Here is a 60,948-nt window from a genome sequence, read left to right as displayed (position 1 = left end):
TTATAGAAAAGCAATAGGATTGAATGGAGTTGGCTTTTTATCTAAAAATAACCATAGAACAAAACCATACAAGAGGAAGGGATACCGTAGATGCTTTCATCTTTCACAACCGTTCAATTGTGAATACATGATCATCAGTCAGAAGCAAAATGAGACTATTTGGGTAAAGTTGACCCCTGAGATATACCCAACAGCTGCAGAAGATCTTGGGTGCTTCATATCTCCAGGCTCTTACAGAGATTGCTGCTCTTCATACAGTTTATTTATCCTGTAATGCTGAAAGAGCCTGTTCCCAAACTCTCTCACACAATGATAGGAAACCATGGTGTGTTTGGGATACGCAAAGACCCAGTGTCTCGTCCCATTCTTATAACTCACGGAGCCAAGAACAACAAACACGGAACAGAATCTTTTTGAACCAAGTTTGAGACAAAACTCAATCCTGGATCCCCAACCTCTTCAAACACCCACACCCACTGGCCCTTTTCTCTGTTTTGTCTTTAAGGGGCTGTCTAACCCCAACTGGTTTGTACCTGCACTCCAAAGATTCAGATTTATTGCTCTGAAACCTTTCCACCTTTCAGACAAGAACAATGAAAAGCAGCTTATTTATAAAGCGAGTCCTCAAAGCACCTTTGATAATTGTTGAAGAACAGGCAGCTGGCAATGATCCGCATTATTATGTAGTCAAATTTATCAACTTAAAAATATTATGCACATTCAGAAAGAAATTAATAAACTGCACATTTGCACCCACTTTTTAAAGGTGCAGTGTGTAAAGTTTAGCAGCATCTAGTGGTGAGGTTGCGAATTGCAACCAACAGCTCAGTCAAACTGATCTCACAAAGTTCCGTGGGATAGACACAGAATTTTTTGCTAATTTTTCCATGGCATTCTCACGGATCTCCGCATTTTTCCGTGGCCCTGCTACGGACTGTGTTTTTCCGTGGCATTCTCACGGATTGGTTACTCAACTGCTTTTTCCTATTTTCAAACCATTTTCACTTCGGTTTAGGGTTAGATTTGGTGTTTGCGTTAGTATGACACTTTAACTATTGGTTTATACTATTTTTTTCTTTTATATTGTTTAAACTTTAAACAATTGTCGCCTGGTGTTGGGGTTAGAGTTGGGTTTGGATAGGGATGTCATTTCATGTAAATCTAACCCTAAACCGAAGCGAAAATGGTAAGAAAATAGGACAAAACAGTTGAGTAACCAGTCCGTGAGAATGTCACGGAAAAAGACAGTCCGTAGCAGGGCCACGGAAAAATGCAGAGATCCGTGAGAATGCCACGGAAAATGAGCAAAAATTCTGTGAATATCCCACGGAAATTCGTGAGATCAGGCTGGCTCAGTCCACTGTTCACCCCTCACTTTTGAAACGCATAGAGAAGCTACAGTAGCCGCCACTGGAAAAACATGTCATCGACGGAGACAATTTAGTAAAAAAAGTTTGTCCGTTAAGGGCTTCTGTAGAAACATGGCGGCACAAAATGGCGACTTCCACGTAAGGGGACCCTCGGTGTATGTAGATAAAACGGCTCATTCTTGGGTAATAAAAGCATAACGGTTCATTATAAAAAGGTCTTTATACACCCCTGATAATATAGTTTTGTATATTATTTTGCATTTCAGTCAAGAGATTCTTCTAAAAATTACACACTGCACCTTTAAGACACAATTTTACACTTAAATTAATAATGCATTATTAAGGTATTTTAAAGGCAATCCATAATAATCATATTCAAACACAAAAGAAGATATTTTGAGAAATGATGGTAAACACACAGCAGATAGTGACCATTGACTTCCATAGCAGGAATAAAAAATATGATGGAATTTAATTGGTACCGGCGTCAACTGTGTGCTTACCATCATTTATCAAAAAATTTTCTTCATCATTTATCACAATACTTCCAAAATATTTTTTCCTACTATGGAAGTCAATGGTCACTATCTGCTGTGTGTTTACCATTATTTCTCAAAATATCTTCTTTTGTGTTTATCTCAAATTCTTTTACATTTGTTAAATAATAATATTAATAGAACCAGCTTAATGGTATAAACATTAAGAATAAATATATAGTTTTTACTATTATGCTAAACTAGGACGATTCAAATCTAAACTAGTTTAATTTAAAAATGATGAATGTAAACATTACGTTTAAAAAGTTAAAATTAACTGCATGTCCAACATTGAATAAACAGACAAACTGAGCTCAAAAAGTTTTATTTCATGTTAACACATAAAATTTACAAAAATCCTAACACAATTCAGACAGCATGAATGAGAGGTTACGATACACATTGAAATTCCAATCTGGTGCTGTCAGTCCCTCCTGTGCATAGTGCACCAAAACATGCACCTTATAGTGCAGCTGTGCCGGACCTAACAAGCATCTGGTGCGTGCTGTGAATGCTGGTATGAGGCTTCCATAAACCTCCGGCACAACCCTCTCATCCTGCACAAAACCCTGGGGCACAAATTTGTATCCGCCCAAAAGTAAAACAAAACTACAGTGACCCACGTAGGGACCCATGGCCCAAAGTAAAGTGATGGAAAAGATTCAGTTTCCAAATACAAAGCTACAAGATAATATTTTGCACACATTATGCCATCAAAAGGTTTGCATGTATAATGAAGTTATAGTGTTAATTCATCCTTTGTACTGAAATGAGAAACCTTGAGTTAACAAATTTTCCAGAAGAGGGTACAAAAAAAACATTTTCATACGATGAATCATTTCGTTCATTTATCAAAGCCAACAACAAAAGATGTCTCCACAAGCTATTCACCCCAGCTTCAATAAGAAAACATTGTTCCTGCCCCCTGATGCGAAAGAATGTGGCTGCGGACTTATGCAGGTGGAGGGATGAGATCCCAGCCGTCCCATAGCCCGGAGTTTGTACAGTACAAATCCAGCTTTCAAATCTACTTAGTATCACTCTGAATTTCAAACCAATGGGAAGAGAACCCATTCAGAGAAGAGGCCATTTTAGGGAGAGTGTATACAGGGACAATGCTATTCAACCATCACAAAAGACCAGCGTCTGTTCAAAAACGGCATGCAACTTCTGCTCTTTTTGCACCTCGCTTTACAAATTTAACTTTGTAGCTTATTTCTACATATTAACTCGCCACGATGCATTTCCTACAACTTATGAACAAAAGTAATGATTTAAAAAAAAAGGAATGCAATAAAGCACAAAAACAGAAATATAAATTGGTCTTGATGTAGTTCCCAATTGTATATTATTAGTGGTCTTGTGTGCACCTCTCATGGAGAAATAAGGTCCCTCTCATGAAAGTATAAATGAAATAAAAAACAGAACAAATACTAAAAGACATCATTAGAGACAAACACTATCTACATATACACATTTAATGCAGATGAATTAATAACACAAAAGCACAATGATGAACACGAGCCCAACAATGAGGTCTACGAAATGAGATGAACAAATCCTAAAACGAAAAATATTGTACTGTAGGCACCTACATTTTACCAATAGGCAAATGTGGCCAATCACATTGTTTCATTTATCAATAATCTGATAAGTCGCACAAAGAAAGTATAAATCATTCATTATATACAAAAAGGCACTATGGGTGAGGATAATCTGTTTTTATAATTGAAGTAAATATATAAAGTACAGTAATGCTACTGATTTAAACAATTGTGCGTATCTACTCCACCTAATCTCTCTTAATCGACAATAAAGACTACATTTCTAGTCTTAATTAAACTGCAATGTTCAAACTCTACAGATGTTGAGGAGTTCTACTTAAAATACTTTGTTAAAATGATTGTTTAACATTAAAAAAAAGTCATTGCATTGTGCAGCTTTATGCTTAAAAAACTCAGTAAACAAGTTAGATTAGCAGCTAAAATTAAAAGCTACTAAATAAAACAGTGCCTCAAAACAAGGCATGTATTGTAATCTGTCAGTTGTCCACAAGAGGGGGCATTTTGTCCTCAATCATGGACATATCTAGCCAATAAATTGACAGAGGCAATGCGTGTTATGTTTTGAAATTACAATACTTTGCTGTATTTGTACTGAATAGTACTGAATTCAAAGTGACAATGGCATGTATGAGCAACCTTCACATACTACAGTAACTTGAGTATGTTGTATAACAGGTCCTTACCTGTAATTTTGTTAATCCCTTTCAACCAGTTTCACAAGTTGGGTAAAATGATACAGAGCATTGCATAATCTAGTGTAAGACCTTATTGATATCAGTAACCCTTGATGAATGTTATGACCTAGTTTATTTTTCTTTTGGAGGTAAGGTTGTGAATCGTTGCGTGTTACTCCATAGGAGGAGCGTCTTGCATGAAGGGGGTGAAAGAGGAACGGATGGTCCGTTCCTTCAAATCCTGCTGGATGCGGAAGTTGTTGACCATACTCCTCTGCTCCTGCTCCTCTGCAGATGTGAACAGCAAACTGCGAAACACCGCCAGCTGAGAGAAGGAGAGAAGTTTGTGAGAGTATGGATTTTAAGACATTGTCAAATGACAATAAATAAATAAAATGCACAGTCACGGGTGTTTAATGTTATTTGGGATGCAAAAATTGCCTACAGTAATGCCGCCTTACAATTGCACACGACATTCGGACAAGACTCACTGGATTTTGCTCCCTAGTGGCAGTCGTTATATGAATATAAATAAATATTTAAATGAATATTAAATAAATGTAAAAGAATTAATAAATAAATATAAAATAAATATAAAATAAATAATAAATACAAAATAAATAATAAATAATAGATACATATAAAATAAATATAAAATAAATAAGATAAATATAAAATAAATAATAAATAAATATAAAAATAAATAATACATAAATAAATATAAAATAAATAATAAATAAATAATAGATGGATATAAAAATAAATATAAAATAAATAATAAATACAAAATAAATAAATAATAAATAAAAATAAAATAAATATAAAAATAAATAATAAATAAATATAAAAATAATAAATAAATAAATAAATAAATAAATAAATAAATATAAAATAAATAAAAAATAATAGATGAATATAAAATAAATATAAAATAAATAATAAATACAAAATAAATAAATAATAAATAAATATAAAAATAAATAATAAATAAATATAAAATAAATATAAAAATAAATAATAAATAAATATAAAAATAAATAATAAATAAATATAAAATAAATAATAAATAAATAAATAAAAAATAAATAAAAAATAATAGATGAATATAAAAATAAATATAAAATAAATAATAAATACAAAATAAATAATAAATAAATATAAAATAAATAAAAAATAATAGATGAATATAAAAATAAATATAAAATAAATAATAAATACAAAATAAATAATAAATAAATACTGTACTGTACGCGCACTGCCAGATTTTTTTAAACCACGCCTACATTGTACGCGTAGGTCGTGCATGCACCTATATGAGAATGTACAATGTAGCCTAGAAGATGAATAGCATTTTGTCCCAATTCGCATGCGTTGAACGTCTATGTACACGTACAAGTCCAAAAACTATACTATGTAAGGTTCAACCGTGCGTTTATGTTTGTGTACAAGTAATAGGGTTCTTTTTAGGCTATAGTTGGGTAAAATATAGACATTTCGACATTGTGGACAAAATGGACCTTTTCTAGGTGAACTTCACCCAACCATGGGTGCAAGTGAGTGCAAATACTCTCTGGACCTGACCATTACAGTGAATTTACTCTTGGTTAAGACAGGGTTCAGACGTGAATAAACAGACGTCAGCGGTGCACCTGATGATCCTTTCCATTCCATTTCCCAGGTTACCATGGAGCAGTGGAACAAATTACCAAGAGATATCCAGCAGAGTCAACAGCTAATGTCAGAGGGGTCTCAATTTATAACTCCCTAATAAAACCGAAATATATAGCTTTCATCTACTTTCATCCAGGACATTGCGAGGTATCCTTGCAAAGTTAATTTCCTTCTTCTTTAATACTTGCTATTGAAACATCTCCCATTAATTTCCTGTCTCACATTCCCCAAATATGTTAGGCTCATACCTGATCATGGCTGACTTCAATATGTTGTTTCATTAAAATCCATGTCACGGCCTCGGTAAGAGGAGGAGTGGTCAGAGAGCCTGCGTATGTCCAATAGTCATCGATGTTCTTCGGTAGAAGACATGCAGGGTCGAACTTGGTAAACTCGACCAGGCTGTCCTGGTTAGAAAATTACAAAGATAGATTGTAACGTTTAAAAAGCACTTTGCAACTACAAATGTTCCTAAAGATTGTTAAAAGTTAAAGTGCCGCAAAGCCAGATGACTCGTGAAAAAAGATTTATGGAATGTTTTTGCAGACAATATTTTAAAAAGAACTGCGAATTGTTTTTGAACATTGCGTTTTCTACTTGCGGCTGTAAAAACGGTATTTGCATTTCCGTTTGCGCAAAAGTACAATGTATGCAAAAAAAAAAAGTGCCTTTGCTATAAAAATTTCCTATATCTTTCCAGTTACAAGCCTGCCATATTTTATTCTCAATTGCAAATCCCCATTTGCTATTTTTATTTCCTCTGGCGACGCATACAGAGCCTGCCAAAATGCCCTTTGCATTTGCGTTTTTGCACATAAACCTGTCAATCACGACTAAGGGGGGGTGAGATTATACTATAGGTCGTGTTTGCATTTGGAAGCAACGTTACTTACATGGATTCAAGCACTTGCCAGATTTTTTGTGTGGTATCGGTGGTTTTTCCGATACAAGTATCGGACCAACCCTGGTAATAATATAATATATTACACGCTCGTAAATGCTTTATTCTGATTGGCCAGTCACAACATTTCAAGGTTCGTTCTTTTCAGATAACAACCGCTCAAAACTAAAACACACGGTAACCCGGATGCTGGAAATCTTTGACAGGTAGAGTTTAATATTACACAAAAATTTTATATGAATATATCTTTTAATAACATATATGACATTATATTTACAAATGATTAACCAAAGTGTGTTTTGGCATTTAAACGTTGTGTCTTATCTTAAAACTAAAAATTAAACCGGGTTTTATTCTCGCGTAAGGTCTAAAAAGTAGCAAATAAAATATTTCAAATGAATATTTATTGTTCTTTACCTTATGAGTTAAATAGCCGTAATAAATGAGACACAAGCGACCTAAACATTAACCCTATACATTATTGTACCTTCAAGTTTTTTGAGAGTTGTTATTTTAGCTATTTTGTGCCGCACCATGTGGCTGTTTAAGCGCAAGCGGCTGTAAAGTGTGATTGACTGTGAATAAGGCAGCTTCCATGTCAATACAATTTGCAATTCCTTTAATTGTCCCAAAAACATTCCATAAATATCATTCATCCTGTTTCCAAAACATCATTTATGCTGTTGTTCTTAGACGATCTTAGTAACTCACAACAAAGACATGGCTCAATGTGTACAAAACACCTCCTTCATACTGTAATGTTTTACCTTGTGTCTTACGGCGGGCAAGGCATCCACCAGTTTCTGCAAACCCTCATGCCTCTTTCCAACCTGTGAAGAACAAGAAACTTTGCATTTTAATATAAAGATCAGCAAACGATTGCATATGTGAATCTATGAAATTATTGATAGGCAGTCAGTACCTTTAGAAAAACTCCAATAACAGCTAATCCATTTTCCTCCACAACAGCTTCTTCGAACAAACTGTACTTATCAGAATTCCAGTGGACCAGGTGAAGCTGTTTGGAAAGAAAAAAGAAACTCGTTTAGATCAAATTACTACAAAAGTGGTAGCTTTGTGTTTTCGGACTTCCTTTTTCTGAACCACAATGGCTTAAGTTGACACCCACACAACCATACAGAACTACATTCATGGCTTTAACCAAATAGGAAATGAATGCACTTTTCGCAATAGACGACACATTACAGAACTGAAATCTGAGCACACACCCAAACGAAGACAGCTACAGGAGTGTTCAGAGATTTAACAAGGTCAAAGTTTGATTTATCTCAGACTTCAAACTATGACATGACCTTAATCACTTAATATTCAAGATATCAAGGTTATATTTTTAATATTTATTATATATTCCTTACATTATGTAGGATAAGTTTAAGAAAAACAGTAAGGTCACAAAAAATATGATTCAGTTAGGTTTTCACTGGTAGGAGGGTCTCACTTTTCCCATGTTCATCCTTACATTCATGTGCACGAGTTTAATTATTGAATTGTACAGCACTTCTCAAAATGGATAATTTTATGTATGGGGTAACGTTACCTCAGCGGGGTAAAGGCGTCGATCTATAGAGTGCTCTGAGCCCCAGGCATTGGTCTCACCCCAGTGGAAATGAAACTGGCACAGTCTGAACTGATCCTCCAGCGGTCCTCCCTGCAAAGCTAAAGCACATTAATTTGAGTCAACATCACCATGTTACCAGTATCTCACAGAGCAGAACAGATTGTTTTACCTTGTTCATATTTTTTTAAATAAGACAAGATTGTAAACAGATTGTTCTGCAAAAGAAATAAAATCACAATAGACGTATCACTATTCTGTCAATCCATGGGAAAACTAAAAAAGTCGATTCCCAGTAGGGCTGGTCCGAATACCAGTACCTACTAACACCGTAAACAAGCTGTTTTAGAAGAACGAACGAAATGAGTTCAACGACCTGTAAGAACACGGTAGCATATCAAGTTTATTTACTGACCATCAGGCCATCCGATATGTTGGTGACATTTCTTCGTTAGTAGAACAATAAAATATTTTGCAAAAACCCCAGTGCTTGGTCATATAATGCTGTCAAAAGTCAACTGACCCTTCTTGTGGGGTTTGGTGGCAAGAGTTTTCAGCACCACACTGCCACCTATAGAGCCGGAGAATAAAGTGCACTTGGCAGTCTCTGCATTAATGCTAATAATGTTGAAAGAATAAGAACATTCGAATCTCAAAATTGGAAATCGAATGCGAGCTCACCAATCAAATATTTAAATACTCCTGCCCAGCCCTAATTCCCAGAAAACAAATACTAGGGATGCACGATATCGACATATTGTTATCGGCCGATAAATGAAAGCCGATAAATGATGGATTATTTCGGTTTGTTGAACCACTTCACTTGCTCATTGCTGGCCAAGTGGAATTGTGATTGGTGCTTTCTGTGACATAGCACGAAGATGACATGTGTTGCGGGCTCAAGAAGAGTATGCTAGTCTAGCGCAAAGACAAGATGTCCGCGGTCTGGGAGTTTTTCATTGTGAAATTAATATGAATATTTATCGGCCTATATATATATATATATATATATATATATATATATAAAAATTTCCATATCGGTGCGTCCCTCACAAATACTGATAAAATGTATAGCTTAAATGTAAGTCGCTTTGGATAACACCTACCAAGTGCATGTATAGTATGTATATGTAAGAAAATCAAAAATAATAGATGGATGCAGTCATCACGTCATATTCTTAGTTGTGCTAATGTTCATCGTGTTGAAAATTTGCAACAATACTTAAAGGAATATTTCACTTTCATAAGAAAATGTCCTGATAATTTACTCACCCCATGTCATCCAAAATGTTTATGTCTTTCTTTCTTCAGTCGAAAAGAAATACATTTTTTGAGGACATTCTAGGATTTTTCTCCATATAGTGGACCTGAACGATTTGAAGGTCCAGATTGCTCTAAACAATCCCAACCGAGGCATAAGGGTCGCAGACGAGCATTTCAGGTCTAGCGCAAGAAGTACATAATTTTTTTTTTTGGGCGAAAATGATGATTGTTTCGCTAGATAAGACCCTTATGCATCGTTTGGGATCGTTTAGAGCAGTGCTTCCCAATTCTGGCCCTCGAGGACCCCCTCCCAAAAAGATTTAGATGTCTCCCTATTTAACAAACCTGATTTAACTCATCAGTTTGTTAGGGAGACATGGGATGTTTCTCAATGTCAAGGATACTTCCTTGGCAGGACTGGTCTTTCAAGTCACTTCCTTCAGAGGCTAGGCGAGGCTCCTCTTTAGAATTTGGAGAACACGTTAATGGAACAGGCTAGCAAGTGCACGAATGTCATAACGTCAGTAAAAGGTCTGCTTTCCGTGCTGCGCACATAGGATTGTGGGTGATTTGAGAGTGCAAAGGATACACATATGCATCCTTTCCTGTATATGGGATATTTTTCGAACGAAGGACTCCTTGGTTGCAAATCCGAGGATCCTCGACATAGTGCTTCGACGGATGTGGATGACGTAGCATCCTCGAAATTCTGGCTACCGAGGATCCTTCCTTGACATTGAGAAACAGCCATGTTTACCATTTTGGAAGGAGGCTGATTAGTTGAATCAGGATTTTAAATAAGGAAAAATCTAAAACTTTTTTGGGAGGGGGTCCTTGAGGTCTAGGATTGGGAAGCACTGGTTTAAAGCCCTTTGAAGTTGTGTTGAAACTGCAATTAGGACATTCAAACCATTGTGTTCAATTGAAGTCCACTATAAGGAGAAAAATCCTGGAATATTTTCCTCAAAAAAATAATAATTTCTTTTCGACTGAAGAAAGAAAGACATAAACATCTAGGATGACATGGGGGTGAGTAAATTATCAGGACATTTTCTTAAAAAAAGTAAAGTATTCCTTTAATGACATTGTGCATTTCATCATCATATAATTTCTTTTGATTATTTCTGTACTGTTTTTTCTGTATCTACTACTAAAATTTATTTTTGTAACTCTGTTTGCTAAAACAATGCAAAGATATGAAATAAATTATCAAAAATCATAGTCACTAATTAAAGGTGGCACAGAAAAAAACTGTATTAAAGGTATAGTTCACTTTAAAATGAAAATACTCATCCTCATGTTGTTCTAAACCTGTATGAATTTATTTTTTCTGATGACAACAAAAAATATATATTTTGAGAAATTATGGTTAACACACAGCAGTAAGTGACCATAGACTTCCATAGTAGGAAAAAAATATTTTGGAAGTATTGTAATAAATTACAAAAAACAATTTGATAAATGGTGGTAGCACACAGTTGATGGTACCCATTAAATTCCATCATATTTTTTATTCCTACTATGGAAGTCTATGGTCACTTACTGCTGTGTGTTTACCACAAAAAAAAAAGAAATTCATACAGGTTTAGAACAACACGAGGACGAGTAAATGACGACAGAATTTTCATTTTAAAGTAAACTATCCCTTTAAACTAGGCAAAGATGAATAATAAGAGCTCAGTACATGGTAATGACATATCGTGAGCCTCAAACACATTTGTTTCCTCATTCTTATGTGAACCTCGTGCAAGCAAAAGTATGCTGGAAACAGGCCAATCTCACCATAATACTGACTGTGACATCACAGTCGAGATGTACGCCCCCAACATTAAATTACAGTTTAAATGAATTACAAAGTTGTTAAAATGCTAAAAACAAATTTGTGCAGAGTTAACGCCATATGCTAACATTAAAGTCTGAAGTTGACTTTACAGTTACGTTTGCAGGTCCATACTGAAAAAAAAAACACAATCTCCAAACAATTAGTTGTTCCTCAAAATCTGTATTTTCGTCTGATACAGACTCAAACATACAAGGTCTGTTCACTAATGTGAGCTACTGACATGAGCCTCAGAGCAGAGCCAATCAGAGCAGAGCTCAACATTATTATTCATGACCCTTCCAAATAGGGCAAAAATAGACACTTTCATTCAATAGCCTAATCCTAAGGTTGTAAATATACATGTAGAAACATTTCTGAATAATTTTTGCACTTATTAAAGTTAGATACCTTTTATGTAAATAACAATTTAACATTATTTCAATGCATTCTTTAGCACATTTAAATACTATGGAAAGGCTTGAGTCATTCAAACTTACTGGATTTGTCGGTGGTGTCGTCATACTCGACTAGGAAAGAGTAGCCGTTGTTCCAGATCTGCTGGCAGCTTCTGGGGTCATACTGCACTTTCAAGGGTTTCAGTCGCGGGTCAAAGACGCTTTTGCGCACCGCGATGTCAATGGGTGACTGTTTGTCTCCACCGGGAATATCGAGTGGCTCCTGCCACATCGGGTGCACTAAAGCGAGAAATAACGGTGAAGAAAAGAGTCAGTCAAAATCATGGCAGTGTCTCAATACATGAACCGACACACCACTGTAGCATTAGGACAGTTTCTAAACTCTGTCTTTGGGCATTACCCGTCTAGCAATTTGTTAAATAAAGAAAAAAAAACATATATGAAGAAATGAAAAGCACATATGGTGGTCAAAAATGCTGACAACGCAGGCAGCTCGCTAGATTTTGAGACACAGCCTACATCAGTAAAACCAGATACTGTGAATAATGCGATGTATACAACGCTAAATTATTGTATGCGGTGAATTAAACGATGATCTTATTGGTAGGTCGATTTAGATAACATCATCTGCTAAATGAATGAATGTAAATGTATACAAACAGAATAAACAGAGAGACATAATAATACCTACATTTTAGAGCGCAGAACGCAGCGTCGTGATTAACGTTACACATTTCTTCTTATATTAATGAAAAAAATTTAATGTGAGGAAAAGCAAAAGAAAAGCGAGAAAATGCCGCAGGGCGGTCGACGTGCTGTACTTCTTTTCCTTTAGGGAAGAAAAAGTCGAGGGCTGAAAAAACCCGACGCTTCCTCTTCTGATTTGATGAGTCACATAAAAGAATCTGACAGGAATGTCACATCATAAAGACGTCCAGTCGGGTTTAAATCCCCCTTTATAAATGGACATGCCCTTGTTCATGTTACATCCTTGAGCAAACAAGAATGAGAACCTTTAAACTGTATGAATTTGCCGATTGAACTCTTCTTGCACAACTGGTGAAGTTAAGATTAATGGTCACATGCTTTTGGGTCTACAAAAGAAATGTATCCAGAATCTAATTTATAAGCTGTCAGGGAATGTGACCAGCAGGGCTTTCATTGGATTAAAATACTATACGAGGCCCTTCACTATAATTGCTGACAGCAATTTATGTGGTCAAGACAGATTACAATTTTGCTGACCCATTTAGTGGATTGCAAACCCAACATCAGTGTATCTATCTATATACTTATTTTTAAAAATATATATTTATACTTAAATATATACTTTATAAAAAAACGTAGTCTTTGATTAAATATAAAAGTAAATAAAAAGTGCTCCTGAATAGCTTAGTGGCAGAGCAATGCATTAGCAGCGCAAAAGGTGATGGGTTAGAACCCCGGGAACACATACACTGATAAAAATTGTGTGCCTTGTAATGCACTGTTAGTCGCTTTGGATAAAAGCGTCTGCCAAATGCATAATTAAAATGAAATAAACTGTATGATGAAATAGGTTTATGATGTTTACGCTGTTATTTTCCTTGCCACAAACACAGCTAAGAGCAATTTTAGTAGTTTTCCTAGCCTGTGCTAAACTTCACTTGTTAAACTATATCAGTGTATGCTGTGATTTTGCTGTTTGTCGTGAACATTGATCAATAAATGGTGTTGTGTATTGTTGAAATAATCAGGGTTTAGATAAGATAAGGCCAACATAATAGAAATGAAGGCTATATAAACAGCTACTGGATATGCTGGAAAAGTTGCAAACGCATATTAAAGACTAAAATATTAATATTTAAGTAACTATTATTCAGTTTTACTGTTGTTTTATTATTAGTATGCCATTTTGTTCATTTTATTAGATATGCAATCCTCCATATCAGTTATATATGTTTTTCCTTTATGAAAGTTTGCGATTTTTTTGGTGTATTAATTACCATTGGCAAAATCATGGTTTTAATACAGTAACGATGGCTTTTGTAGCAAACCATTTTTATTTTTGTAACCATGGCTTTTTGGTAAATTGTCAATTTTCATATGGGTAGTCTACGTGAATGCTACTAAAGACAGACCAAATACTTTAATTTGTAGCAATGCTGCAATGACAGTAAAAGTATTGTATGCTCTTCTGTTGATATTGTATTCCCACATGAAATATTATTATAGTAAACTGTAGTAAATTCCTAAATACAAGTGTTGTTAAACCTTATCATAGTCAACAATACTATAGTATACTATAGTAAACAACATTTATTGTACTATATTATGTATACTGTAGTTTAATAATTCTATTATCATTTACTACATAATATAAAAGGTATATTTACAATACATAACGGACTGAAGGCGTGTTATTTAGTTTAGAGTTTACATTGAAAGTGCCAATTGTCTAAACAAATGATGAATCAAATTATATTTCACTTTTTATTTTAAATGAGTGACACTGAATGCATTCTTTCCTGTATTTCCAAACACAAATTTTGGCAGGGCAAGTGAAAACCTGAACCACTATATAATCAGTATAAAAATTATTTGCATTGAGCCCTGTAATAGTGTTTTTTCATGTAGGTTGTAAGCATGTTTTTATCGATTTATTCGTCTGCCAGTCAAAATGTACTGCTTAAAATACTCCCACACAGAAATCTTATCAAATTTGACAACACAACATTTCTCATGTGACTGGTTGAGTTCATGGGTTCAGGCACCTGACTTTTGTTGTGCCACGATCTTTAGGACCTTTGCGTAGCCCTGCTCTAGGCAAAACGCAGTCATGCAGATCCTCATAATTAAACAAAATATTTCAGATGCATAAGAACTGGATGTTTTGTTTATTGATAAAATTAACATGAAAGCATGTTGTATATTTTTCAACGTTAAAATTAGCATGCAACAATACTACAGTTGGAAAGGCATATAAATGTATGTCCAGAATATAAACTTGCATGTATTTTATAATCAATGTATGGTTAATTTTATAATAATTTATTTTCCTTACTTCTATACTATCTTTTAAGTCTTTACTTTTTTGTATTTTCTATAAATATGTTTGTCTGTACACAACTTATGCAGTATGGGCCACTTTTAAAGCGATAGTTCAGCAAAAAATGAATCAATGCGATTTTGTAACATTTGTTTTTGTCTAAAAAAGGATAATCATATACAAAGGATTTGTGCTGCGAGACTGTAAAAAAATAGGGTTGAGTCCGCCTGGAAACATGAGCGCTAAACATGACGCGACACGTGATTGGTTGCTTTAGGTGTCAATCATATGGACTCTTGGGCGGTCCTTGGCCATTCAAAGCTGCCATGGTTCTCAGAAGGTTTGTCTATGAAACTAATAAACCCTCAACATATCTCAAATGTAATTGAAAAGACATTTAAAGATTTCAGCAATATAAAGTGCTAATTTTATAGTTTGCTAGAGTATGATTGTATAAACAATGCGACGATTATGTAAACACTTCTCATTGTGCAAGACCCGGAAGTGGAGAAGCGTTGCTGTAAGACGTTTTCTCTACTAAACACGTCAGATGCAACTAGATTATGATAAGCACGGTCATAAATACCATTGAAACAAATCTCTAATAAAACGCTTTGAGTTGTAAAAAGTGCCCACGTGTTGTAAATAGAACCACTTACGTTACGTGGTCAAAACAAAAACAAACCTACTAATTTGCTTACAACCAAACACGTCCCGCTATAAGTTAGATAAAAAATACTAACCTTGAGTCAAAGCAAATTTGCTGGAGCAGGCAGACAGGCTACAACCCCGAGCAGGTATCAAACGCTGGCTCCTTACATGTTTTAGCAGATGTCTGTGGATCTGTCGACCGAGAGGAGCGACGATAGCTGTCAGTGTCACCATGTTGCGTGCTGTTCCCCTTAAACAATCTTAAACGAATTGCATAGGACCTAACACCTGACCAGACCCTTTGATCAAAACGTAAAACTCGGTTAATAGGTGGTGGCACGGTACACCATGTGAAATTTAGTCCTTGATTGGCATGCAATTTGCCTCAACTTGTCCAAACAAACCACAACTTGTTTTTAATTGGCGGATGAAAACAAAAAAGGGCGGTTAACGCACACACCAAACTACGAAGCGGATCAAGATGTTTCCAAAAAAACTGTTTATACTCGAAACAACAACTCGTCTATGGACGGAAAGATTTAAATACCTCAATGAAAGGGGGATAAAATGGAGGACTAAGTCCAGTCCGGTGTGTGTACAGCTCGACCCCCCAGCTGTACAGCTCAATCCAATCAGCTTCATCCACAGTGGGGCGTTAGGAAGAGGGGCGTGGCTGGACAAGAAATAAAAATATATATCTCTAACAACATTATATAAGAAATATTTTTTTAAAGAAAACTATTTTATGGAAAATCTAAATAATTATTGAATACAAACAGAATACGATTGTATAGGCATGGTGTGTAAACTTTTCAGATGCAGTTACAAGCATTTAGCAAAATAAAAATATATGAATAGAATAAAAACAAACCATAAACACTATAAATAAACAATACAACAGGTGTTTTACTGAAATTTAATTACTTTTACGCAACCTTTTAGTTTGTAGTAATTTTTAAGTTTAATCATTACAGGCCAAAATTAAATATCAATAAAAACCAATTCGTAATGTATCCTTTTTGTTGCAGCTGCACACTTACTATACAAGTTAATAATGCATTTTCTCCTTTTGAGGAATACGTAATAAAGTTTCTATATCTAACCTTACTTCATACGGGAGATGCACGCATTATTTATTTTGTAGACTGTTTGTTCCGAATCTAAACGACATAATGTTTGCGTTTTAGACATTGTACTTCAATAATATAAATTATTTGCTACTAAAGACATTTAAAGATGCTAAATTGAAAATTCAAAGTACGTGCCAACTAGAGAAAAGGTAAGAGACTCTCAGGCAGCGCTGTGCCGACTGATTGACGTAAGAGTATCGCGAGAACCATTTAAAAGCCACGCTCTCGCGATAATTCGGCGTCATAAGCTTATCTGTCTATCGCAGAGCCGTTTGATGTCGTATATTGACAACTGAGCACGTGGCCTGCGGACTCTGACATGTACGTGATTACCAGATTAACAACATCATGTTCTTACGTCTTATACAAACATGATAACGTAAACACAACGAGCAATCAGGACATTGTAGCCCTACAAACACACGTTTTCAGACCTTTTATTCAGCTGCCAAGTTAACCAGAAAACGAGTGGTCATTTTAACTGTGTAAAACAGAATAAGAACCATTTGATATAGTTATCAAGGTGTATTTTTCTTTAAAAAATTAAGTCACAATATTTTTGGTTGTGGTGCTCAAGCAATGCAACGGTTGATACAGTAACACAACTATACTGTAAAATAAATTGGTGATTTCAAATAATACAAAGGTTGGTTGAGAAACAATCTGCAATAAATATGGAATATAGATGAAAATGCCATGAGCACTTTTTTTCCAGCTTTTCTAAACATGGCAAAACACCAGGACACACGCATTGTAAAAAAGTTGAAAAGCATTTTATCCATCAGAGAAAAATCTAACAGAGTGCAGTTCAGAAATCAGCTATTTTCTGTTCCCATGAAACAAAGAACAGGAGGAGAAAAAAAGACATCCACTGAACGTGAACCGTTTTGTACAGATATATTTACATGTTGGTAAGAGAATTCATACGAAAATACAAATGAAGGAAAATCCTCTATTGGGGTTGGGAAACATCATGAATGAATGTTAGTCTAGAGCGATGATGTCATCATCGTCTTCAGCTGGCTGTTGGTCTACGCGTTTGCGCTTGGACGCAGCATCGTCCGTTTCAGCATCGTGGTGTTTCCTCTTGCGGTTACTGGTCTCCGGTGCAACTTCCATGGTGCTTGAGGACGGTTCTTCATCGGAGTCTACAATAAGGACATCATCATCCTCTGCAATGGCTAAAAACAGAAGAAAAAAAGTTGAATTACTTACAAATACCCAAAAGAGAATGATTTGGAACGGCATTTAGTTTTGGGTAAACTAAACCCATGCTGGTCTTACCTTTAGATGAGGTAGAAGGCTGGTCAGAGTCATTTTTACCATTGGTAATGCTTTTCCCCTCCTCTGGTGCACTTTGTGCTGGCGCCTTATCTGGCGCGTCACCCACCACTTCAAACTCCACATCTTTTTCTAACTCCTCACTACAACAACATAAAATGCATTTACAAGTTTGAGAAAACTAGTAAAAAGTCACATTTCTAGCTTTTTAGACACACACTGACCTGTGAAGTACGTTGACCTGAAGTGTGTAATCCTGCAAGAAGTCATCAGCTTGAAGACGGCTCCCGTTTCGAATCCCAAAGTCGGACAAAAACTTGTTATTGTTTGCTACGAAAGGAAAGAGAGAGACCAAAATATCAACACAACACTTAGAGTTGAGGTTTAGTTAATAAGACGAATGCCCTCTAGTGGCAGACTTATGAACTGCAGCAATGTGCTGAATTACAACCTTCAGTCTCTCCTTCCTCAGACGAGATTAGGATCGTTCCCTTTCCATCTTCAATTTGTACATCTGGTGCCACCATGCCAAATTTTTCCTTCAATATCTAAAAAAGGAATAATGCAGATGTGTGTGAGAAACAGAAGTGTGCCAACCCAAACACTAAATAAAAAAAATTAAATAAGGTTGTTACCTTGTCCTGGAGAGCAAGCACAAAGGTCTTATGCACATTAAGTTTGACCGTGACCTCGGGTCTGCTGGCGCACACGTAACAGTTTGGATTGGGAGGGTCCAGCGCACATGGAACCAGGAGCTTCTTCCTGGGATTGGGTTGCTTGTTTAAAAAGATCTAAAGCAATGCAAAACAGCAAGAAAAATAAATCATAACTACAGGTTCTTCACACTGCTAATGACAAACTACTTTGAGGGCAGAAAAAGTTTCTGAGATGCCACTTTCCCCACCGCAAAAAAAAAAAAAGGTGTTGAAGAAATGATCCAATTGAGGTCACACTTCTCTAGTTTCTGATTTTTATCTGCAGATGTGCATCAATCCAATCTGCATCACCGCAAACTCACCGTGCGACACTGTTCAAAGTCTGAGTTAAGAATCTTCAGCGACTCCAATACAATAAGACCGGCGATGACGGCGTTAGTGGTGGCTATCGCTGGAATGATGTTCCCAGCCATTGCTATATAAAAAAAGGGAAAAATTGATACAACATTCGTAGTTATTAAACTATCATCTAAATATTTTAGTTGCCTCTTGTTTCTTTGTCATTCTAAAAGGTTTGTAAATGAATGTACTAAAACATCTTTACTAAGACCAAGAAAAGTACAATAAACTATACTGACGTTTATTTTATTAAATGTCAAAAAATCCTTTATATCCATTTTAAGCCTTTTATTGTTTCCTGTTTATAACAAACTTTAAAACCTCCATATACACTTGTCAACATTTAATGTGGATCAAAAAAATTCAAAGTTGACAAGAATAAATAAACATTTTGGTTTTAGGGCAACTTGTTTGATCCACTTTAAATGCTGACTAGTGTATATTTAAATAGTCTAGTTAATATCCTGCTATCATTCCTTTTTAAATGCGTCATATAAACTTAAGTAACCTAAAAAAATAATTCAACCATTCAAAATGTTTATAGTACTATATTCTGCTGTAAAATTTATTGTGCTTTAAAATTTCACCTCAAAAGTCAGAATAAAATTTTTCATATCAAAGAACCTCTCAAACTTACATTTGACATCAAAGCGGCTTTTCATGTTCATGCTGAAGACGTGCATTCGCAGGTTTGCGGCTGCCGTGACAAAATCCATAGCTGGAGGGTCGTCCTGAAATCAGACACAATTCATTTGTTACATTGACCACCTAAACAGCTTTTTTTTTAAGATGCACATTATTAACTTCATTACTATTTCACAAATTTGACAATTAAAATGTCAAAATTAAAGCAACACTGATATAGCTACGATGTAACATGCCTTACAAAGTTTCTAAATTAAATGTACTAGTTTCATTCTTGATACAATGATGGGCGGTTTCCCAGAAAGGGCTTATTCTCGTCCCAGATTAAAAATGCATGTTCAGCCCAAAAACATTTTCTACTGACTATGGCTGTTAATTGATTAAAAGATTTTATCTAGTTAACTCGTGATTAATAGCAACTTAATCACATATTTTTATCCATTCTAGATTTACCTTAATTTAACACATTTAATACTCTACATGGGCATGGACAAATATGGGTGCTTTATGCAAATGTATGTTTATTATGAGGGAAAGAGTAAACAAAAACTATTTTGAAAAAAAAAAATCCAGTTAAAGGCTCAAAAACAAAATCACAGCATTCATACCTTAAAATCACTGGTAATTTGTAGTAAATTAAAAGATTTAGCACACACAAAGTCAAAAACAATATCAATATATGTTAAACTTTTTTTTAAATACTTTTATTGTTTGATTGCCATTGAGACAGACAGCTTTAAGATCTAGGGGTGGTTTCCCTGGAAGCCAGGACCAGACCGTAGTTTAATTAAAAAATATCATTAATTATAACAAACATGTCATACTAAAAACATTACTTGTGTGCATTTTGAGGCAATAAAGGGCACAGGCAAACAAAGGGCACTGACGTATTTTAAGATATGTCAGTGTAATGACAGCTCTTACATTTATTTTAGTCTAGGACTAAACTAATACCTGTCTGGGAAACCGACCCATTGTGTATAATGCTAGGACCTAATAAAAATGTTACATATCAGGGCACGTATTCATGAAGATTCTAAGAGTCCTCTCTGAAAACTCTCAATTTAGCTTAAAAACCTTTACGTAGGAGTCTTAGCTTAAGAGCTATTCTGGACTGAACTGAGATTAACTCTGAGTAAGGAAAAGACAAAAACGTTTATCTTAGTGAGGAGGCGGGGTTGACCCCGTTGCTACGTGTGACGCAATCTTTTGAAGACTGTGATTGGTTGTTTGTCCAAGTGTGATAACTTTGTTTTATAGACGTCTGTAACAGACCTAAATCATTTTTTCTGCATAGTTGCATTTTTAAGACCTTAAGACCTCTGTTAAGGGTTAAGAAAAAAGTAATACAGAAAGCATCTTTACTAGGATTTTTTCTTTAATTCTAAGAGTAAACGCCCACATTTCTAAGAATTTTCTTAGAATTGCGTCACTAGGAGCTACTTTTTGCATTAAGATTCTTTATGAATACGGGCCCAGATATTTTCCCTATATACTTAACCCTCCTATTATGTTTGGGGTCAAATTGGCCCCCCAAAGCGACTTTTACATCTCTGAAAAATATGCTAAGTGTTTTTCAAACCTACTACTATTTGACTTTTCCTTGATACTTTTTGACTTAAAGTTACCTTTAGTCACTTTGAATAAAAGTGTCTGCCAAGTATATAAATGTACAGTACACACAACGTGTGTGTAAAACTGATCTAATGAGTGTTTTTTACCATTGATGTGTGAAAAACTGGTATAATTGTTCTCAAATAAAATAAGTTATATATTTTTTATTTATTATACTACTTTTAATTTTTCATTAAATATACTCTAAATTTTTGTGCTATAAAAAATAAGCCTTTATAGAAGTGAATCTATTAAATAAACAATTTATGTATATATAAAAAAAGTTGTTTTTCCTACAATTTTATTTGAAAGTTATTACGCAAATATTTAAGTCAATTTGACCCCAAGTGTTACTAAAATTTGAACATAACAGGAAGATTAAGACATAACAGATTATATCGGTGTGAATTCTTATCAAAACAGATATTTTTGAAACTGTACATTTTGTCTATGTGTGCATGTATGCGTGCATGCTTTAAATGTGTCAGTCAGCACGAGGAAGATCGTTTTTAAGATTAATTAAGCATTTAGGACGGTACACCCCCAGAAAACGTACGATAATAAAGATAATTTTAGACATTTAATGACTATTTACTGTCTAAGGCTACATCTCAATTTATCTAACAACATGCTAGGCCAAAAGTCAAAGAGAAAATGAGCGTTGGCGTTAATCGCACATTAATAAAATGTGTTAAAATGAACTTACATAAACGCGATACTAACGTGTTACTTTTGACAACCCTAGTAAAGACATATCTCAACATAGATCAATGCCTGTGTTTTGTCTCAAGATGCACACCAGTAAGATATGTTAGTAAAAACTACTTACATGTCCTAGTCCTGTATTAATCTAAACCTTGTACTGGAAACCATCCCTTAATGTTCAAAACTATTTGTGGGAGCTCACCTTGTCCCAAACCAATTCTGCACCATCACCCTTCTCTGCCAGCTGAGATCTGAGAGTCTCCACACTATGGTGGAAAAGCTGAGCGTAACCCTGAACGTCCAACACCTGCTGGTCCTTCAGACCAGCTCCACAGACTTCCTCCTGAGAACCTGCTTATACACACAAAACAGAATCAAGTAACACTGATGCTAAACATTATTAATGTTACAGCTTATTATAACCCACATTTACATTAACTCACTTACTAAAACCTTACCCAGTTGCTGGATCTCAGTCCAGTCGAGAGGTATCGGGGCTTTCCTCTTTTTCCACAACTTATCCATAGTCAACAGATACATGATGTCATCTTTATAAAGCTGAAATGAGCAACGGGAAAAGTTAAATCACCTGTAAAACATACACACAAAACAACTAAAAAAAATTAGTTACTGCACCTTATTGAAGACTTTGACAGGATCATAGCCTGTCGAGCGAGCCCAATCTTTAGTGGACACACGTTTGATGTCTCCATCCTGATCGGAGGCTGTAGCTCGAGCCGCTGCGTCTGCGAGGTTCCCTGCAGCCACACAAAGTCAGAAATAAGACATAACGCAACAATGAAGACTTAGTTACCGGGGTGTGATATTAAAACTATTTCTCGTTGAGGTGAAAAGTTGTCTCACCATATGTGCACACAAGTTAGTGGCAAAACCTTTGACAGTGGTTGCAATCTGTCTTTTACTTTAAAAAATGTGTAAAAAAAATCTAATTTTGTCTTAGTCTTGTAAATAAAGCAAGTTGTTGTTAAGTGCGTGACTACTTACAAGCAGCCTCTGGATCGGCTGTGTCAGGCGAAACTTCCTGATCCGCGTCCTCTTCTCCAAACAGCTGACTGTGGACACATGTTGGGAATACCAATTACATCCAAAGGACAATAATTATTTAAGCTTTTAAGACCAAAGTTGTATCACTTATCCTCCAACAAATACCACGTGCTGTAGTATGTGTGTCAAGAAACTTAATTCTTAATTTTATGGCATGACAGATGTTATTCAAGACTTACTTGAAGAGATATTTGGCCCACACGATGCAGTGAATGGGTTCGGATGGTGTGTTGCGAATGGTGCATCCTGGGAAGGTTTTCTGTGTAGGTTTAGGCTGGCACTCGTAGCACTCCGTCTGACCCTGCGGTTGGCAAAAATTTTATTGCATTGTTCCAGCTCAATGGCACATTATAATACAATGTATACCCTAAATGCATTGCAAGCTAATTTGAATGAACACGACTGCCAACTTTACATCAGATGCAAAACCCTCTAAGTGCATCTAAAATGTGTTCTTGTAAAACTAGCATTTTTATTAGACTCTGCACACAAACCGAGGCTGTAAAAAATATTTGATGAGCGTATAAGATGTGCATTTGGTTTATATCGTCAACTCAGTTATGGCGGAAGTGACGATAAGCATCTTTTATGCATCTTGAGCTCCACATTTACTAACTACAAAAAAGATGGCTTTTTACTTTGCAGGGAACATGCCATAATATCTGTATAGTTTGTCCAAAATCTACCAGCTGTTGTAAGATATGTGCCTTACCTTCTTGATAACCGTAACTTGTCCCAGATACCCCGCCGTGCCACTTTCAATGAGAGGAATGTCTGCTGCCAAACACATTCTGTTGACGTGATTTCTGGCCGCTGCAAAAACAACAAAAACACATTTTTAATGTGCTTTATTGGTGGAGTACAGAGATAACAATGCCAAGGTCATGGGTTCAGATTAAATATTTATGTAAAACATTTAGCTTAAGAGAACATGATGTACCTCTGTTATCCAAAGCATTCATGACGAGCTGGAAATTCCTGAAGAACTCCACATTGTAGTCGGGGCTGTGAAAAGCACAGAAATCATATTAAACACGACATCGGATATTTTAATGGCATACAACTGTTAATATAACACCTAACCCTTGGCTGTAACATAACAGGACTCACTTCATGATGCTGTCATGATAGGCAGTGATACTCGCAGATGGGCAAAATCTCAGTACGCTCTCCTTGGCAACCTGAAACACATTGATAATTGATTGGAGACTGGCACACATAAATGATTAATTTGTAACCTGAGCTCAGTATTGCCATTTACCTGAGCTTTGGACTTGCCAACATGTTTCTTTTGAAACAGGAACTGCCTGTTAAGGTTGCTTACATCAATGGTGTCCAGGTCAATCTGGAAAAAAGACAAATGAGAAACAAAATATTAATACATCAAAAGGTGCCTTAACCTTTCCACGACTTTTAAAAGTGATTTTATAGAACACGTTCCTACAAAGGGCTTTGTTCAATCATATATGTGACCCTGGACCACAAAACCAGCAATAAGTAGCAAAGGTATATTTGTAGCAATAGCCAAAAATACATTGGTGGGTTGTAAACCTGACCAGATTTTCAATTATTCTGGAGGATTTTATATATAACTCCATTTACACAGCACTTTAGTCCCAAAAAAAGGTCTAAAGAGGCTTCTGTGTGAACACAAACACGTCCCATAAATGTTTTGGGATTGCTCCCGTTAAAGGGACTTAAGCCCTTCTCACACAGAGATTACGGGAAGTACACGTAAAATGCATCCAGAATTTTCCCGGGATCGTTTGATTTTTGGTTCATTCACACTGCCAATGATTTTTTGGAATCTGTGCGTGCAATCACACAAATGCCGTAAAGCTCCCATAGGGACACGTGACGTGTTTAAAGTCCTGCACTTGGTAGGTTTTCATACAGCATATGATGTTTGCTTATTACCCGTGATTCTGCTCTCGAAAAACAACACACTTGCATTTTTTTAATGACAAGATCATAAAGTAGCGCATAATGTGTTGTTCTGCCATGCTGGTGAATGATCTCCACTTCAGCGCAGATAGTGACGAGCGCCCTGATCTCTGCGTTTGGCCAATTTGCAGAAATCACTTGCCGTGAATGTTGATCTGCGCTTAAATCCCTGTATCAAAAAGCCACGTCTTTGCTACGGGATACCCCTTACGGTGCATTCACACAGGGCGTAAGCGTTAACGCTTCCCATTCACTCTTAATGGGTGACATCATGCATTGCCAAACTGAATTGTGGATCCGTCGGCGCCGCATCAATGTTGTTGCCCACGACAGAAGTTGAAAATTTTTCAACTTTTCAAGCAGCAACGCATGCGTCAGCCAATCAGATTATGGAAGACTAGGTCCTCTTTACGGGAGCAATCCCAGAACATTTTCGGGATGGGTTTGTGTTCACACAGAAGCCTCTCTGCCAAATTTACGGGAATGTTTTGGGACCAGAGTGCTGTTTGAATGGGGTTACATATAAAATCCTACAGATTAATTGAAAATCAGTTTTACAACCAAATAAAAGTAGAAACATCATGCTTTAACTAATACGGAAAATATTTTGACAGCTAATCTCACATTAAGTTCTCAGGTTTGGAAAATACTGTATATGAAGACACATCAAATACCAAATTTAAACCTCTCCTGTCAACATGACAGCAGCATGCAAAAACATACAAGACAAATGTTTTAGCAGATCATCTTATCTTCGTCTAAAATACTGTAATAACGTAATACTGCTGGTCTGTCTGTGGTGCATAAACAGTGCATTAGCATGACACGTGTACCCAGTGTTTTCCAAACAGTGTTTTGTTTCTTATTCCAGTGGGATTTAATGGTGTCTGTTGGTTCCCATTCATCAGATAACATTTCACCAAGAGAACCCAAAAACATTACCAATATTATATAGACTCACAGACACTATTGTAGTAGCCATTAAAAACAATACAACTACTATAACCATAAAAATACTATGATGGTTTCTATATTTTTTTCATAGCAGGAGACAGAATATGGCGCCAAGGGGGAACGCAGATATTCGCGTCTATGATGAAATAAACAACACTAGACCTTAAAATGCTTAAGGCAACGTGGAAATTAAAGCGCGCCACTCGTTTTGTTCCTCAGTTGATTCTAAACGGGGATCGCGTGATAACGGGGCCTAACGCGTCCAGCACAAAGAGAGTCCGCCTTTCTCCAACTTACCACTTCAATATTCTTAAAGCCAGTGAGGACCAAGTTTTTCAGGAGCTCGCAGCCGATGCCCCCCGCACCGACCACCAGCACCCGGCAGGAGGAGAGGGAGTCGGCGAGCTCTTTGCGCAGAGGTCCCACCAGTTGTGCCATTGTCGGCTCGGCTTTTCGCGGACGAGCGGCGGTTTGATCCTTCAGGGAGGGAAGAGACGCGCCGCTGGTGCGCATGCGCAGATGCTTCAAACCGCTGCGGAAAAAGGCCCGTCATGGTTTTGATTGCGCCCTCTGTTGGTGTGGCTGAGCTGGAGGAGCTTTATTTTTCGAAAACTTATTATAAAAAACACCACAAAGATAAATAAATAAATCATTAAACGGAATATTATTTTCATGAATATGAATCAATCCGCATAAGAAAATACTACTGTATACGTTTATATATGCCATATATAGTTTTTATAACTTTAATTACTACTAAAACAAACTGTAGTATAAATCCTAGATACTATAGTTAATATTAAAGTATTTACCACAGTTTAGTTAAATACAGAACACTATAGTAATTAGCCTATACTATACAGTATAATTACCGCAATATACTACAGTATACTTCAATATAAAACATTTTATATATTATAAAAAAGTTATTTATAGTAAATATAAATTCAGTATATTTATAACTTTGTTTAATATACTGAATTACTTTTGTATTTACATTTATTAATTTACTACATAGGGTAGTTTTATTATTTTATTATATTATTAGTAGTAGTTTATTAGTATGTATATATTAACAATAAATGTTTTGTTAACTTGTATTGTGAGCACTTCTTGTTGCCTCTTCACGATGACTCGCTTCTTGTATCTTCACTGTGTCTGCTAAATGAATAAATGTAAATGAAATATATTGTAATAGGCTACCTTTGTATTTATGACAGTGTTATTCATTTCTTTATAATTGTTTATTTTATTACTTTTGATAACTCTTCGCACATAATTTATATAAAGTCAGATGAAGGAAATGGAAAACATGAAAGTGCGGTTGCTCAGCAAAAATCCACCACAAACCAGTTGTGAATATAGGTGCTGTTTCACATGAGGGGGATTCGCAGAATAAAGATGCTGAGTGTATGTGAAGGCCAGGTTACACCCCGGTCGTGGAGACAGTTTCCATGAGTAAAATCCCCCAACACACATGTTAAGAAATAATTTCTACTAGAATTAACATCCAGAAATGCATGTCAATTCAAGTATGCACTGAAAACGACATGATGCAATATCAATACAAAATCATTGACTTTTAGTCACTCAATAAAAAATGATTTTTAATAAGGGTTAGGTCAGGTGTAAGGATTAAAGTATTTTAAAATATTAGCACAGAACATAACCAGTATGAGTCAAAGAGAAAATAGCTAAAAATCATTCTTTGTTTACTGACTGAAAGTCAATGATTTTGTATTGATATTGCATCATGTCATTTTCAATGCACTTCACTGAAACACTGACTAAAAAGTTTAGGTCTGAAAAACCTAGAAGGCAAATACAGTGAGTCAAATCTCCAAACAAATGCGTATGCCTTCATGACTGGCGTCTGGTTTGCACATTGTAAACTGGGGTATATTTTTACTCAGCATTAAGACAAATGATTCACATTTACCTAAAGCCAAGTCAACATTTCACGTAGGTGTCACTTACCACAGTTAAAGAAACTGTTTGTGGTTTCTTGAGGGGGCGTGTGATGTTCTTTTGAATTAATCTGATTCAGGTTAAAGGACAGAAAACTTTTTCTGCAAGTATGGTTATGTATTGCACCCTGACACATTTTCATATTGCGTTCACGTGCTTGCATACCACGTTTGGCTTTATTTGTCTGATGCATTAAATACAGCACTTCAGATTGATAAGTACTGATATGTTGTAATACCAATACTACAATACCAAGTTCACTTGCATGGGCAAAATACCCTTTCCACAAGTCAGTAAAACAAATGTATCATATAGTTTACCGTTGTGATAACATTTATGTCTGTGGTTTATAACTTGTATATTACCAAAAATGTGATTCTATTGCAATTTTATCTCAAGTTTAACAAAATCATTATAATTTAAGAGGGGGTTAAAACTGGACTGAAACAAACAAAACAACAATTTTTACTGAAAACTTAAAACCTTGTCTCTTATAATATATTCACACACATTTACATAGGTTATAGTATTAAATCAACTGATATAAATCTATTGCTACAGATCAAGTTAAAGTGAGGCGTATATGTTATAAGACAGACCACAGGCCAAAGTCATATAACACCCTAAAGAAAGTTCGCAGCTTGCCATATACAGGCTGCAGAAATGTTAAGCTGATGTGCATCACCTTCTATTTGCAGGGCAACAGTGGTTTGTATTAAAGCTTTATTTACATGCCGGAGACATGAAGAACTTCCCACTTTAATTTCGGTTAATTACCATGAATTTACAAGAATGACTTTACCAGTAAATACAAAAATGTGCTATTCACAAACAATGTGAAGGCTTATTAAACTTAAAAAAAATACTAAAATATGTTGGGTTGTTTCATTTTCCCTAATCAATGGATTGAATCATTTGGGTTATTTCAGTGGGTTGTTTTTTTTATCAGAGTTTCATAGTTTTACCCTGGTTTCATGGGTTAGAGGTTGGGTTGTGAACAATGAAAAGTGCAACCCCCCCAAACCAAGCCAACCCAGATACATCAGATCAATATTAAGTGTTATTGAAAATAGATTTATCAGTTTTGGTTTGACAGTCCGTAATGTTCATTTAGTTCAAAATCAATAGGCTACACCTTATGCATTAAGACTTAATTGTTAATGTTAATGTACGCAATGTAAAATACTCAAATTGCATAAATTAAAATAGTTTATATGCTGTATTTATGTTCTTTGAAATATCGAATGCTTTCTCACGCTGTCTACAAATAGACACTTTAACCACTTCATGTTCAAACCAAACCAACACCCTAATGCGGCCTCTTCAAACCCTCCAGTGTAAGACACATTTTCTTACACATAAGTTGGTTTAACAACATTTTATATTTATACAACCCACAATAGGGTTAATCCACATTTGATCCGAGCATAGATTGCAGATCAATCCACCCCCAAATTTTTCAGATTGTATGCAATGTGTTATATATGTAACTATACAATTGCACATTTCTATATCTATACTTTGCATGAATTATGAATAATCTATAAAATATGTCTAGAAGTATCTTCATACAAGTACAGTATGCCGAAGATTTACTTTGAATATTATGGGGCTGTAAATAATAAGCTCAGCGGTTTATCTGACCAATGACAGACAGGAAACAGATCTTATAGTTTGATAAAGAGAACAAGACGTGTACATATGCAAACCAAAAAATACTTCAAAGCAAATGTTAATGAGTTAAAATAAAGATTTACTTTTTTTTAATACTGGTTAGATGTAATTAAGAATACTATTTTATGTAGCATTTGTGCATTAATGTATCACATCATTTATTGCACTTTCCTATAGTTATAAATACCATAAAACGTAATGCACACATATTCATATATGAATGTAAGCCTAAAAATGTATTCTTTTTTAGTGTGCATCAGATATAAACCATACTGTCAGCAAATGGTCGAAGTGCATTGCATGATTTTCGCACCTACATTTTATCATCTTGCTATCTCTGTTTGCAAAGAACAAGGAAACTTGGTGTTAAAAATGTGCATGGGCTTCAAAAAGGAGGAGGGGGAGGGCCAAAAAATACCAGTGCTTATCAAACCTCAGATCTTAGTTTCCTATCTAGCATCATTATACACAGCATTTAAAAAGAGAAATCAGACTGTAATTGCCTCAGACATTTGCAACTCATAGCAAAGCCTGCAGATCAACTTTACAGCAGAAATCATGAGGACAGCTTACGTGTGTCTGATACTTGGGCTGATGCTGATGGCGACCCTGAAATCTGAAGCTCAGCGTAAGTTTATTTGTAGTTTGATTGTTTCTTAAGAATATAATTAATTAATTATATATATTAAATCATTTTTAGCATTGGATGGTCTCTTGTGCAAATTACAGGACTGCAGTGTAACAGATATAAAACTTATTTTTCTTCTCAATAGCTTTGGCAGGTCCAGTCCCTGCGACCTGCTGTTTCAACTTCATTGGCTTCCCAATTCCAGTGAATAAAATTAAAAGTGCCGAGAGAACAAGCTCATCTTGCTCAATCAAAGGCGTTGTGTGAGTATTTTACAATTAAATGTTTAAAAAATAAATAATATATATATTTTTTTATTTAAAGGGAAACAAAATGTCTAAAAAGCTCATGTCAACGCTATAAACATGATTACGATGAACTCTTCTTCCCGTTTAGGGTTACAACTGAAAAAGGCAACGAGTTTTGTGTGAAACCCGAAGAGACCTGGCTTCAGAACATAGCAATAGCCTAATATAACTGATGCTTCAGCCATTACAAATGCAATTTTGAATCATACTGTTTCATTGCTTTATATCTGTTCTTTCTTATTAAATACATTTTTGCACTTCTTTGCATTATAAGTTGCATTATGAAAAAAACACTTTTGCACTCAAACTGTCCTAAAGATATGACTATTTTGCAATATGTTATGCTGACAAGCCAATAAATAATAAAATCTTATCTCTGAATTTTGTCATCATTTGAATGCATGCATATTAACATTAGAATAAAAATGTATTAAAAAGACAACAGACTTTGGAAATAGCATAACATCTCATAATAATGTACAATTAGGCAGAAAGCCTACAAGTGACAGACGAGAGAACAACTAGAGATTTAAAACCGTAAACATACAAATGAGAATAATAAAAATGTTTAAAGAAAAAAAATCAGGTAAGCTTGGTTGATCTTAACTTTGGTTGAAAGTTTGTGCATTAGTTTATTACGTTGCTGTGTGTATAGCTCATCCAACACGCCAGCCGTCAACTTTAATCTGGAGATCTTTATATGCAAAAATAAAACTAAACTGCTCTCGGATCAGGTTGAGAAAAGAGATTAAGTAACATTTCACTCTTTTTTTACAATACAAATACCAAGAATAAAAAATAACAACATGAGCAGCAGACAGAAACGTTGAAAGGATGTGCACTGCTTATAAAATAACATCATACAATATAATATTTCATAATGCGTATCAAAAATGACTTAATGATTAATGTTGACACCCATGACATTGTGTATAATGTCATCTACTATGGGGCACAATTAAATATATGATGAGGCACAATCAAATCTATGATCAAATGGTTTTAAAAACATTGAAATGTTATTGTCAGAATTTAGCTGTTTGCAATAATGTGTAGGCGTTAAAGGGATAGTTCACCCAAAAAACTTCTGTCATCACCTTTCTCCTTTATATTCTGTCATCATTTTCTGATCCTCATGTTGTTTTAAACCTGTATTCTGATGAACACAAAATAAGATATTTTGATAAATGATGGTAAGCAGTAAGCACACAGCTGATTGTAACCATTGACTTCTATAATATGAAAACAAATATGATAGAAATCAGTGGGTATCATCAACTGTTTATCAAAGTATCTTCTACATCATTTATCACAATACTTCAATAATATTTGTTTTCCTATCATGGAAGTCAATGGTTACAATCAGCTGTGTGCTTACCATAATTTATCAAAATATCTTCTTTAGTGTTCATCAGAAAAAAAAATCATACAGATTTACAACACGAGGGTGAGAAAAAAATGACAAAATTGTCATTTTTGGGTGAACTATATCCCTTTAAAAGAGATTTTAATAGATACACAATACACAAACACACCCAGAACCTTCCAGAATCTCTCTCATATACACAAATATATGAAGACCATTTCTCAATTCATGTCTCAACTTTAAACTCACCTCCATTTTCCATCACACCTACAAACCACAAGACTCTTCAAAACACTTAGGTGTGTTAATGCGGTGAACATAAACGAAAATGTGTGTGTTAGACTACAACATGTGTGAAAACACCAGCGAAAATGAAACAGCAAAAACTGACAATCCTGTCATAAACACTAAACCTCACCTGGAATAAACTCCTATTTGCATCGTATTTGAACACGAGTTGGCTACATGAATACTTTATTACAACAAATGTATTAAAAATGTGTAATATGACACTACTAGAGTATATAGTGTAATACTATAACAACCAGAAGAGGGCGATAGTGTTTTGTATGGTTGTCGGCCCAGAAAGTTCATGAACATAGGCAGAGGAAGTGCAAGGTCATTTATTTTTATTTATTGACTCAATGTATAAATTTAACACTTATGTGTTTGAAGTGTCACAATATGTCAATATAATGTGTGTTCATGTGTTTATAATGGATCATAGCACATGAATGACTCATAAGAGATACAGAAAATGAGTTTCTGGTTATAAGAGGAAGCTCTTTGACCTGTTTAGTAGCCTAATTACTAAGTAGGTATGTTTGACAATTTTAAAGGGGTTTACATAAAAATGTATATTAATTCTAATGAATACTTTCTGCTTACTAACATAATAACATAAATGGGTATCTTGGGCAGAGAATCCCCTCATTGGCCTCTCATGATTTTGTGACATGGGGGAGAGAAATCTCTGTCCTGAAATATCGCTCCTCTGGCCCATAACCCCACCTCCCCATCAGCCTTTCAGAACCGCTTTGGCTCTATGGTCTGTCATGTCTCCAGCCATCATCCATTCTGCTTCACTTTGCGCTTAAAGCTAGAATTAATAATCTGGGTTATTTTATTGGGTTATTTTTTCAGTGTCGCATAGTTTATATATAATTCCAGGTTAATGGGTTGGAGGTCTGAAAAGCACAACCTTCCAAACCAAGCCAAACCAGACAAATCAGGTCAATATTAACTTGAAAACAGATTTGTCAGCAAACAAAAATTGCATTAATTGATATGCTATTTCTTTGTTCTTTTGCTTTCTTACGCTGTCTACAAATAGACACTTTAATCTATTTCAATGTTCAAACCAAATCGATACCCTTATATGACCCTTTAAAAAAAACCTTCATGCACAGAGTAAAACACATTTTCTACATGTTGGGTTGGTTATACAACATTCTAGGTTTAAAGCAAACCCACAATTGGGTATATTTAACCATACCACAGATTCCAAAACAACCCAACTTTTATCAATCTGCAATGTAATAAATCTATAAAAATGTCTATAAATATTCTCATACAAGATACACTATGCCGAAAATAGCTTTAAAATATTTTGGGGCTGTAAATAATAAGCTTATCAGGTTTTCTGACCAATGACAGAAAGGAAACAGATCTTATACTTTGATAAATAGAACAACTGCAAACATAAAACTACTTCAAAGTAAATATATGGAATATTAATTAAAATAAATAATTAATAATAAATAAATAATATTCTAAATACTGGTTAGATGTTATATATATATATATATATATATATATATATATATATATATATATATATATATATATATATATATGTATGTATATATATATATATGTATATATATATATGTATATATATATGTATATATATATATATATATATATATATATATATATATATATATATATATATATATATATATATATATATATATATATATATATATATATATATATATATATATATATATGTATATATATATATATATATATATATATATATATATATATGTATATATATATATATATATATATATATATTTATATGTATATGTATATATATATATATATATATATATATGTATATATATATATATATATATAGAGAGAGTATTCTGGGGATTGGGAGTCGATTCCATGACATATATGAAATGCATGATTTTCTCACCTGCATTTCTTGCTCAGAACCAGGAAACTTGGTGTAAAAAATGTGATGATATGCATGGCCTTCAAAAAGGAAGTGGGGTGGGTCAAAAATGATGCTTAACAAACCTCAGATCTTAGTTTCCGATCCAGCTTCACAGCATTTAAAAAGAGGAATCAGACTGTAATTGACTCAGACATCTGCAACTCATCGAAAGCAAAGCCTGAAGATCAACTTAACAACAGAAATCATGAGGACAGCTTACGTGTGTCTGATACTTGGAGTGATGCTGATGGCGATCCTGAAATCTGAAGCTCAGAGTAAGTTTATTTTGGGTGTAGATTTGATTGTTTTTAATAATTCAAAATCAAGTTACTGCACACAACATTTATATTTGTTATTATACTATGATTTGCACTTAAGTCCATGATAATTTATATCATTAATAGTAATATTTAAGATTTTTTAGCATTGTATCAGATGTGCCTGCAGTGTGACAGATACAAAACTTCTTTATCTTCTCAACAGCTTTTGGAGCTCCAATCCCTGCGTCCTGCTGTTTCAACTTCATTGACTTCCAAATTCCAGTGGATAAAGTTAAAAGTGCTGTGAGAACAAACTCATCTTGCACAAACAAAGCCGTTGTGTGAGTATTTTACAATTAAATATGTTTTCAAGTAAATATTATTTTATTTAAAGGGGAAAATCTATAAACAAAAAATGACTAATATGAACTATTTTCTCCCTTAGGGTTACAACTGTAAAAGGCAACATGTTTTGTGTGAAACCCGAAGAGACCTGGCTGCAGAAAATAGCAATAGACAAATTTAACTGAAGCTTCAGTCATTACAAATGCAAATTTATATCATACGGTTTCTTGCTTTATACCTTATCTGCCCTTCTACTAAGTACATTTCTGCACTACATTGCTTTTAATTATGTTAAACATCTTTGATTTTGCACTCAACCTTTCCTAAAAATATAATTAGCAATATGTTCTGCTAAAAATACCAATAAATAATAAAATCGTATACCCCTGATTTTGTGTCATCATTTGAATGAATGCATATTAACATTAGAATAAAAATGTATTAAAAAGACAACAGATTTTAGATTACAGATTACAATTAGGCAGAAAGCCTACAGTAACAGACAAGAGATCAACTAGAGATTTAAAACCGTAAACATACAAATGAGAATAATACAAATGTTTAAAGAAAAAAAATAAGGTAAGCATGGTTGATCTTAACATTGGTTGAGAGTGCATTAGTTTATTATGATGCTGTCTGTAGCTCATCCAATGGGCTACGCCAGCCGTTAACTTTAATCTAGAGATCTGAATCTAGCCATTATATGAAAAAATACAACTTAGCTGCTAGGATCAGGTTGATAATGGATATTGAGTAACATTTCATCCTTTTTTCGCAATACAAATACCAAGAATAAAAAATAACAACATGGGCAGCAGACAGAAATGTTGAAAGGGTGTGCACAACATCTTACAATATAATTCTTTCATAATGCATTTAAAAGAAAATGATTAATGTTGACACCCATGACATTTTGTATAATTTCATCTATGATGGGGCACAAATCAAATCTACAATCAAACGGGTTTTAATGTTATCGTCATAATTTAGTTGTGTGGAATAATGTGTTAAAACAGATTTTCAGTGAATATTATCCCCAAAAAATACACAAACCAGCGCCACACAACACTCAGAACCTTCCAGAATCTCTCTCATACACAAACAAATGAAAACCATTTCTCCATTCATTTCTCAAACTTTAAACTCGCCTCCATTTATTTTAACTATCTCCATCACAGGGCCCGGGACAAATCTTTTAAAGGGGACATTTCATAAGACCTTTTTAAGATGTAACATAAATATTTGGTGTCCCCAGAGTACGTATGTGAAGTTTAAGCTCAAAATATCAGATTGATAATTTAATATAGCATGATAAAATTGCCACTTTGTTGGTTTTTGGGTGTGTCCTGTTCAATGCAAATGAGCTGATCTTTGCACTAAACGGCTGTGACATGGTTGGAAAGTGCAGGTTAAGGGGCGGTATTATCCCCACTATTACATAATGAACTTTTTTTTCACATGCTTGCAGAAAACAGTTTACCAAAATTAAGTTACTGCAGTTGTTCTTTTTCACATTTACTCGGTTGATAGAAGCACATGGGGGCTTTCTTCCCACAGGACAGTTGTCCATCCTCTTTTGGCAGCCTTGTCGAAAAACACAAAACCTCAATTCAAATAAACTCCAACCTTGAAAAAAGAGTAGCCTGCATGACAGCGCTTACTTAAATAAACAGGGCCTGCGACAAGTTTTTAATGGGTGTAGGGGCTTCCTTGTCACAAGACACAAGACTTGTCTTTCCTCTATTGACAGTCCTGTCACAAAGCCTCACCTGGAATAAACTTCTATTTTCACCGTATTTGAACACGAGTTGGCTTCATGAATGCTATATTACAGCAAATGTATTAAAGATGTGTAATATGACACTACTAGAGTATATAGTGTAATACTATAACAACCAGAAGAGGGCGATAGTGTTTTATTTGGTTGTAGGCCCAAGAATGCAAGTTCATGAACATAGGCAGAGGAAGTGCAAGGTCATATATTTTTATTCATTGACTCAACGTATAAAATTCACACTTATGTGTTTGAAATGTCACAATATGTCAATATAATGTGTGTTCATGTGTTTATTATGGATCATAGTACATGAATGAATCATAAGAGATGCAGAAAATGAGTTTCTGATTATAATAGGAAGCTTTTTAACCTGTTTAGTAATTACTTGGTATGTTTGACAATTTTAAAGTAATGTAACCTGACATGGATATAAATTCTTATTTATAACGAACTTTCTGTTTACTAACTTATCGTTCTGATTCTGCTTCAGACATCTGGACCTTTCACTATTCCTCAAACATCCATCCATTCTGCTTCACTGGGCGTTTAAAGCTTTATTTTTTACCCTAATCACTAGAATTAATAATTTGGGTTATTTTATTGGGTTATTTTTTTCAGTGTTGCATATAATTCCAGGTTAATGGGTTAGAGGTCTGACAAGCACAACCTCCCAAACCAAACCAAACCAAACCAGACAAATCAGGTCAATATTAACTTGAAAACAGATTTGTCAGCTTTGTTCTGGCAGTCAGTAATGTCCACTGGATCATTGAATTCAAAGTTTTTTGTGCCCATTTATAATGACCTTATTGTTAAAGCAACACTATGTAGTTTTTTTTACCTTTAAATAATGTCTCTAAAATTATTTCAGTGATAGAACAACTTTTAACTGGACAAATTGTACTGTTGCTGCAACCTTAGCAGCCTCCTAGCTGCTACAAGCACACTCTGAAAGTGGCGGTGGAGGGTAGGAAACACAGCCCCGCCCCTCCCCCTGCCTGCAGAAGAGTGTCTGATACCAGGCACTGTTGCGCTTTTCAACCACATAGGGGAGCTGTAAGTCATTTTACATGGAAACTACACAGTGTTGCTTTAATGTAGTCAAACAAACATATTAAAGCAACACTATGTAGTTCTTAAGTAAAAATGAATTACAGCTCCCCCGTGTGGTCGAAAAGCGCAACAGTGCCTGGTATCAGACACTCTTCTGCAGGCAGGGGGGGCGGGGCGGAGCTGTGTTTCCTACCCTCCACCGCCACTTTCAGAGTGTGCTTGTAGCAGCTAGGAGGCTGCTCAGCTTGCAGCAACAGTACAATTTGTCCAGTTAAAAGTTGTTCTATCACTGAAATAATTTTAGAGGCAATATTTAGAGGTTAAAAAACTACATAGTGTTGCTTTAATGTTTAAAGATTTATGAACAAAAAATACATTAATTAATATAGTTTATGCTGTTTTAATGTTCTTCCTTGTTCTTTTAATCTAATGCTTTCTTCAATGTTCAAACCAAATCGATACCCTTATATGACCCTTTAAAAAAAAAAAAAACTTCATGCATGGAGTAAAACACATTTTCTACATGTTGGGTTGGTTATACAACATTCTAGGTTTAAAGTAACCCACAATTGGGTATATCTATATTTAACGCAACCACAGATTCCAAAACAACCCAACATTTATCAGTCTGCAATGTATAATATCAAATGCACATACATTTTTATTTCTATACCTTGCATGAATTTTAAAGTATAAAATATGTCTATAAATATCCTCATAAACATACACTATGCAGAAAATAGCTTTACAATATTTTGGGGCTGTAAATAATAAGCTTATCAGGTTTTCTGATCAATGACAGACAGGAAACAGATCTTATATTTTGATAAAGAGAACAAGACGTGTACATCTGCAAACCAAAAAATACTTCAAAGTTAATATGTGAAATAATAATTAAAATAAATAATTAATATTCTTAATACTGGTTAAATGTAATATATATATATATATATATATATATATATATATATATATATATATATATATATATATATATATATATATATATATATAATTGAAAGAATAAGCAGGTAAGCAAATTGAAATAATAATGAACAAGTACGTAGCCCCCCCCCACACACACAAAATAAATAATAATACTTTGCTTTGCTTGATAGATTAATAGAGAACACAAACAAAAAGGACGCCTAGAGATAAACACGGAAACTTGGAGGATAACAGGTAAGTATGAGGTGATCAGGATTGGGATTGTTTGCGGGTGAGTGGGGGGGAAGCCTGACAATTCCATGACATATATGAAATGCTCGGCATGATTTCTCACCTAAATTTCGTGCCTCTGTTTGCAATGAACCAGGAAACTCGCTGTAAAAAAATGTGATGATATGCATGGCCTTCAAAAGGAAGTTGGGTGGGCCAAAAATGATGCTTATCAAACCTCAGATCTTAGTTTCCGATCTAGCATCACAGTATTTAAAAAGAGAAATCAGACTGTAATTGACTCAGACATCTGCAACTCATCGAAAGCAAAGCCTGAAGATCAACTTAAAATCAAATCATGAGGACAGCTTACGTGTGTCTGATACTTGGGGTGATGCTGATGGCGACCCTCAAATCTGAAGCTCAGCGTAAGTTTATTTTGGGTGTAGATTTAATTGTTTCTTAATAATTCAAAATCAAGCTACTGCAAACAACATTTATATTTGTTATTATACTGTGCTTTGCACTTAAGTCCATGATAATTTATATCATTAATAGTCATTTTAAGATTTTTTAGCATTGGATGGTCTACAAGACTGCAGTGTGACAGATACAAAACTTCTTTATCTTCTCAACAGCTTTTGCAGGTCCAGTCCCTGCTATCTGCTGTTTCAACTTCATTGGCTTTCCAATTCCAGTGGATAAAGTTAAAAGTGCTGTGAGAACAAGCTCATACTGCACAAACAAAGCAGTTGTGTGAGTATTTTACAATGTTTTATGTTTTCAAATAAACAGTTATTATTATTTAAAGGAAAACAAAATGTCTAAAAAGCTTATGCCAGCGCTATAAACAAAAACTATTTTCCCCCTTAGGGTTACAACTGTAAAAGGCAACATGTTTTGTGTGAAACCGGACGAGCCCTGGCTGCAGAAAATAACAATAGCCTAATATAACTGATGCTTCAGCCATTACAAATGCAAATTTGTATCATACGGTTTCATTGTTTCATTCGTAATATCGGCACTTCTTTGCATTAATTATGAAAATTTTTTAAACCTATTTTGATTTTGCACTCAAACTTTCCTAAAAATATATGTAATTTGCAATATGTTCTGCTTAAAATGCCAATAAATGATAAAATTGTATTTCTGAATTTGTGTCATCTTTTAAAAATGCATGCATATTAACATTAGAATAAAAATGTACTAAAAAGACAACAGATTTTGGAAGAAACATAACATCTCATAATAATGTACAGAAAGGAAAGCCTACAGTTACAGATGAAAGATCAACTAGAGATTTAAAACCGTAAACATACAAATGAAAACAATAAAAAATGTTTAGAGAGAAAAAATCAGGTAAGCTTGGTTCATCTTAACATTGGTTAAGTTTGCTTAAAAATGAAGAAAACTTATTTCCCCCAAAAATTTAAGTAATGATTACTTAAAAACTTTAAGTGAAGTTTACTTAAACATATAAGTTGTTCTAATTTCAATTTTAAGTTGACTTAATAGACTTTAATTTCTTTGCACTAAATGCCTGTGACGTGGTTGGATAGTGCAGGTTAGAGGGCACTATTATCCCCACTATTATATAATGACCTTTTTTTTCACATGTTTGCAGAAAATGGTTTACAAAAATTAAGTTACTGCAGTTGTTCTTTTTCACATTTACTCGGTTGATAGAAGCACTGCATGGGCACATGGGGGCTTTCTTCTCACAGGACAGTTGTCCATCCTCTTTTGGCAGCCTTGTCAAAAACACAAAACCTCACTTCAAATAAACTCCAACCATGAAAAAAGAGTAGCCTGCATGACAGCACTGACTTAAATAAACATGGCCCGGGACAAGTTTTTAATGGGTGTAGGGGCTTCCTTGTCACAAGACACAAGACTTGTCTTTCCTCTACTGACAGTCCTGTCATAAACACTAAACCTAACCTGGAATAAACTTCTATTTGCATCTTATTTAAACATGAGTTGGCTACATGAATGCTATATTACAACAAATGTATTAAAGATGTGTAATATGACACTACTAGAGTATATAGTGTAATACTATAACAACCAGAAGAGGGCGATAGTGTTTTGTTTGGTTGTAGGCCCAGCAAGTTCATGAACATAGGCAGAGGAAGTTCAAGGTCATATATTTTTATTCATTGACTTAACATATAAAATTCACACTTATGTGTTTGAAGGGTCACAATATGTCAATATAATGTGTGTTCATGTGGTTATTATGGATCATAGCACATGAATGTATCAAAAGAGATGCAGAAAATGAGTTCTTCAGCTTGTAACAATAGCAGCACCCGTTTTGGTAAACCTGCTTTTTTTTGGATGGTTCTATATAGAACCTTGCTTTAAAAAGTCTTAGATAGAACCACAGTGGTGCTCAAAAGAACCTTTAATTTATCAGCAGTCAGGAGGATTATTTTTGTTATTTGTGCCCTTTTTATTTCCAGCACTTTATAAGGTTTAACAGTTTACAAACAGAAAAACAGATGCAAGACATCAGAAAAATACTTTTATTTTCACTTTTTCATTACATGAAATAATACAAAAATACATTTGGGTATTAAATCCACATTGTTAAGTTAAAAATATACACTCACCTAAAGGATTATTAGGAACACCATACTAATACTGTGTTTGACCCACTTTCACCTTCAGAACTGCCTTAATTCTACGTGGCATTGATTCAACAAAGTGCTGAAAGCATTCTTTAGAAATGTTGGCCCATATTGATAGCATCTTGCAGTTGATGAAGATTTGTGGGATGCACGTCCAGGGCACAAAGCTCCTATTACACCACATCCCAAAGATGCTCTATTGGGTTGAGATCTGGTTACTGTGGGGGGCATTTTAGTACAGTGAACTCATTGTCATGTTCAAGAAACCAATTTGAAAAGACTCGAGTTTTGTGACATGGTGCATTATCCTGCTGTCATGAATTCGGTCTTATTGGCCGCTTTGTCTTTGTTTCACCATGTGTTGTGTTGTGTTTATGTTTTGACAGTTCCACACGTGCGCGCCTTCCACCTGGTGACCTCATTATCTCCGACTCTTCTCACCGGCGTCCCACACCTGATCCATATTAATTGCCCATCCGGTTTGATTTAAATTCCCCTCGTTTCCTCTGTTCCTTGCAAGTTCGTCTTTGTATGTTCGTGCCCGCTAGCCTGGCTAGTTCTAGTCCTGTCGTGTCGAGTAACTGTGTGTAGTTTTGTCTGGATTATTTACCGTGCTCTCTGCTGCCTTATCCCTTCAGATTCCTCGCCCCGCTGTCAGTCTCTCCCGAGTGGTGTGTTCCCCGCCTAGCCTCCATTTACACTCTGTCTGCGGATTCTCTGAGCGCCGACTACATCTAGCGCTGTCCAGCTGCAGTGCGCTCTGCGCATAATCCTGCTTAAGACTCGGACGCCTGCTGTGCACTGTCCAGCACTTTTCTCTGCTGAAGACTCAGTCCGCCTCTCTCTCTCTCTCCTGCTGTGCCCCGCCTGGAACTCTCTCTGCCCTGTGTCGGGTTGTTTCGAGTGTGGACGGAGGGTGGATGTCCTACAGCCCTGCTGGGTTTCCCACCGCGAGTGCCTGCCTGTTCCTGACGTCACAGAGTGTTTTGCCTTTCACATTTACATTTTTCATGAAGACATAGAGTGTTATCTCCTATACATACCTGACATTGTGTTTCTCATTAAAAACCTCTGCATTGGGATTCCTGACTTTTGTGGTTCCTGACAGGACGAACTTGCCCAGATGGATCCCGCGGAGGTTGATGCTCTCCGGTCAGCACTCGCCCAGCAGGGTTCATGGTTAGGACAACACTCGGCTCGCCTCACCACCACTTCTCAAGAGGTTGAGGGTTTATCAACCCGTCTGAATGACCTTTCCTCTCGGCTTGACCAGGTCAGTCATGATGCCACCCAGCCCAGTCAGTCGTTGCAGACGGAACCTCACGTCACAGCTCCACCTCCATATAATGGCGATCCCGCCTCCTGCCGGGCTTTCCTCTCACAATGCTCTCTGGTTTTTGCCCTCCAGCCCCGCCGCTATGCCTCTGAACGCACCCGGGTTGCGTATGTAATCACCCTTCTGGTTGGCAAGGCGCGCGAGTGGGCTACGGCCGTGTGGGATGCCAGCGACCCTTGCTGTCGGTCTTTTGATGAGTTTAGGGAAGAGATGGTGAAACTCTTCGACCGATCGGTGCGCGGGGACGCCGCTGCAGCTCGCTTGGCACATCTTGTTCAGGGCAGACTCACAGTTACTGATTATGCTATTGAATTTAAGACTTTAGCGGCTGCCTGCCACTGGAATGAAGCGGCTCTCCGAGCCCAGTTTGTAGAGGGGTTGTCCGACGATCTTCAGGACGAGATCGCTCTTCATGACCTTCCTCCGTCACTTGATGCCATCATTGATCTCGCTCTCCGGATCGAGGCTCGGAGACTGCTTCGTAATCAGCGACGCTCCATTCGTCAGCGAGTGTTTACAGAGGAGACCACCACTTCCCCTTCTTCACCTTTACCATCAGCCGAGCCTGAACCCATGCAGCTGGGGCGTTTGCGCCTGTCACAGAGAGAGAGAGAGAGGCGCATACAGAAGGCCCTGTGCTTGTATTGCGGGAAGCCCGGGCATTTTGCAAGGGTCTGCCCGTTAAAAGCCGCTGCCCATCAGTGAGTACGGGAGTCCTGGTGGGCACTTCTTCAAAACTCTCCCCTGTTTCCAGTACCCAACTCCCCGTCATTTTGTCCTTTGCTGGGCGTGATCATCCGTCCACTGCCCTTCTCGATTCTGGTGCGGAGGGCAACTTCATTGATGAAGCGCTGGCGCGCGCCTGGGGTGTTCCGGTTGTTCCTCTCCAGTCCCCCTTGGATGTCTGGTCCCTCAAGGGGCAGCAGATGGCGCGGATTACACATTGCACTTCTCCTGTGAGTCTCTCTGTGTCTGGTAATCATCGTGAGGAGATTGTGTTGCACGTCCTTCATGCGTCTCTATCCCCTATTATTTTAGGGCATGGATGGTTAGCGCAACACAATCCTCACGTTGATTGGCAGCATAGTATTATCTTGTCTTGGTCCCAGTCTTGTCATGTGTCATGTCTTGGTTCTGCTGTTTCTGGTTCTGTTCTTTCTCTTCCTCAGGTTCCGGCGGTCGATTTGACCGGGGTCCCGGCGGAGTATGCGGATATCGCTCAGGTGTTTAGTAAAGCCCGGGCCACCTCCCTGCCTCCTCACCGGCCATATGATTGCGCTATTGATCTCCTCCCCGGCACTTCTCCGCCTAAGGGTAGACTTTATTCGTTATCGGGTCCTGAGAGAGAGGCTATGGACCAGTATATTAATGATGCCCTGCGTGCCGGTCTCATTCGTCCCTCCACCTCGCCCGCAGGGGCGGGGTTTTTCTTTGTTGGCAAGAAGGACGGCTCCCTGCGCCCTTGTATTGATTATAGGGGCTTAAATGACATTACGGTTAAGAATAGGTACCCCCTTCCCTTAATGTCTACTGCGTTTGAGCTCCTGCAGGGGGCGCGTTTCTTTACTAAGCTAGATTTACGCAACGCCTATCATCTGGTGCGAATAAGAGAGGGAGATGAATGGAAGACTGCCTTTAACACCCCTACCGGACACTTTGAGTACTGCGTTCTGCCGTTCGGCCTTTGTAACGCCCCCTCTGTCTTCCAGACTCTGGTCAATGATGTGCTGAGAGACATGGTTAACAAGTTTGTCTTTGTGTACATAGATGATATTCTCATCTTTTCTCCCTCTATGCAGGAACACACTCAGCATGTTCGCCGAGTCTTACGCCGGCTGTTAGAAAATAAGTTGTATGTCAAGGCGGAGAAGTGCGAATTCCATCGTAAGTCAGTTTCGTTCCTGGGTTTTGTTGTTGCCCCCGGTGAGATCCGTCCCGACCCTGCCAAGATCAAAGCGGTGGCCGAATGGCCAGTCCCCGACTCCCGTAAGGATTTATTAAGATTTCTGGGTTTCGCCAATTTTTACCGGCGATTTATCAGAAATTATGGTCAGATTGCTCAACCTCTTACTGCTCTCACTTCCACTAAGGAGAGGTTTGTCTGGAATTCCAGTGCTCAGGAGGCCTTTGATATTTTAAGGTCCCGGTTTATCTCTGCTCCTGTTCTCTCTATTCCAGATCCGGCTGCTCAATTTATTGTGGAGGTGGATGCTTCGGATGTCGGGGTAGGCGCCGTTTTGTCTCAGCGGTCTGCTAAGGATGGCAAGGTGCATCCCTGTGCCTTTTTCTCCCATCGGTTAAACACAGCAGAGCGAAATTATGACATAGGCAATCGGGAGCTGCTGGCGGTCAAACTGGCTTTGGGTGAGTGGCGTCACTGGTTAGAGGGGACCTCGGAGCCCTTCCTGGTCTGGACGGATCATAAGAACCTCGAATACATCCGTTCAGCCAGGAGGTTATCTTCTCGTCAGGCTCGTTGGGCGCTCTTCTTTGACAGATTTAACTTCACCCTCTCGTACCGGCCCGGTTCCAAGAATACTAAGCCCGATGCTCTCTCTCGTTTGTTCGAAAGCCCCGGTTCCGCTGGGGACGAAACCATCCTCCCGGAGGGGCGGGTGGTGGGTGCCTTGCGCTGGGGAATAGAACAACGAGTGAGACGGGCCGGCCGGGAGGGGGAAGTGCCAGAAGGGTGCCCAGCGGGTCGATTGTGGGTTCCGAATGCGCTTCGCTCCGAGGTCATCCGGTGGGGTCACGAGTCCAAGTTTGTTTGCCATCCGGGGGTTCGGAGAACGTTGGCTACCGTTCGTCAGCGTTTTTGGTGGCCCTCTATGGGCCCCGATGTCAGACAGTTTGTGTTAGCCTGTCAGGTTTGTGCCCGTAATAAGGCCTCTCATCAAGCCCCTATTGGTCTGCTTAAACCACTACCCATTCCCTCTCGTCCTTGGTCACATATCGCCATCGATTTTGTAACCAATTTGCCTAGTTCTAAGGGAAACACTGTAGTTTTGACCATTGTCGACCGCTTCTCCAAGGCGGCTCACTTTGTCCCTTTGCCCAAATTGCCCACTGCCAAGGAAACCGCCCAGGTTATGATCGAACACGTCTTTCGCTTACATGGTCTGCCCACAGACGTTGTTTCAGATAGGGGTCCTCAGTTTATTTCTCGTTTCTGGCAAGAATTTTGTAGACAAATAGGCTCCACAGCTAGCTTGTCTTCAGGGTATCATCCTCAGACCAACGGGCAATGTGAACGGGCTAACCAAGATTTAGGTAGAGCTCTCCGCTGTCTGACATCGCAATATCCGAGCTCCTGGTGCCAACAGTTACCCTGGGTTGAATACGCCCATAATTCTCTCCCTGTTTCTTCCCTTAACATGTCCCCTTTTGAGGCGTCCATGGGGTTTCAGCCCCCTTTATTCCCATCACAGGAACCCGATGCGGTGGTTCCGTCTGCGCTGGCTTTTGTCCGTCGTTGCAAACGCACCTGGAGGAAAGCTAGATTTACATTACGTCAGATTTCCAGACGAACCAAAGCCGCGGCCGACCGTCATCGTAGAACTGCGCCCCGTTTTATCTGTGGGCAGAAGGTATGGCTTTCGTCCAAGGATTTACCTCTCCGTGAGCCTTCTCGCAAGTTGGCTCCACGATTCCTTGGGCCATACAGCATTGTTAAGGTCATTAATCCCGTGACGGTCAGGCTCAGATTGCCCCCAGCTCTCGGTCGGGTTCATCCAGTTTTTCATGTGTCTAAACTGAAGCCTGTGTATTTTTCCCACATTAACCCTGTTCCCTCTGCCCCCACCCCTCCCACCCCTCAGCTTATAGATGGTGCCCCTGTGTATTCGGTTAAGTCGTTACTGGATATGCGTCGCCGGGGTAGGGGATTTCAATATCTCGTTGACTGGGAAGGATATGGTCCGGAGGAGAGGTGTTGGGTACCGGCCCGGGACATCCTGGACCCTGGGCTGATAGAGGATCTCCGCCGGCGACGGGGTGAGCCTCCTCATGGACCGCCCAGTGGCGGTCGTGGGGGGGGAGTCCTGTCATGAATTCGGTCTTATTGGCCGCTTTGTCTTTGTTTCACCATGTGTTGTGTTGTGTTTATGTTTTGACAGCTCCACACGTGCGCGCCTTCCACCTGGTGACCTCATTATCTCCGACTCTTCTCACCGGCGTCCCACACCTGATCCATATTAATTGCCCATCCGGTTTGATTTAAATTCCCCTCGTTTCCTCTGTTCCTTGCAAGTTCGTCTTTGTATGTTCGTGCCCGCTAGCCTGGCTAGTTCTAGTCCTGTCGTGTCGAGTAACTGTGTGTAGTTTTGTCTGGATTATTTACCGTGCTCTCTGCTGCCTTATCCCTTCAGATTCCTCGCCCCGCTGTCAGTCTCTCCCGAGTGGTGTGTTCCCCGCCTAGCCTCCATTTACACTCTGTCTGCGGATTCTCTGAGCGCCGACTACATCTAGCGCTGTCCAGCTGCAGTGCGCTCTGCGCATAATCCTGCTTAAGACTCGGACGCCTGCTGTGCGCTGTCCAGCACTTTTCTCTGCTGAAGACTCAGTCCGCCTCTCTCTCTCTCTCCTGCTGTGCCCCGCCTGGAACTCTCTCTGCCCTGTGTCGGGTTGTTTCGAGTGTGGACGGAGGGTGGATGTCCTACAGCCCTGCTGGGTTTCCCACCGCGAGTGCCTGCCTGTTCCTGACGTCACAGAGTGTTTTGCCTTTCACATTTGCATTTTTCATGAAGACATAGAGTGTTATCTCCTATACATACCTGACATTGTGTTTCTCATTAAAAACCTCTGCATTGGGATTCCTGACTTTTGTGGTTCCTGACACCTGCTGGCAGTAGCCATTAGAGGATGAGTACATGGTGGTCATAAAGGGATGGACATGGTTTGAAACAATGCTCAGGTAGGCTGTGTGGCATTTACACGATGCCCAATTGGCACTAAGGGGCCTAAAGTGTGCCAAGAAAACATCCCCCACACCATTACACCACAACCAGCAGCCTGCACAGTGGTAACAAGGCATGATGGATCCATGTCCTCATTCTGTTTACACCAAATTCTGACTCAACCATCTGAATGTCTCAACAGAAATCAAAACTCATCAGACCAGGCAACATTTTTCCAGTCTTCAACTGTCCAATTTTGGTAAACTTGTGCAAACTGTAGCCTCTTTTTCCTATTTGTAGTGGAGATGAGTGGTACCCTGTGGGGTCTTCTGCGTTTTTGTAGCCCATCCGCCTCAAGGTTGTGCGTGTTGTGGCTTCACAAATGCTTTGCTGCATACCTCGGTTGTAACGAGTGGTTATTTCAGTCAAAGATGCTCTTCTTGAATCAGTCGGCCCATTCTCCTCTGACCTCTAGCATCAACAAAGCATTTTCACCCACAGGACTGCCATATACTGGATGTTTTTCCCTTTTAACACTATTCTTTGTAAACCCTAGAAATGGTTGTGCGTGAAAATCCCAGTAACTGAGCAGATTGTGAAATACTCAGACCGGCCCGTCTGGCACCAACAACCATGCCACGCTTAAAATTGCTTAAATCAGCTTTCTTTTCATATATGAATGAATGAATAAGCAGTTGGAAATATTTGGGATGATGAACAGGTACATAGCCACACATACACACACTTTTAACAGTCACTGAAATATATCATAATACTTTCCTTTGCTTGGAAGATTAATTAAGCAGAATAGAGAACACAAACAAGGAGGACTAGTAGAACAGGAGATAAACACAGAAACTTGGAGGATAACAGGTAAGTATGAGGTGATCGGTATTTTGGGGATTGGGATTGTTTGCGGGTGAGTGAATGGTAAATGGACTGCATTTATTTAGCGCTTTTAACAGACCTATGGCCATCCAAAGTGCTTTACAAGTTGCCTCACATTCACCCATTCACTCACTCATTTATACACCGACGGAGGTGTCAGCCATGCAAGGCGCCATCCAGCTCGTCAGGAGCAGCTGGGGTTAGGTGTCTTGCTCAAGGACACCTCAACACTTGGTCAGGTGGAGCTGGGTCTTGAACCACCAACCTTCCAGTTTGTAGACAACCTACATGAACCACTATGCCTCTGCCGCCAGAGTGAAGGCGCTAAGCCTATCGATTCAATGACATCCATTAAATGCTCTGCATGATTTTTTCACCTGCTTTTCTTGCTACCACTGTTTGCAAAGAGCAAGAAAACTCGGTGTAAAAATTTAATGATATGCATGGCCTTCAAAAAGGAAGTGGGGTGGGTCAAAAATTATGCTCAACAAACCTCAGATCTTAGTTTCCGATTTAGCATCACAGCATTTAAAAAGAGGAATCATACTGTAATTGACTCAGACATCTGCAACTCATCGAAAGCAAAGCCTGAAGATCAACTAAACATCAGAAATCATGAGGACAGCTTACGTTTGTCTGATACTTGGGGTGATGCTGATGGCGACCCTGAAATCTGAAGCTCAGCGTAAGTTTATTTGGGGTGTAGATTTGATTGTTTCTTAATAATTCAAAATCAAGCTACTGCAAACAACATTTATATGTATTATTATACTATGATTTGCACTTAAGTAATATTTAAGATTTTTCAGCATTGGATGGTCTCTTGTGTGAATTACAAGACTGCAGTGACAGATACAAAACTTCTTTATCTTCTCAACAGCTTTTGCAGCTCCAGTCCCTGCGTTCTGCTGTTTCAAATTCATTGGCTTCAAAATTCCAATGAATAAAATAAAAAATGCTGTGAGAACAAGCTCATCTTGCTCAAACAAAGCCGTTGTGTGAGTATTTTACAATTAAATATGTTTTCAAGTAATTATTATTTTATTTAAAGGGGAAAAATCTAAAAAGCTCATGTCAGCGCTATAAACAAAAATTGACTAATATGAACTCTTTTCCCCCTTAGGGTTACAACTGTAAAAGGCAACATGTTTTGTGTGAAACCCGAAGAGACCTGGCTGCAGGAAATAACAAGAGACAAATTTAACTGAAGCATCAGCCATTACAAATGCTAATTTAAATCATACGGTTTCATTGCTTCATGCCTTATATCTGCCCTTTCTTATTAAATACATTTTTGCACTTCTTTGCATTAATTATGAAAAACCACAATGTTAAACCTCATTTGATTTTGCACTCAAACTTTCCTAAAAATATACATAATTTGCAATATGTTCTGCTAAAAATGCCAATAAATAATAAAATCGTATCTCTGAATTTGGGTCATCATTTGAATGAATGCATATTAACATTTGAATAAAAATGTATTAAAAAGACAACAGATTTTGGAAGAAGCAACATCTCACAATAATGTACAATTAGGCAGAAAGCCTACAAGTGACAGACGAGAGATCAACTAGAGATTTAAAACCGTAAACATACAAATGACAATAATAAAAAAAATTTAGAGAGAAAAAAATCAGGTAATCTTGGTTAATCTTGAAAGTTTGTGCATTCGCTTATTGTGTTGCTGTCTGTACACTAAAACATTTCTGCCAGTAACTTACTGTAGATTTTACATTTATATTATTTACTGGCAACAGTTTGTGAACATGAAACATTTTCAGTCTTTATCTTCTATAGTACCAGCTATAGTACCGGCAACCAGCTGTATAATTACAGCAAATTTTATACAGTGTAGCTTATCCATCACATCAGGTGCTAACATTAATCTATAGATCTGAAGCTAGCCATTATATAAAAAGTAACACTTAACTGCTCTCAGATCAGGTTGATAATGGATATTGAGTAACATTTCACCCTTTTTTCACAATACAAATACCAAGAATAAAAAATAACAACATGGGCAGCAGACAGAAATGTTGAAAGGGTGTGCACAACATCTTACAATATAATTATTTCATAATGCATATAAAAGAAAATGACTTTTGTGATTAATGTTGACACCCATGACATTTTGTATAATTTCATCTATGATGGGCCACAAATCAAATCTATGATCAAACGGGTTTAAAATGTATGTAATTTCGTCATAATTTAGCTGTTTGCAATAATGTCTTAAAACAGATTTTCAGTTAATTCCCCAAAAATACACAAACCAGCATCACACAACACTCAAAACTTTCCAGAATCTCTCTCATACACAAACATAGTTTAATAAGCTGCTGTAAATTGTCTTGTCCTGTCAGCTTAAAGGCAGGGTATCTGATTTTGAAAAATGCTACAATAGCTTACTAGCACTGAAATCACGATCCCACAAATCCCATTTAAATCGGCATCCAAACCCACACCTCCTCAAAGAACATGAACACGCACAGACCTGGGCCCGGTTCCCCGATAACGCTCACTCTTAGTGCGCTAAGAAGACTCAAAAAGATATATCTTACCAAAGTTGTTTATGTTCCTAAGTGTGTTCCCCGAAGTGTCCCTCTTAGAAAACTTCTTAACACGCTGATTATAAATTCGACATAACAATGGCGCTGTCCCAAGTGAAGGTGCTGAATTATATGGGATCGATCGTTCAGGGATCGATACAAGAATTGTCAGTATTATGGGTAGACGAACCAGGTATAGCTAATCATCCACCCTCCTTATCCCGTTGTGCCACTTGTTGGCATGGGTTTAACGACTGTTAATGTAATACACTTTTATACTAATGGTTAGGTACTTTACAATCAGAATTGATTGTCAATCAGCTGCAGTTACTTCTGTTTAATGCGGTATTGCTTGCCATTGGTTAATGTTGTCAATAAAAAGCAACCTATCTACAATGAACAGAGAGAGAGAGTGAGAGTTAGATACAGAATATGGTCTGAGAAGGTCCAGCAGCTCCATAATGAGTTGTCTGGGTGACAGATCTGGACTGCAGGCTGGCCATTTCAGTACCCGATCCTTCTTCTACGCAGTCTTGATGTTGTTATTGATGCAGTATGTGGTCTGGCATTGTCAGGTTGGAAAATGCAAGGTCTTCCCTGAAAGAGACGACGTCTGAATGGGAGCATATGTTGCTCTAAAACTTGGATAAACCTTTCAGCATTGATTGTGCATTTCCAGATGTGTAAGCTGCCCATGCCACATGCACTCATGCAACCCCAAACCATCAGAGATGCAGGTTTCTGAAATGAGCGCTAATAAAAACTTGGGATGTCCTTGCCCTTTTTAGTCCTGATGAAATGGCGTCCCAGTTTTCCAAAAAGAACTTCAAATTTTGATTCGTCTGACCACAGAACAGTTTTCCACTTTGCCAAAGTCCATTTTAAATGAGCCTTTGCCCAGAGAAAACGCCTGCGTCATGTTTAGATATGGCTTCTTGTTTGACCTATAGAGTTTTAGCTGGCAACGGCGAATGACACGGTGGATTGTGTTCACCGACAATGTTCAACTCAAACCGTTTAAGGAAACTGGTTGCATTTAACCATTTAAGTTTTAAAACACATACATTTGAGTACTGTGAACTTAAACAAATTTTTGCATACATTGCATGCATATAATGTAGAATCACAATTTGCTTATTATATTCAAAATAGTTGAAAAAGAATATAAAAAACAACAACATGGGACTATTTTACAAAAATGTAAAAATCAATAAAAGAAAAAGTTTCAAAAACTGTATACATTCGTTTAGCTTTTTTATGAGATTTTAAGAGTCCAAACATAATACCTTAGTTCTGCTCTAAATGATATGCTGTTAGGTTTATTATTTGCTCATTGACCTAACAAATATTGTGAAAAAAGCAAACACACCGTCACTACGCCTACGCAGCAACTTAACGGACGGACAGCTCCGTTTTCAACAACTCTCGATCAGTCTGCGCACAAGTTGAGCACACTTTTGATATCTGATAGATAGCATTAGATCAACTTCACATCAGAAATCATGAGGGCAACTTCTGTGTGTCTGATACTTGGGCTGATGCTGATGGCGACCCTGAATTCTGAAGCTCAAAAGGGTAAGTTTCGTTGGGGTGTGGCTTTTTTGTTATTTTGGCTAAATCAAATCCCCAAACAGTTTAATTTAAATTATTTTCGACTCGATAAGAATTAAGTGATGCAAAGTGGTTTAAAGTGCAGTTTTTTTTCTAACAAACTAAAGATAATTCAAATTCGTTGACTGAATTACACTAACATAGCCTGAACATTAGATAAAAATAAAACATAATAATGGATATTTTTTGGAACCGTAACACACAGTCAAAAGTAAAGAATGGACCATTTTTATTAGCCTATTAATAATATTAATCATAAAGCCTAACCAGTAAAATAAACACACTGTAGTGAAAATAAATACTCATTGTAACTATTTTTACATAAACTTTTAAATATTAAAGCGTCCTAAATCATAGTCAATTACAGTTTGGCGGTAAATATAAACAACAATTAGCCTATAATAAAGTTAAGAGGTGCCACACTGCAAGAAAAACAATCCAGAAGTTTATTTCTAAAACAAAACGCAAATCAATGTCTAATTCAGTATACAAGTAGAAACGAAACAAATTCATCTGCAGTGAACAGTACATTAGGTCATTAGTTTATAAAATGGTTTAAAAGGGTTAAATCACGGATTCCTCCAAAGATTTTTAGGTGGCTGAACTTGCCAGGAGTTGCAACGAGCACTTGGGGGCTCTTTGGAAGTTCAAATTTCCTTTGGTTGCTATAAGCCTCCAAAACATCTGTGGAAGTATTGACCTGATAAATACTGTAATGAGAGCCAGGATGGCTCCCTCTGCTGGCCTGCAGAGGCTTCTCTCTCACATATCATCCTTTGGACTCTATTACCCATCATCCCTTGCACTAGCCAGTTCATCATCACACCTGTTTCCTGTTTGATCATTATCTGGACTATTTAAATCACACTCATTGCGAAGTCTTGCTAGCATTGTCTGCATTTCTGAGCGTATCTTTATTATCACTCTGTTCTGTATCCTGCCTTGTTTTGACCTGTGCCTGTTGTGTTTATGATTGTTTGCTGCCTGCCCTGACCTACGCCTTTATTATTGACTAAGTTTTTGGATTATCCTTGTTTGCCTGGATGTGGATATTCTTTAATAAAACCAGCAATTGGATCTAACCGGTTTCACACGCATGACAAATACAAATAATATAACCAGATTAACAATTGTTTTACAAGTCTCTTATGGTAAAGAAACATTTTAAAATGTATAAGAACCTAAATTAATATGTATATTTTGTATATTTATTGTTCAGACAAAAGAGGGCCTTTTACACCTCTAGTCCCTGCGACATGCTGTTTCAACTTCATTGGCTTCCCAATTCCAGTGGATAAAATTAAAAGTGCTGAGAGAACAAGCTCATCTTGCACAAACAAAGGCGTTGTGTGAGTATTTTACAATGATATGTTTTCAAATAAATAATTATTTTTATTTAAAGGAAAAAAAATGTCTAAAAAGCTCATGTCAGTGCTATAAACAAAAATTGACTAATATGGACTCTTTCCCCCCTTAGGGTTACAACTGTTAAAGGCAACATGTTTTGTGTGAAACCCGAAGAGACCTGGCTGCAGAACATAGCAATAGACTAATGTAACTGAAGCTTCAGCCATTACAAACGCAAATTTAAATCATTGTTTCATTGCTTCATACCTTATATCTGTTCTTTCTTACTAAATACATTTAGCATTTCTTTGCTTTAATAGTAGATTATGAAAAAACACTTAAAATGTTGAACCTCCTTTGGTTTTGCACTTAAATTGTCCTAAAAATATGCATATTTCATATGCATACGATCTGCTGAAAATTCCAATAAATATTGCAATTGCATCTCTGAATTTGTGTCATCTTATTCGAATGCATTCATAAAACATGTTTGGCTTTACAATCCACAACAGCAAGAACTGAGTGTTTAAACTTGCATAATATATAAGTGTGTGTATGAAGCATACAGGTAAGCTTGGTTGATCTTAACATTGCTTGAGTTTGTGCATTGGCTTATGTTGCTGTCTGTAGCTCATCCAACACGCCAGCCACCCAAATCTCAATCTAGATCTGATACCTAGGTATGCCCAACAGGCATAAGTCCAAGTCCCAACTGTAATACCAAATAAAACTAAACTGCTGTCGAATCAGGTTGGGAATGGAGGTTGAGTAATATTTCACCTTTTCTTTTACAATAGAAAACACCAAGAATAAAAAAACATGAGCAGACAGAAATGTTGCAACAGTCTGTGTATCATAACAATATCAAAAATGACTTTTGTTATTAATGTTGACACCCATGCCATTTTGTATATCATCATCTATGATAGGGGCACAATTCTTGATGTACAGAGGTTTTAAAAAGGTTTAAAAACATTGAAACATTTTATTGTCATAATTTAGCTGTGTGCAATAATGCCAAAAAACACACAAACCAGCGGCACACAAACACAGAGATTTGTGTGGTTGTAGGCCCATGGATGTTCATAAAAATAGAAAAAGAAAATGTGTACATAATGTAATGTCTGTAAATGTTTCACAGTAATGTCAAAATAATGTGTCTGTAGTGTGGTGTGTAAAGCTATTTTGTGACTATTTACCAAATTAATATGTTTTCAACTAGTTGTGTTATTTAGAGAGAAACAAACTAATCTGAACTAATTTTCCCCTTAGGGTTACAACTGCACACGGCAACTAATTTTGTGTGATGCCCGAACTGAAGAGATAGAGAAAATAAAATAACCTAATGTAACTTAAGCTTCAGCCATTATAAATGGTACAAAAAGGTACAAAAGTTGTCACAGGGGCGGTACCTTTTCAAACAATACACTTTTGTACCTAAAAGATGTGGTATCTGTACCAAAATGGTACATATTAGGACCCTGTTAAAAAGGTACAGTCCCATAAAAAACACAGTCCAGCAAAGATGTACTGAAAGAAAACATGGTAATAATTTGATGAGAAGCTGAAGTTTAGGGTGGGTAGTTTGGGTAGTTTCTGTTGTCATTATGATATAAAAAGAGTAAACGCAGTTGAATGATAATAAATGGCTTCAGCCAAACACTAACCATGAGTGAAAGAAAAGTCGTTGTGTTATCATTAATATTCTCTGTAAAATGGCCAAGAAATCATAAATTCAGCTAGGGTACAGTATGTAAACTTTGAGGCCTGTTTCTTTTGTAAGAGAATGTTCTCAGTGTTTTGGACCACACCAGTTTATATTTATTCTTAAGGCCTAACATATTTATACTAAAAGGAAAAAAGTTTAATTTTAATTTCATGGGGGCTTTATATTACACATTTTAGACGGTAACAGTAGCTCAGTGTAGTTTTTGATTGGCCTTAGCTATGATTTGAACTAATCTTCTTGTGTTGTCTATTTTGCTTGTTATTCAGAAATAAAAGGACTCTGTTCTTGTTGATTCTTTGCCAAGTTTACTGGAAGTTACGTTTGTTCCACGAATGCAGATTGTTTATGTTTTTACTGTCCAATAGAAATTTAATGCAGACACAAAAATCAGGGACATGCAGTAAAGACAGCACATAACATTCAATATCAAGTGTTTCTGGTTGCTATATTGCATTTAAAAAGTTTGTTATTATTGACCATACAAATATATTTTTTATTATAGAACAAGAACACTGCATGAAGCTAATTAATTTGCTTATTATTACATTCACAATAGCTACAAATGAATCTAAGGAAGAATAAAACAGAATATAATATGCTGTTAGGTTTGTTTTTTGCTCATTGACCTTACAAATATTGCGAAAAAAGCAAATAGCGTGAACTCCTACGCAGCAACTTAACGGACGGTCAGCTCCGTTTTCAACAATTCGCCTTGTCGAATGGTCTGCGCAACGTCGCACGAAGTCGAGCAAACTTTGACATCTCATAGATAGCAAATCATCAACTTCACATCAGAAATCATGAGGACAACTTCTGTGTGTCTGATACTTGGGCTGATGCTGATGGCGACTCTGAATTCTGAAGCTTACCGTAAGTTTATTTGATGTGTGGCTTTGCTTCTTCTTTAAATTAAATCACCAAACAATTTAATTTAAATTATTCTCGTTTCGATAAGAATTAAGTGATGTAATCAACATATGTAGACTTTTATTATGGTTTACGAGACATGATGAAATTGCTGTATTTAGCATTCGTGAAAATAAAATTCAGTAGGCCTAACTTTATTTAACCCTCATGTGTTGTTGGGGATGTTTTCATCCACTGCAAGGTTTTTTACTCTTAATTTGGCCATAACTTTCTCTCTGTTTTTTCAAATTGAATGATTTTTGGTGACAAATCTTATATTTACATATATTTTAAGAAAATATAATTTTAAAAATATAATAAAATAATTTTTCAAAAACTCAAGGATATACCGTGGGCAAATTTACTACCCTTTCGTGTTGTTAGTGGATAAAAACATCCACAAAATTCAACGGCTATAAAAATGTATCAGATTAATATTTTTCCCAAAAAAATTGCATAAATCTGTTAATCAACCTCAGTACTGATCAAAACTACCAAATCTTCACAAAAATTCCATGATTTGACCTCTTAGCAAAAGGACAAAACACCAAAATTAAAAAAAGCATGATAAAAAGGTGCCTCTGCAATCAAAAAATGTGGTTATAATGGACTCGAAGGGTCAAAAAGAGCCACTAACAATCAATGAGGGAGAAAAAAAAATAAAAACTGATGCTACACAAAAACTAAAAATGCTTCAAAGCCTATGTTTTTATCAATCTTTGACATGCCCAAGACTGTGAAAAAGGTAAAAAAAATTCAGGTTACAATCACTTTTTATATTGAAAATCGGTCAATGTGTGTGTGTTTTCCCAAAATCAGTGACACCACTTATAAACTTGGCAATTAAAGAGTTAAAATCATGGAATTTTTAGTTTTGATCAGTACTGAGGTTGATTCACAGATTTATGTAAAAAAAATTGAAAAAATATTCATCTGATACATTTTTATAGCTGTTGAATTTAGTGGATCTTTTCATCCACTAACAACACGAAAGATAGTAAATTTGAACAATGCACAAGGGTTAAGACATGTGTAGCTTGACATTTGAGCTTGGGGGTACTGGTCTATCATAGTATCTATACCAGAACAGTGCTGGGGTTTCTTTTACCGCAAACTAAGTATAATAAAAATTATTTTTAAAAGTAATGAAATTATTTTTTCCAGAAAATGTGTTTAATTAATTCCTATTAAAATTTGTTTAAACAATTCCAGTTGGTCATTGTATTTGTCCCGCCTCTCCTCCACCATAATTTGATGGATCAAAAGTGACCTTACAAAACTCCATGTTTGGATAAATACAAATATTATGACCAGATTAACAATTGTTTTACAAAGTAGGCTATCTTATGGTAAAGAAACGTTTAAGAATGAAAATTTTTAAATGTATAAGAATCAAAACTAATATGTATATTTTGTAAATTGATGGCAGCTTATCCTCCAGTCCCTGCGACATGCTGTTTCGACTTCATTGGCTTCCCAATTCCAGTGGATAAAATTAGAAGTGCTGTGAGAACAAGCTCATCTTGCACAAAGAAAGCCATTTTGTGAGTATTTTACGATGATATAAGTTTTCAAATAAATAGTTATTTTTTATTTAAAGGAAAACAAAATGTCTAAAAAGCTCATGTCAGCGCTATAAACATAAACTGAATAATATATGAACTCTTTTCCCCATTAGGGTGACAACTGTAAAATACAACGAGTTTTGTGTGAAACCCGAAGAGACCTGGCTGCAGAAAATAACAATAGACAAATGCTACTGCTAAGTTTCAGCCAGTACAAATGCAAATTTGAATCATAGTTTCATTGCTTCATACCTTATATGTTCTTTCTTACTAAATGCATTTAGCATTTCTTTGCTTTAATAGTAGATTATGACAAAAACACTTAAAATGTTGAACCGCCTTTGATTTTGCACATAAACTGTCCTAAAAAAATATGCATATTTCATATGCATATGATCTGCTGAAAATGTCAATAAATAATAAAATAGCATCTCTGAATTTGTGTCATCTTATTTGAATGCATTCAAGATAACATTGGAATAAATTGATAAACAACAGACTTTGGTATTAGCATAACATCTCATGTTTAATAATGTACAGTTAGGCAGAAAGAATAACAGACGATAAATCAACTGGAGATTTAAAACCGTATACATATACAAATAACATTAAGAAAAATAATCTAGAGAAAAAGAAATCATTTTCAGGATGTTCAGATCTGCGTTTGGTGTACAGTGGTTTAAGTAAAACAAAGTAGGCCTTGTTTTCTTACTGTTTAACTAAAAATCAAATTAAAAGTTTTGAGCATCTGTGTGGATGACAACAATCCACAACAGTAAAGACTGAGTGTTTAATCTTGCATAATATAAGTGTGTGTCTATGAAGCATACAGGTAAGCTTGGTTGATCTTAAAATTGCTTGAGTTTGTGCATTGGCTTATGTTGCTGTCTGTAGCTCCTCCAACACACCAGCCACCCAAATCTCAATCTAGATCTGATATCTAAATGTGATTCCTGCTTTATGCATCAGATCTCAAAGTTAACTGCTCTATTTGGCATTTGATAGACTCAGATCAAACTATATAGAAACAAATAGCACTTCATTTTCATTTACATACATGACCTATGTAAGTTTATTATAACAGGAACAGACTACAGACTGTCTGGTATTCTGAGTAGGTAAGTGTGGCTAAAATAATTACTGAACTTTTACTTAGAGGTTACAATGTGTTACTAAGCCCTGATCTAGGACCAGCCCAACAGGCATAAGTCCAAGTCCCAACCGTTATACGAAATAAAACTAAACTGCTCTCGGATCAGGTTGGGAATGGAGGTTGAGTAACATTTCACCTTTACTTTTACAAAAGAAAACACCAAGAATAAAAAAACATGAGCAGACAGAAATGTTGCAACAGTCTGTGTGCACACAGCTTAAGAACAATGTAATTATATTATAACAATGCATATCAAAAATGACTTTTGTTATTAATGTTGACACCCATGCCATTTTGTATATCATCATCTATGATAGGGGCACAATTCTTGATGTACACAGCCAGCAAACAGATTTAAAAACATTGGAAAATGTTATTGTCATAATTTAGCTGTGTTAAAACAGATTTTCAGTGACTATGATCCCCAAAAAACACACAATCCAGCGCCACACAACACTTAAACACACTCAGAACCTTCCAGAATCTCTCTCATATACACAAATATACAAACAATTTCTCCATTCATGCCTAAACCTTTAAAATCCCCTCCATTTTCAACATTCTCCATCACACCCATATCAACGTACCATGAGACCACATTTAAAACACTGAGGTGTGCATAATTTAAACCTGCGTGTTACAGCACTTAGTATGCTATACTTTAGTAGGTACACTTGTCTGTCCTCTATTGAAAAAAGTAAAAACTCACTTGGATTAAACTCCTCTCATTTGTGAAATGTAATTGCATCGTAATAAAACAAAGTACATAAAATCTATATTACAAAAAGCATTATAGAGGAGCTGTAATATGATGAACAACCAGTAGAGGGCAATACAGACTAGTGTGGTTGTTGGCCCATGGATGCAAGTTCATAAAAATAGAAAAAGGAAATGTTAAGGTAATGTTTTGTCTGTTAATTTTTGACATTAAGGTCAATGTCTGTAGTGTGGTGTGTGTTGACGTGTTTTTTGGGGATCATAGTACATGATTGCATCAAAAGAGATGCAAAAAATGAGTTTCTGGTTTTATTAAAATGAATGCCTAGGAGCGTCTTGGCTTATTTAAAAGATTTTTCCTTTCTTCTTGTTCTTTTCCATTGTCCTGAAAAATAAAGGAAAATACTCTTAAGTGATTACCCAACAGGAATTCACAATTGTAAATTACATTTAAAGCTGCAATCCATTGCTTTTGCCTCTCTATCACCATCTCTGCTTGAAAAATAAATCTACGGGAAAAGCAAAATTCAAAATAGTTCTAATATTTTGTAATTTTATAATCTTTTAAGATAATACTTATTTTTAATTTTATAAATTAGATTACAAATCCAAGATTTATAAGTCAAACTTTCAGACATCTCGACCTATAAGATGTAAAACCATCCAAAGTGCTTCTGTGCATTAGCACGACAAACTATTCAGCACAAAAAGTAATATCTGAGCGAGTGACAATGACTAACAATGTGTCTAAGACAGAGAGAGAGAGAGAGCAGCAGAAGAGCAAATCTTACTTTGATGCATCCAGCTTCTGTTGCTCCAAGATGCGCTGCTGGGTCTCCCAGTTGGCTTTTTCGTCTTCAAACTGGCGTCTCTTCTCTTCTAGTTCTTTATACTGAGCTTCAAGATTCTTCTTCATTTGTTCATGACGCCGCTCCAGCTGAATGAAGAAAGCACTGAATCAGTCCGATAGCAAATATAAAGAA

The 60,948-nt window shown here is 36.6% G+C and overlaps 4 protein-coding genes and 1 long non-coding RNA gene across 11 annotated transcripts in view; 2 read left to right on the top strand and 3 right to left on the bottom strand.

Annotated features, from left to right (window-relative positions):
• Window positions 1–2,215: 2,215 nt before the first annotated feature.
• ca5a (carbonic anhydrase Va) lies at window positions 2,216–16,070 on the bottom strand. Of its 2 annotated transcripts, none has more exons than XM_065271508.2 (7): window positions 15,566–16,070; window positions 11,876–12,073; window positions 8,276–8,394; window positions 7,640–7,735; window positions 7,485–7,547; window positions 6,065–6,223; window positions 2,216–4,470 (listed from the first exon to the last, which is right to left on the bottom strand). In XM_065271508.2, exons 1-7 carry the CDS (start codon window positions 15,705–15,707, stop codon window positions 4,318–4,320), a joined length of 930 nt encoding a protein of 309 aa, XP_065127580.1. In that variant the 5' UTR covers window positions 15,708–16,070; the 3' UTR covers window positions 2,216–4,317. The 2 variants fall into 2 exon arrangements, with proteins under 2 accessions (XP_065127580.1, XP_065127581.1); XM_065271509.2 differs by lacking the exon at window positions 15,566–16,070 and adding an exon at window positions 12,486–12,710.
• Window positions 16,071–17,360: 1,290 nt separating this feature from the next.
• Window positions 17,361–26,369, bottom strand: uba2 (ubiquitin-like modifier activating enzyme 2). Of its 4 annotated transcripts, none has more exons than XM_073813325.1 (17): window positions 26,164–26,369; window positions 24,230–24,313; window positions 24,079–24,149; window positions 23,909–23,973; window positions 23,681–23,781; window positions 23,148–23,269; window positions 22,909–22,976; window positions 22,540–22,661; window positions 22,347–22,461; window positions 22,106–22,257; window positions 19,577–19,670; window positions 18,903–19,015; window positions 18,520–18,675; window positions 18,336–18,432; window positions 18,109–18,214; window positions 17,888–18,027; window positions 17,361–17,784 (listed from the first exon to the last, which is right to left on the bottom strand). In XM_073813325.1, exons 1-17 carry the CDS (start codon window positions 26,302–26,304, stop codon window positions 17,588–17,590), a joined length of 1,944 nt encoding a protein of 647 aa, XP_073669426.1. In that variant the 5' UTR covers window positions 26,305–26,369; the 3' UTR covers window positions 17,361–17,587. The 4 variants fall into 4 exon arrangements, with proteins under 4 accessions (XP_073669426.1, XP_073669427.1, XP_073669428.1 ...); XM_073813326.1 differs by having other exon boundaries at window positions 22,106–22,254; XM_073813327.1 differs by having other exon boundaries at window positions 22,362–22,461.
• Window positions 26,370–34,148: 7,779 nt separating this feature from the next.
• Window positions 34,149–39,651, top strand: LOC135753417 (uncharacterized). Its single transcript, XM_073813400.1, has 6 exons — window positions 34,149–34,315; window positions 34,524–34,641; window positions 34,746–34,827; window positions 38,986–39,061; window positions 39,272–39,389; window positions 39,507–39,651. Exons 1-6 carry the CDS (start codon window positions 34,246–34,248, stop codon window positions 39,580–39,582), a joined length of 540 nt encoding a protein of 179 aa, XP_073669501.1. The 5' UTR covers window positions 34,149–34,245; the 3' UTR covers window positions 39,583–39,651.
• A 16,640-nt stretch (window positions 39,652–56,291) lies between these two features.
• Window positions 56,292–58,533, top strand: LOC135781238 (uncharacterized). The gene is made up of 3 exons (XR_010545121.2): window positions 56,292–56,494; window positions 57,960–58,074; window positions 58,209–58,533. It is a non-coding gene; the product is annotated as an uncharacterized lncRNA (long non-coding RNA).
• septin15 (septin 15) overlaps window positions 58,209–60,948 on the bottom strand; it is a 38,800-nt gene continuing 36,060 nt past the window's right edge. For all 3 annotated transcript variants that reach the window (XM_065291596.2, XM_065291597.2, XM_065291598.2), the window contains exons 12-13: window positions 60,757–60,902; window positions 58,209–60,350 (exon numbers count right to left, since the gene is read on the bottom strand). In XM_065291596.2, the coding sequence (XP_065147668.1) occupies window positions 60,311–60,350; window positions 60,757–60,902 (186 nt within the window). In that variant the 3' untranslated portion in view covers window positions 58,209–60,310. The remainder of the gene's footprint in view (window positions 60,351–60,756; window positions 60,903–60,948) is intronic.

Source organism: Paramisgurnus dabryanus, chromosome 23 (assembly GCF_030506205.2).
Source record: "Paramisgurnus dabryanus chromosome 23, PD_genome_1.1, whole genome shotgun sequence".
Classification (NCBI taxonomy): Eukaryota; Metazoa; Chordata; class Actinopteri; order Cypriniformes; family Cobitidae; genus Paramisgurnus; species Paramisgurnus dabryanus.
This window is presented reverse-complemented; position numbering and strand designations above follow the sequence as displayed.

What these genes read in the sequence shown, in the direction of transcription:
- ca5a (XM_065271508.2), bottom strand. Translation starts at nt 15,707, where the DNA reads ATGGTGACACTGACAGCTATCGTCGCTCCTCTCGGTCGACAGATCCAC. An exon ending in TGCCCGCCGTAAGACACAAG is followed by an intron (nt 6,224 to 7,484) that starts GTAAAACATTAC and finishes TTTTCTAACCAG; the next exon opens with GACAGCCTGGTCGAGTTTAC. An exon ending in TTGAAGTCAGCCATGATCAG is followed by an intron (nt 4,471 to 6,064) that starts GTATGAGCCTAA and finishes TCCTTCTCTCAG; the next exon opens with CTGGCGGTGTTTCGCAGTTT.
- uba2 (XM_073813325.1), bottom strand. Translation starts at nt 26,304, where the DNA reads ATGGCACAACTGGTGGGACCTCTGCGCAAAGAGCTCGCCGACTCCCTC. An exon ending in CAGAATTGGTTTGGGACAAG is followed by an intron (nt 19,671 to 22,105) that starts GTGAGCTCCCAC and finishes GTCTGATTTCAG; the next exon opens with GACGACCCTCCAGCTATGGA. An exon ending in TGCTTGCTCTCCAGGACAAG is followed by an intron (nt 18,433 to 18,519) that starts GTAACAACCTTA and finishes TTCCTTTTTTAG; the next exon opens with ATATTGAAGGAAAAATTTGG.
- LOC135753417 (XM_073813400.1), top strand. Translation starts at nt 34,246, where the DNA reads ATGAGGACAGCTTACGTGTGTCTGATACTTGGAGTGATGCTGATGGCG. An exon ending in CCTGAAATCTGAAGCTCAGA is followed by an intron (nt 34,316 to 34,523) that starts GTAAGTTTATTT and finishes TCTTCTCAACAG; the next exon opens with CTTTTGGAGCTCCAATCCCT. An exon ending in CCTCAAATCTGAAGCTCAGC is followed by an intron (nt 39,062 to 39,271) that starts GTAAGTTTATTT and finishes TCTTCTCAACAG; the next exon opens with CTTTTGCAGGTCCAGTCCCT.